This window comes from Anser brachyrhynchus (assembly GCF_964034855.1).
Source record: "Anser brachyrhynchus genome assembly, chromosome: 2".
Taxonomy (NCBI): Eukaryota; Metazoa; Chordata; class Aves; order Anseriformes; family Anatidae; genus Anser; species Anser brachyrhynchus.
Genome location: NC_137695.1, coordinates 148,975,017 through 149,047,105, shown reverse-complemented (window position 1 = coordinate 149,047,105; position 72,089 = coordinate 148,975,017). Strand labels below are relative to the sequence as shown.

Below are 72,089 nucleotides of genomic sequence, written 5' to 3'. Positions count from 1 at the left end.
CTCTTTTAGGACAAAAGGTATACTTAGGCATCTGCATCCTTTGTGTGTAATTCTGGGGAAATTGAATTCCTGGAGTCACGGTCATTTTTTGTGTTTTCGGAAGACAGCATGAACTAGTTCTGGTGAAGATGATGGGCTCTTTAGTCCCAGCCCTGTGGGAGCAGGGTGGTTTCTGTGTCCCTTTTTCTTATTTTCTAGGTATTGTCTCTAGGTTTTGATTCAATGTTGTGCTTGTCCAGTTTCTTACTGTAAGGTGCATCTGTAACTGGGAGCAAAGCCTTGCTATGTTAATTCTGATCATCTAAGGTGTAGACACTGTGGTTGGTGAGATACACGCCTAATTACACGTTTTGTCTCATTGATTCCACATAATAAAATTTAAACATGCATTTAAGTATTTTCCTGGATCTGGCCTAGAATGCTCAGCCTTCTTAACATCTACACCCATTTTCTACTTCTTGTGAGTCACAATGCTCATAGCTGGTACGGACTGAAACTACAATGATCTTCAGGTCGGGCATGAGTCACTGAGAGGAGAGGTCAGAGAAGACAATGTGGACTTTGGAAGTCAGTCCCCTGCAAGGACGCTCACACTTGACTCCTCTGCCCATACAGCACTGATGTGTTTGAGCTTACACATGGGTGAGCTCACACAGGCTGTACAGGTCAGTCATAGAAGTGCAGTGGTCGGGGCTGAGCTTTCTTCTGCTGTGGCATGGTGCTGTGGGGCTGAATGACATGGTGTCCTGCCTCCAGCCCCTTGAGCTGCCCAACAGCATGGCCAGGCAGTGCATCTCCTCACTCCATGACGGGAGGCACCATGTTACGTGCCGTTCGATTTCACAGCGATGAATAGATGTTCTCCTCACTGAGGAGAAAATGGCTGGATGATCCAGAGACCAATATGTGACAAATACACATATGCAACCTCTCTCCTCTTCTTTGTCTACTATTTTATAGCAGGATGGCCAGACAATAGTCCAAGAATACTTTTTTTCAAGTCCAAACATAATCTGCAAATACAGGTCTCTGACTGAAATGATCTGGGCACCTCAAACTCTCCTATATCTGCCAGCAACAACTCTATTTCCAGTTTCTCTTGGAAATACTCTGTTTTCAGCAGGGCAACTGGAACCCAAAAGCTTTTTCTGAAGCTCCTTGTCCATAACAGCTTCTGGTTTTCAGCTACAGATGAAGGACGTTGGTCACACTAGATCCAGGCCATTGAAATCCAGCATCTGAATCTTCATTTGCTTCTTGATTTCTCTCTAGTGCTGGAGGTTCCTGTGCTGAGTCAAAGGAGTTAGATTACTTGGTGTCTAGGCTCAGACCAGTAGGCCACAGGCTATGGGAGGATGTGGAGTTAAACTACTTTGCTTGAAAGGAGCCTTAAGAAATATCTGCATATCCCAAGACAAGATGGGGGCTAATACTATTGAAGGCGGTGCTAAGTATAACCGAACGCAAATTGTATTTGAAAACTGACTGTCAAGGATATGTCCTAGAAACCAATGAAAGACGTTCAAAGTTTACCCTTTGGCCATTGGGAGATGTTCAGCTGACAGCACAATCTAAGCACAGTCCCAGAAGTAGTTTAAGTGCTTTTTAGACCTCCTGTCTCTGGCATGGCTTGGAAGGAGCAATAAAATTACACTCCTGGAAATGAGAAGGTGACCTGTATTAAGCTTGCTTTGAAAGTCTGGTGCAATAAGAGTTCAGTTTCTGAGAATATATTTTAAACAGATCCCACCCCTAAATTTGTCTTTCCTGGTAGAAAAAAATGGCAGAATTGAGTGGGATTTACAACAAAGTTGTGTGTTAATGTAGCTTAAACTCCTGAGGGAAAAAAAATCTTTGCAAACCCACCCTTGCAGAAAACACTTCTCAGTGCTCCATTTCTGCTATTGAAGTGCAATTGCCCTATATGCGGTTAAAAAAGTTTCAGAAAGGTACAATAATCATGTAGATTAGCAGACAAGAATGAAACAGTTGTATGTTTGCTTGTGCATGAAAATGTTCCTTTCTGAGAACGGTGCACGTAATCTTTTTAGACATGGCAGAAACAGGCAGAACTGTAGCCTTGAATCAATACCTGTGGGAGATGATGACTAACAGACTCAACAGAGATTTTTGTTTGGAGGGGAACACTTAAACTTTCGGAGTTGGTACCAGCTGTTCCTTTGAACAATGCTGTACTTATGATTCAGACCAGGGTGGTTGTGTTGTAAGCAAGCAAAACTGATTATTTCCCTCCGTATGCTTACTAAAAAAATATTAAAAAAAAAAAAAGAACGAAACTTTAGGTGGGCCTGAAAGATAGAGGAGCCTCTAAAGTACTTGTGAATCAGTTTTCCTGGTGTAACTGCATCCACATGTGAATTTATTGAAAACACATGTGAGTTTGATAAAAGATTACATTTAAAGAAGGGGCTAGAACTGGGCTACAGACAACAGGGTACTGTGTTTCATCAAACACTGAGCTACACATTTTCAAATGTTTCATGTTAAGAGAAAATGTTTAGATGATTTTAAACAGTGCACTACTCCATTTCCATTGGCTTGCTTATCACATACCCCTTATGAGTGTTTCTGTTACAGAATAATCCACCAAGGCCATTCATCTGGTTGCTTGCTTGGGGGAAGAAAATCGAGTTACAATGTGTTTACTCTAAGGAATGGTATTATGTATTTGTAAGGTTTAGGGCTGGGTGAGCCATCTGGGAAGAAGAAAGAGCAAGCACAAAACTTGCCTGAGATTCATTATCATCATTAGCTTGCCCTGCCTTTTCAGTGTACAAACTGATGATAACTAGTATGTGGTGCAATTCATAATAACCAAATCTCTAAAGAGGAGCTGATATGAATTCAGGCAATTACGTATTTAAAAACAGATGAGATACTTTCAAAGTAATTAATAGACAATAGAGAACATGATCCATTTCAGGGAAAAAAAAAAGATGTTTCAGATAACCAAAACTCAGGTCACGGAAACTGCACTGTAAATTGTATATTAGAGTTTATGCTGCACTGTATTTTTACAGCACAAACAAAAATACACTTGATGCTGGGTTCAGCTTTCCCTGTGTACACAGAGTGCTTTAAGTATATTATATATAGCTAGATTCCTCCTGGATTGCATGCTCTGTAAATTCAAAGTCTCTCTTCTGGCAATCTGAATTTCATAATGAAGTTTAAAGTCAAAGTCTACCGAAGACTTTTGGGCTATTATTGATACAGGCAGGCCAGGTTCTGTAACTTACGGCTGCAGGAATAAAGCATGAAATACGTCTTTGCCTTTGCCTTTTGCATCCCAGTCACAAAGTATTTCTTGCTGGGGGCAGTGGTGGTAAGCAGTGCAGTGGAGCAAGGCCTGAACTGCTGACTTCAGTAATGCTGTGTTGCTACTGTGCCCTGCTGATAGTGATGTGTGCGGATATTTTACTCCAGAAATGCAAGATTATTTTAGATTCATGACCAACAGTAAAAGGCCATCAAAATTGTTAGAAAATCTCATGATTTTCAGTACGGTATTTGCAATTTATTCTATCGCCAGAAACCAATTCCCACAACCTGAGAAAGCTCCAATGATCATAAGATGCTGCAGCACTTAAATATCCTAGGTAGCCTGTTCTTCATTTAAAGTGGATTAACCATTACCCAAAGTCCCTGTAAGTGGAGGATTTTTGCCACCTTTAGATATTGCTAGATGCAACTAATAGCAGCAATCTTCTGCCTGAACAGAGGAACCATTTACAGAGTAGTGCTATCTTTAAGCCTCAGGTGATGGTCCTGGAGACAGAAAAGACTAGAATATTACTGGAACTTTTTTTTTTCTTTGATTTAATTCTTTCTTTATAGAAAAGTGCTCTATAAATCAATCATGGTGTTTGAAGGAGCTAAGCAAAGGAGACCAGCTTTGTCCTTAAGATTCAGAAGAAATCAGATCCAGCTATGAATGGATCATGCAAGCATCTTAGCAGAGCTTTAGACTTCTGAGGAATCAAGCAGGTATATCATTGAACTGCCTTTTTGTATTTCCCCAGTTAGTTGCTCATCTACCATGTGAAGAAGGCTGAGGTTTAATACCAATGGGGATTCTTTAACGAGACGACTGGGTAGTCAGAGGGAGGATGTCCATAGGATGGAGGACACAGCTTCTGTTAAGCAATGAGTTATAAAAAAGACAACTCTCATACTCATCTGCTCTAAACTCCATAGTCAACCTACTGGCATTTCCACCTGTCATAGTAATATTAAGCATATACTACTCTCTGATTATCTGAATGCAGTGAGTCAAGTGACTCCATGCAGGCTAGGTATCTGCCTCACTAAATTACTGTCTCATCAAAATGGGGTTAAGCATCTTCCTTTGACCTGGACCTGCCTGGATTCGATAAGCTGCACAATAATGCCATGAAGGGCATAATCAGAGTATCTGCATTTCCTAAAGATTTTTATTTTGAGAGTAAGTGCAGATGTAGATTCTCTTAGTAAGGCTGGAGCTCATAATGATGCCTTTTTCATAGTGGGAGATTAATCATTTCAATAGACCTGTCTATCTATTCCCGTGACTATTGTAGGAATGTAATGGTTTTGAGACCTCTTCCTTTCTGTGTGATTTGGCTTACAGGTTCAAAAGGTATTAAGGAGAATAGATGATAATATCACAGCTGAAGTCAGTCTAAAATAATTGTTGCCTAAATTAGATGAAATACAATGAGCAATGTAGCAACACACTGTTAGCTGGTTTGTAAAGGTCTGATTTCCAATAAGAACTGTGACACAACCACGTACAAAAGAGATTTGCAGCAAGAAGATAGCTTTCAAATCCTGAATTTCAGCTTTACTCTGAGCTGGAGGAAGAGAATCATTCGTGTATGCAGCACTCGATAAATTACTCCTGTCTGTTTATCATACCAGTTTGGTTTTCAAAAAATGTGGTTTAAGATTATTTGTTTTGGATAATAGTGTAATCCCTGGCTCTTGAAAGCCTCCAAAGTGTTTACCATTAGCAAACAATGCTCTTTAGAGATCCTTCTTCAAATGAAGAGTGAACATTGCTGTTTTCCTTTGCCAAATGAAGATACTGCCTTCAGGGCCCCCATTTCTTTCACAGTGTGCTTTCTTGGTTCAGTGGGCTTGAGGGAGTTAATTTTCATGCCTAAATAAATAATGTGTGTATAATAGCAGACATTCAACAAAGGCACAGAAACAATTGAAAGTGTATTTGGCGTTGCCATCCCACCCTTCTCCTTAAAGGCATGGAAACAGCATGCTTCCCTTGTGTCTTTTCCATTATCACTGTACCTATCAACATTATATCCACTAGTCCTGACTTTGTCACATCTGCTGAGCATCAGGTCTTGTATCTTTGAGGATCTTTCTATTGCCTGTTATGCTATCCCACTGGTACATTTTGTGACCTTCCCATTAGAATCAGCCAATGTCAGGCGTGTTTCCACATTATTAGATATAGCTGTGCAGTCTTCTGAGTGGTCTCAGCTACACAGTTGGCCCAGATGCAAGGGCATGCTTGTTTGACAAGGACAGAATGAAAAAAAAAGGAAAATTCATCCTTTAATCTGGGCTCTGAGGAGCCTCAAGCCTGCTGTTTGGTGGCTGACAAGCCTGCTGTTCCTGCCCAGAGTGCATGCCCTGGGGGGTTTCTTCAACGGGCTACAGGGCTAGGCAGCTCTTGGCAGGTAGAACCAGGATAGAGAAATAGGTTTTAGCACTGCCTGCTTTATCCCCACCAGCACATGATTCTGTTATTTCTAATTTCAACCAGACTTTCTAGTGCGTGTTGCTAGGAGATGTTAAAGATCCTGCATGTAATGTAGTCTATCAACAGAGGCTGAGTTGAATTTTTCAGCTTTTAATTGCAGGGAAAATCCTTGCCTTATATTCTTGCTATTTTGACTATGTCTATACTAGTAACTAAACTAAACAAGACTGGGGCATAGGGTGAGCAATGTCCTACAATAGCCTGTATTGTGTAATTGTTGGCTTGCCTGTTGGCATGGTGTTGGCCCATGCCAGCTAATATTCTCCCAGACAGAGCCCTGGCATGGTTCAGGAACAGGTCAGGGACTCTTTCTAATAAGAAGCTTAGATTAATTTATTTCACTCTGTCTCTCTCTCTCTTATTTATTTATTTATTTAAAGTGAAAAAATAGCATAGCCGTACGGATGCAGACTGTTGTGCTACTGCATGAAATGCCAGAAGAAAAGTCCTTGTCCATTGTTTTAATTTGGATGCATGTAGCTTTTGGCTCTTAAGAAGTAGACAGTCGCAAACTATGGAGCATGGGCCAAACTCTTTTTTGACTTCCCTAATCACAGTGCAAGGTGGTGGTACCAACAGAAACTAGGTTGAATTTTTCATCAAATGAATTTGGAGCAAGTTCTGTCACCAAGAGATACCCACATGTGATGAGGAGCTAGGTGTAATCAAACTTGTACCTAAAGAAAACTACATCACCACTAGTATCTGATCTACGTTTTGTCAGCAGATCAGCATACTCAGTAGTGTGCTGCCCACGTAACTTGTGATGGGTGACATTAAACTATTGCTATATCATAATATACTTTCATGTTGGTCCCCTGAAGGTGTAAATTGAATAGGGAAGGTGCTGATTTGCATCAGTCGACTGGAAAGAGTAAGAAGGCACAGCATATTAAAGATACTAGATCTACAATTTCCAATGCATCTGCACATGTGGTAAGATATATCCCATGGAAATTTGGTTACCTAAATGATAGGTGTTTAGCCCAACCTTCTCGCCTGGCAGACACCTCTAGAGGCTGATTTGTGCCATGCCCAGGGAGGCATCAGTGGCAGGAGGAGTGAATGAATCGTGCTCTGCAGAGCTCAGCTCTCTGCTGACCCAGCTGTCTGCCCTGAAGTTGCCAGCTCCTTGGATTGCTTTTATCTGGGCATCATTTATCAGGCAACTAATTGCTTTTTTTTCTCAGTGCTTTCTGTCTTTATGTTCAATAATTTTCTCTTGAATTGCTAATTGTCATGAGCTCAGCTATTTCTTTTCTGTCTTTGTTACAACTCATCTTGCATGGCCTTCACTTACTCACTCTCTCATAGCCCAAGTATTTGTTTCAGCAAAGCTGAATCAAAGCCACACCAAAACGCTTAATAAAACTGTGCCTTAAGTTGCACAGCACTGAATCATGATCCTCTGTAAGTGTAGCTTACAGAGTGAACCTAGAGAACTAACTTAATCATACCTCTAACTTTTTCATGGCTAAAATATCCACATGTGGCCTCTTTCCATTTTCGCTTAGTTTCCTGGATGCTGCCTGGCATGTCAGACCATGAGCAATTCCTTGTTAAAAGTGGCCCATGCCTTCTATTCTACTACAAACTGCCATGGGGCAGTTGACCATGTAATGAAAATAAAGGCTTGTTTCAGGGTCAGTGCAGAATACAAACGGTCTTTCCCAATTAATTTTTGGATTTAGAAACTACAGCTGATTATCAATCATCATTTCATGGGCAGAGCTGTCCTTTGAAGTGGGCATTTGCAAATGCTTTGAAAAGGCAACATTTTTTTTCACCTGAAAATCTCTCTCTTGAGCAGGGAAGAAGATAGGGTGATAGGACTCTTCCAGCACATGGAAATAGGGAATCTGAAATCTTGGAATTCAAAATGACCTAAACAGAAACATTTAAACTGATGACAGAAACAAAATACATCAGAGAGAGACAATAAGCCTCGTATGGGAGGGTTAAGGAAGAAACCTCTAATATAATCCCATTTTTCCATAGCTATGAGGCAGGGCAGTGAATGAGAAAAGGCCATAAGACAAATTAGTTAAACTGCTATGGCAATTGATACAGCAAGCTCAAAATGAAACTCTGTAAAGTGAAACTAGAGAGAGTCCCAGTACTACTTGGCATTCCCTTTGCTGATTGCCTGCATTTGTTATTCATTTCAGAAAACTCTTTGAATAGAAATGAAAAAAAAAAACAAAAGAAAAAAACCCAACGACTAAAAACAAACTATACAAACTCTGCTGTTTATTCCAGCTAATATATAGAAAGTTAGCAGAAGATTTAGGAACAGAATGAATGCCAAATTAGACATTAAATTTGTAGTTTAGTTGGCTTTAACATTTTGGAAGATGACATTTGAATGTCATATTACTTTAATTTAGGGCAGGGAGCCTATATTTACAAGAGGGCCTTAAATAGAACATTCATTTCAGGTTTAATTAAATCTCTCACTCCATTTTTTAGAGGAAATAAAGCAAAGCACTGACTATAAATTTCCATTGAATGTATTCTGTTGCTTCTTATTTTGTTAATGCTCACTCTAAGTACTGCTTCTTTCTACTGTCATTTTTGAAAAGGAAAAAAAAAAAGCAAAGCTTTAATTCCTCAAAAGGCAACCGCTTTAATTTCATCTTTGTTACCAGAGCAGAAGGTTAAAATGAAAGACTGATGACAGTCCTCACTTCTATGGTTTCTTTGCTACCCCCTGGGAGAGATGGCCACATTTTGCTTTGCTTACTCAGGTGAGCAGACCACCGCCGTGAGCTCTGGGTGAGACCCACCAGTGGTCAGCAAAGAGTTAAGGCAGTGTAAGAAGTGGTCCCGGCACACTGAAATCCACCCGTCTAATGCCAGGCTTCTGCTTTAAATTCGAGCTCTACCTTAAAATCATTATCTGAGGAGTGGGAAGCAAACCTTTCAGCTTGTAAAGCAGCAAGGTTCGTTGGAGACGAAATCCAAGCTGCTTCAGTAGGCCCGGTTCAGTTGCTCTGAATCATCAAGTGAAAACAAGCCATTTGCCATCTGGTAATTACCTTGGGGACCGAGGTGTAAATCCCTGTTCCTTAATCTTCCCCTCTTTAAGAAAACATTTTCTCACAGGTGGTCCAGATGGTGAGAGGCCTCCAGACAAGCCATGGAGGTGACCAGTGATGGGCTGCTCCAGCACAGCAGGAGGCCCTGGTGGAGAGCATGCGGAGGGAGAGCTCGCCTGTGCAAATGATTTGTCAGGGTGTGTGAGTGTGAGCGGGTGTGTAAGTGTGTATGTGTGTGTGTATGTGTGTCCATATGTGTGAAAGCTGCATGAACACACCCTTCCTTAGGTTGCTGGAGACAGGTGGTGAGGGTGAGAATGGGTGAGAATGGGCATCCTAACCAACACAGCTGCTATCCTTGCTCTACTTCTTTCTGTGTATTTAGGCCTCTAAATCATGGTTGAAATGTCTCACCGGTGGAACTGATTAAGTGACAACCATATGGATCCTTCCCCACTCGGTTCACAGAGAAACGCCCTGTTTTCTTTAGAGAGAGGCCTCGTCAGGCGGCCATGCCAGCCATCACAGGAGAGAAGGAACAACATTATTTTAGAAGCTCTTTAGTTATGCTATCTGCAGTGCTTCCCTCTGAGAGGGGACGCCTTCTCCTCTTGTTACTTCAAAAGCAGTCAGAGGCTGAATTGGGCCACTTGAAGAGGAAGCTGCTGCTTCCCAAACCCTGACCTGGGTTGCTCACGCAGTCCTTGGAAGATGTCACGCAGCTCAGTGCAGGTTTGTGAGCCCGTTTTAATGGCAGCTCACTGCGCTGGCTGCACAGGGCTTTACCAAGAGGATGCTGCCTACTCCACCACCGCTCTGTCTATCAGGCAGTGTTATTTCACCTGCTCCAAAAAGGAAGAGAGGAAGCAGGTGGAGCAGGGCCCATCATTTTTTCCTTCCCTCATCTCCCTTGTACACTCATGGCTTAAATTCTCCCCTCCCTGTTTTCTGAGCTGGAGACAGGCACTACACAAACAGCAAAGAAGTAGCATTGGCACAAGCTAGCAACTGAGCTAATGGGAAGGCAGATAAAAGTATTTTGGAGAGCTGCTGCCATCAGACAGGTAATCAAAGCTCCTTGACTTCACCGGGGTGTGGATCAGGCCTGTGACACTGCGGGTGACCCAGCCCTCAGATAATCCACCCTCTTCTAAAAGGACTAGGACTGAAAAGAAGTCATCAAATAAACCTGCCCCCATAGATAACCTCTGGATAACCTCTACACCTCCAGAGATGCTGCACAATATCACAGGCAGGAGCAGCAGGGCATCACAGGGCCAGGGAAGCCCAACGGGAACAACAAGGGTGACCTGGAAAAGAGGAAAAAGAGAGGGAAGAGCAGGCTGAGGGATGAATTGCTCCTTCCATTTTCCCCAAGCAGGTATAACCCGGATGGTGCAGAAGAGCAGGTTTTCTTACAGGTCTTAGGCCAGTGCACACAAAAGACTTATTTAAAAGCATTTCCTAAAAGGAAAGACCCAGCGATGCCTGCATAGCTCTGATGTCGCGACAACTTTTTTGGAGATGTTGTGATGGGGTTACACACCAAAAGTTGGCTGCACCATATTGTTTTTGGAGCATTTGAATGAGTTTTGTTGGCTGGTTTTGAAAGGTACATTTCATGCTTGGATAACATTTTTATCATTTTTTTCCCCATTAAAATGCTATATCAGAGCTATCCATGAAATTTGGCCAAATTTCATCATTAAAGTGCCACACAGGAGCCTCTTCACTTACAGCAAACAAGTCCATTTATTTCAATGGGACATTCAACATCGTTGTGGGGAAATTATTGATTGGCTCAAGTTTGAAAAAAATAATTAAATATCAGCTATTCTGACCTTTTAAGCTGAATTAGGACAGGTTATTGTCATATATTAGTTTTTGGAAGTAAATTCACAAGTATAGTAATATCAACCATCATTGTTTTAGACAGAAGTAGAATATGCAAAATTTTTTAAGCAATCCCATTCTGCATCAACTGATGTTTAACTTAGAATGATCTAAAACACAAAGCTATTGTATTAGATACAGGCACAAGAAGGCAAATTTAAAGCTGTGCTTTCAACTCAAAAACTTACAATTTCCCAACTTTGCAGTATTTCCCTTTTGCCTTCCAATTTGAAGTAGTTTCACTTTTTTTTTTTTCCATATGTGATATATCCAGAAGAAGCAGAATGATTACATTTCCAAACTGTATTGGTGAAGCTTTGTCATACTTTTGCTAAAATCAATAGAGATATTTATCAATACTTTGAAATAGCAAATGAAATCAATTTCCTAAACCTAATCTTAATTTCTAATTATTTTTCTCTTAAAGCAAATTTCTTGAGTGTGTGTATGCTAAGGAATGTGCTATCCCAATTAAAACTACCTAGGACTGCATGTATATTTCTGGTTAGACATTGACATCTGAGTTCCTAAATGATAACCTTGGTATTGACCTAAATGTGTGAATAACTGAATTTTGACTTTGGTAATTCTGAAAAATCAGTTATTTTTTCTATTTTCATTGCTGTGCCAACATGATTTTAGTTTTTAAATAAATTAAATAGCATATAAAAATGTTGTAATACTTTTTTTTTTTAAAAAAAAGTGAAAAAAATAGAACATTGCTGAAATTAAAATGCCATTCCACAATGAGGAATTAAAAAAAAAGTCTAATTGGAAAATGTTGGAATAAAGCGTTATTACTGAGAATGTTTTATTTATTTTTTTCCCTCATAATATCTTGAATTCAGCTGGAAAACCCTGCACTGTAATACTTGGCAAATATATCTTTAAAATTTGCCACAGATCACTGTTGACATGGCTGTCTATCCCAATAGCATATATAAAAATGGATTTTCCCTGTGGAATATCAACCTCTAATTTGGTCTGATCAGCACTAAGCCTCATTCTTCTGCCACTTGCAGTGTCTTTGGTTTTGAGTGATTCTAGTGCCTTTACTGGCTTAACACTGGATTCTCCCCAGGAGGGGAGCTTTAAATCACAGGTGTCAGGAGGTGTTTCGCCTTTATGGAACCCCAATTTCTCCAGCGGGATGATGCTATTTCCCTACTCAGGACTGTAAAGCTCTGATACACAGGAAGTTATGATTATCATTCTGCTCAATTCTACCTACCTTCCATGTGGCATTTGCAGGTACAACCTCTTCTTCCTTCCACAGTCTCTTGCAGAATTCATCAGTGTGCCTTTTAGGTCAAATATATTCCCCCGGCCACAGCATCCAGAGTGTGAAAATTACTAGCATAGTCGACGTAATTTCACAAAGATTATTAAATCTCAAGTGAAACAAATGTTCTATTGATATCCTATGAGCCAGCCCAGTTTCCAGAAGTGTTCCACCATGACAAACTCAATGGTTGTGGATCTAGGCTTGTTCTTTCCTCGCCGTGCATTTTGTTGCCACGAGGGAGCAGTTTTCTCACTTTACAGAGCCTGTGCCTTTGGAAGGGTGGGAAAGCACACATGCACTTAGGTGCACTAAAGTTGCTTTACAGACAGTTAGTTGGTAAGGCAATATTTATCACGTGGTTTTTGAATAATCTTATATTTTTTTTCTATAGAATTTTTGTAAATCATTCATCCTTCTCGAAAAGGTCATGCTGTCTGTATTGAAGGCAGGGAATATGAAATTAACCTGAAGGCTTGTTAAACTGCACTGTGGTTATAAATTCTGTGTAATTCCTTTGTATTTACAGTAACTGCTAAAACAGATTTAATCTGTTAAGGCTTCAAGATGTACATTTCTTGGCTTGTGTGCTGGGACATTTTCATATTGGAAAATGATGTGTATTTTCCATATACAATGTGGGTTTCTTAAAAGAATGGGTAAAATCTACTTATTCTGGTGATAACGTAACGACTGAGAAGCCAGGAAAGGGAATGGCAATTCAGTAGGTCAATAAACTAATATCCTCAACTTTGGGACATGGACTGAAATAGATGTGGGCACCAAGTGTTCACAACCAAGTGCGTCTAATGCTTTGCCTGAGCGCAGAGGTCCTTCTGCTTTCCCTACAGCCATGTAGCTACATCAGGCTAACAAAATGAATGTGGGCATGACTGTACTTCTGTTAATATGTTTATACCCATGAAGCTTGCTTCCTGGTGCTTTAAGGACTGACACATAAGAATAGCAATAACAATTGCCAAGGGAAACTTCAAGAACTCAGAAGAAGTGAAAAAAGGAAAAGGGAAGCTGTATGTTATTAACATAGCTGTTATCTGCGTTATTATTGTTAAAAATTTGCAAGAAAAAGATAAAGGATTTGAAAATGCCTTTTTTTTTTTTTTTTAGGAGCAGATTTTCACTGAAAAAACAGCACAGAAAATGTTGTTTTTCGCTTAAAAACAATCAATATTAGTTATTATTTTTTCCTAATTATTTCTGTTGATTCCACTATAAAGATGATCTTGGCTCCTGTTGGAGTAAGAGTTTTGCCATTGACTCTGCACAGCGTAGATGCTGGATAGATACTACATTTGTGTTTTAAATCCAGTCTGTTATAATTAGAAGTGAGTCTAAATGGTGTTACTTTACTTTGGATCGAAAATTTCCAGAAGTCTCATATTGTCTGGAGCTGTGATTTTGGTTTGGGCCCACCTCCAGGGCAGGGAGTGGTTGATTAGCTGTAGAATCCGTCTGAGATCTTGGTCAGCAATATTTTTATAGTTTTTTTGTGGTTCAAATGATGTATGCTGTACTATGAAAGCAATACTTTTCACTCATTAATCATGTTTCAGAAAATGGGAAGCATGTGATAACTAAACAAACCAAAGCATGAAAATGGACTTATGGTAAGTTAGCCAGTGTGAAAACCTTTATTGGACCAAGAAGCATGGTCAGGAAGAAAAAGATTCATTATGACTAAGTGCGTCAAAGGCAGGCTTTTTTTTTTTTCTTGATGATGCCGTTCTTTTCTGCAGAGATATTCCTAAGTTATTAGTCTAATAAACATAATAAAATATTACTCTTTTAGTAAAAATAGCTCAGAAAGTGAATATTTTGTTTCTAAGATCTTTGGAAGAAAGCATATGAACATATTAATAAACTTATAACTATGTTTATATATATATATATATTTTTAACTGACTCTTTTTTAATAGATTTCAAAACCTAGGTAGAATATATTCTGTTAAAAGACTTAAAAACTAAGTAACTGGAACTTTACCTCTACTTACCAACCATAACTTGATTTTAAAGCTTTGGGTGTTCACTGGTAGTGAAAGAATTTAAAATAACATGGATCATGTATATCCCATCACCCTTTAATTACCAAAGCAGCTGGTGCACTAGAGAAAAGTAGGTGTCCACTGCTCTTTTATGTGATTCTTTCCATATCTTATCCTCCCCACTTCTCATGGCCAGCAGTCTGGGGCTTCTAACATCCAGCAGAGGATGTTTTTTAGCACTCGTGGATATCTCCAGGAATTTTGAAGGGTTTCTTTTGAGAAATCAGTTAATATTTGGAGGCTGCACAGCACTCTCTGGAAGGAATCCCACACTGTGCCTTTGTATCAGGTGAAGTGTTGTCTTGGGGTTTGTTTTAAACTTGGTGATTTCTGGTTTCCTCAGGAATCCTTAAGCAAGAGCTTTATGAGAAATAAACAGTAAATGCTTCCTAATCACATTCTCCAAACCCTTCTGAATGTTATAGAACCTTATTCATAGTCCTGTCCGTTGTCTGCCAAGCTCTAGCTCGAGCTCCAAAACATCAGTCATGTTTAGGAAGATAAACTCAATATATCTGCCAGGGTATGGGGCTGTGATGGGCTTAGGCTGCCTGTGTTATCTTCAGAAAGAATCCATTGGAGGTATGGGGGGCATTCCTTTGGGGAATTTGGGAAGTTGGTGCCATTATGTAGGTAAAGCATGTAGATAAGGAAGAACAAATTTTAGGAAAATGGGCTTAAACTAAAACTTTGAGTATGAGCATACCAACAGGTTTTGTTAAGCAGTAACAGTAAAAGCTGATTTTGTAATGGTGGATGTCGTCTCTCTTTGTTTTTTCTTTTGTTTCCACATTCTCTTGTCTTGGGTTGTGAACAGTAAAAAAGGCCACCATTAAAATTGCTTAAAAAAAAAGAAAAAAGGAAAGAGTTAAGTTTTGTGAGGTTCCCAAAGGTCAAGAGAAAACAACTTCCAGCGATTTAGTGGGGTGAGAACCTGGGTAGGAGCCCAGTAGATATACTGCATCAGCAGAGAAATAACAGGGAACAAAGAAAGCCTTAGATGGAGGGAGGAAGTGCGAGCATTTGTGTGTGTGCACAAGAGTCTGTAAAGGAAACTCTGAGTTCCAGGGTGATTTATTTATTTGAAAACACTGCTCATTTGGAGAGCCTCCTGAGATGCCCATCTCATCTTCACAGGGGTCCCCACCCTGCTTGTAAAATGAAGAATGATGTATAAGGCTGTAAAATGAGGAAATAAATTTATTTGCAAAACAAAGCCTAGACAGGGTGCCTCACCACAAGACATGCTCCTGGCAAAACCGCAAGGACTGTAGTCACCAGGAATATGGAGAAATGATTAGGAGATAGGAGGAACTGTGAAGTGCTAGGATGGAGTGATGCACAACATTTGGTTAATAAGTAGTCAGAGTATAACCACAATGACTTTCCTAGGGAAAAAAAGAAGTCTTAAACTCTTTGTGTTCTGTTACTTAGGGGTCAATGGCAATGGCAAATCTAAACCTTCAGGCTTCAGGCTTGGATATAATAACTTATGTGTAACTTTGTGCACAAGCTAAACAGTTGGAGCTGACTCTTTTCTGGATTGTGGCAGTAAGGTATTATTATTATGACTTTTTGTCATAAAAAAACCCCATGCTATTACTTGTAGAATTCAATCTTACTGATCCAAATATCTCAGTAGCGATGAGTTGTCACACTTAACCAGCACATTTGCATTTTTACAGAGTAGGTGATGTTTACACATCCAAATGCACTTTTACAAAAGTTGCATGTTGGGACACTTTCGCCTTTTTAAAGGCAAACTTAAGACTATTCTCATATTTTTAGAATAAACAAGCAAAACACTTATAACATTGCTGCATAAAATCTTGACAAACATCAAAATTGGCATCCAAACTTCTGACTTGCACGGGATTCAAGTATAATTTGCATTTGAATTGGATTCAAGTATAATTTGAATACCTATGGAAAGGAATTACAATAAGATATCCGTTGGATTTTATGAGTCTGAAATTCCATTATTCCATGATGTAGACTAATGCAATGAGGTAGTGTATATAAAAATAGTGGCAGTTATGCTTTTCACAAGGGTGCTTATTATATTTTTTCAGTGATTTCCTTGAAACAAAACAACACAACATAACCCCCACCCCCCACCCCCCAAAAGCAATTATGAATTTATGGGCTGAAGTTGTCCCCATGTAACAGTTGTATTTTGCAGTACTATAGACTGGCTCCAGGGGAACTGTTGTGGTCTCTCTGTTCCCAGGGCTTAAAAGCTGTGTTGATATGATAGACCATAATGATTCAGAATGAGGATTATGGTCTATCTGTAAATAGTATGGTATTATGCATATACCATAATATAGTTACTATGATTTTTTATGACATATTCCTGGAAGCCTCATTCATTTGTGTAATAATAATTCACCGCAGCTTTACTTGTGTGTAAAAAGAGTAGGATTATGCTTTGGGAATGCAAATAAGAATTGCACGGATGCAGGCTGGAGATGCAGAAACTGGAAAGCAGAGGCTGCATGATTTTTAAAGGGAAATGCTGGCCTATTCATTTTGTTATGAGAGTGCCTTTTTGAGTTCTTAACAGTACACTTCTGTAGCCCCCCAGAAATTCAGATTATGTATAAATATGAGCTTGCAGTGCATATAACAACGTGCAAACCAGAATGAACTGTCTGAATTCCTTTTGCTCTCATCTTTCCTTCTTCCTGGGGGAACAGGCCAATAAACCAAATTTAATCTTATCTTATTCATAGTTCTAAAGCTTCTGTTGGGTTTTATCCTTGCACCAAACATAATAAAGAACTTATTTCATTCTAGGTGACTGTTTCTAAACAGGGACAAATCTCCCTTCTGAGAAGTCAGAAGTGAAACTGTATGTAGCAAGTGGTGTTGGTAGCTTCGTAGGATTTAGCCACAAAGGAGGGAAAGTTAATTTTCTTAGAATAAACAGTAGCTGTAGGGCATTCTGTTTTATTTGTAATACCCAAGTATATCACAGATATGCCTGTAAGAGGGATTTCATGGCTCATTGACACTAGTAGGAACAGCTTTATGATTTTATTTTTTAAAGGTACTTTTTTCTGTAATATAAGAAATGTCTGTTGATATACCACAATGGTATGTTTTACAGAGAGGGCATGCAGCTGTAGTGGAGCGATTAGGAAAAAGGAGGCTTCAACTGTTCTTTTGTCTGTTCAAATAAAAGATAAGCAGGAGGCCTAACTTGTTTAGGAGAAGAAAAGAAAAGAAAGAAGAATTTGAAACAGAAAATAATTGTAATTGTGGATGGAATAAAGATTCTGGCTGGAGCCATAATCAGAAGGCAAGTCAGAGGATAATGCTATGAAATTGCAGAGTAGACATCTGAATGTACACAATGCTCCTTCGTGGCTGCAATCAGTATCAAGCGTCAGCAAAGGGACCTTTCTTGTTTTTCTAACCCAACTGGCTCTCACTTCCTTCTAAGGTCAGAAACAAGCAGAGTTTGTGGAGTCTGGCTGCTATGTTTCCATATACAAAAAGAATAAATACTTATTTTCCACCTACATAAATTACTGTATAGGAAGAAAACAATCAAGAAAAAAGAGCATAGCATCCAAATGAGAACTCAGCATTTATGTGTGTCTTGTCTGTAACCCCCTGCCCAACACTGGGGAAAAATATGGGTGTTGCTGCCCTCAGCAGAGATCTGTATAGAAAAGAGGTCAACTTCTCATCTCAGCTCTTAACAGGCTCTTAGACATGCAAACAGTCTTAATGAGTAGAAAGTTAAACTTGCCACCCTCAGTTACAGTTCAGCCTGAGAGAATGGTATTCCATATGATTTATGTGACATTGTGTGTGGTAAGTGAGTGTGTTAATGTATTTTTTCACTCCATATTTATTGCCTGGCTAGACTTCTCTTGTTCTGACCATGTGCTGTTCTCTGACAGATCAGGAAAGTCATAATAAGCAACTGCTCCTTTTCTACAAACACTCTTGCTTTTGGAGCCTCACAAGATCAATCTTCCCTCTGTTTCTCTTCCCATGGAATAAAGCCATGAAGGAGCAGGGATGGAGACCGTCAGAAAACATGGCCTGTTTTAAAGATGACGGAGTGTTGTGTACAATGTTCTTCTTCTTTGATAGAAAACTCTTTTGTTTTTCATAGGCAATACTTCTACAGCTGAAAGTGGACGCAAAAAAAAACTGTTGTGGTGTTTTGCTAAGTTGCTTTTCTGTTTAAATATAAAGCAGCTAATCAGAAAGCAGAGAAATGCAAAAGAAAATAAGGATGTCTGACTCTTCCACTATGCATCCACAGTCCATTGAGTCAACAGAAAGGGACAAGTACCTGAAGAGTGACAGTATTTGCTTAAACTGATGATACTCTGAACCATATGTCATATGGTAAAGACCGGGTCTTGGATTATATATTGTGGATTCAGTCTTGATCTTCCATGATAGAATTCAGCACTAAATCTTCTACTGAAATTATCCAGAAATATTTGGCTGTAATTAAATTGCATTTAACTTGAAATATGAATTACTGTGCAGTGGCAGCATGCAATTTAGACTTTAAAAATACTCAGTATACTAACTCAGTGCAATCATCCAGACTGATTAGACACTACTGATAAAAATGCATCCATTCTGCTACGTACACAGAAAATCTGCTCCACTGTAGGTATTTTCTTCTTCCCAAACTCCTCATTCCAGTGATCCATCCATGGGATGCTAACAATGTGTCTTTGGAGGCAGTGTAGATGGAGGCAATGCTTTATTGTCTACAGCCAGCATATTTAAAGCATATTGAGGAGACAGATTACATTTAGGAACATTAGAAGTGAACTCATCAAAGATCTGTGGGTCACAGTATTACTGTGCTTCTTTGGATGGACATTCACCACCAAAGAAGGACATTCTGGACAAGATTCCACTTGTAAGTATGTACACAGTAAGTATGCAAACTTCATGTATATTTGTGAGTGAAGTGTCCATCTGTTACAGAAGACTGAGGGGAGGAGTCAACTTCTTCTTGATATGGTTTTAGCATATCTGAGATGCCCAGGGTACAATTGCATACGGTTGCTACTCCAGATAGATACAAATCTGTTTATCAGCCCTGTGTGGATATCTCAGATACCCTGGGACCACTTGAATGGCACCAAGCACTTTTGTTTAGGCAAATGAATCACACTGACTGGCTCAAAGTCGTCATTAAACTTCACGGCATCATTCAGTTAACTAAATAGTAGCTGTCTCTTTCAATATGAGCTAAATTGTTCCCTAAATTTAATTGAATCTATTGACCATAGGTATCACTCAGTTGTTTTTGGCATTAAGTGCTGCTTGCAATGGCCTCAGGCATTCTGCCTTTGTCTGACTTCCAACTGTTTCTCCAAGTGGGTATTGATCTCCTGTAAGCCTTGCGTTGTGTCTCCAAGACCACAGAGGGCCCAGACATAGGCATCTCTGGTGGCAGTAAAACCCAATGTTCAGGCAACTGAACTGATTACCAGATCTCCAGTGACCTTAATGGGATTATGCGCTCACCAGTAGGTATCTGTATTCAGGTGTTTTACTTTTGAACTACAACCATTGTCCCAAAGTGCAGAGTCAAAATATAGATGTGCTATAGGTCAGGTTTCCAACTGAAGCACATGGACACCTGGGAGTCTGTGGACTGATCCAGAGAGGTCTGCAAAAGATAACAGCAAAACAGGATATATGTACCATAAAACTGCCTAGGTATGCAAAACTTTGAAAGAGTGTGCATCACACTGGAGATTCATCAGGCTTCCACAAGTTGAAATATTTACAAAACCTGAACATTTAAAACATTTAAACACCAGAAGGACAATGTGGTCATCGGTCACAACAAGCACGTTCAAAGGGTTCACAAGGGGAAGGTCCTGCTTAACAAAGTTAATTTCCTTTAATGACAAGGTCACCCATTTAGTTGATCAAGGAAAGCCTGTTGATGTAATATTTTTGGAGTACTGTGTGCAGTTTCGGGCACCACTTTATAAAAAATATGTAAAACTATTGGAGAGTGTCCAAGGGAAGGCTACAAAAATGGTGAAGGGTCTAGAGGGGAAGACATATGAGGAGCAGCTGAGGTCCCTTGGTTTGCTCAGCCCAGAGCAGAGCAGGCCGAGGGGAGGCCTCATGGCGGCCTGCAGCTCCCTCACGAGGGGAGCGGAGGGGCAGGCGCTGAGCTCTGCTCTCTGGGGACAGCGACAGGACCCGAGGGAACGGCATGGAGCTGGGACAGGGGAGGGTCAGGCTGGGGGTTAGGGAAAGGTTCTGCACCCAGAGGTGGTCGGGCACTGGGACAGGCTCCCCAGGGCAGTGGTCACAGCACTGAGCCTGCCGGAGTTCAAGAAGTGTTTGGACAATGCTTTCAGACACATGGTCTGATTTTTGGGTGGTCCTGTGTGGAGCCAGGAGTCTGACTGGATGATCCTTGTGTGTCCCTTCTAACTCAGGATATTCTATGATTCTGTGATTCTGTGAAACCTGTATTGGGCTATGAGACATCCCAGTGTGTATGCATGCTTACTGCTGTCTTTCCCTACCAGGGAAAATGCAAGCTTTTTGAAGACAGAGGTTTTGGCCTCTAGGAATTGTTTTACTAGGCTTAATTAACTGTGATAGTTATAAATGTTAACATAAGGAACAGCATACTGCTCAGACAAATGGTCATTCTAATCTAATATTAGTCTCCAGCAGGGGCAGGGAAGATATTCTTTTGGGAGAGCATGTAAGTTTAGTCCTTTTATTATCCCTTCTAGACCTCTCAGTATCACTTTATGTACCTGTTCATAAATTTGTCAAATTCCTTTCCGAACTCCAATGTACTTGTTTTGGTCAATAATTAAGTGGCTGAAAGCCATTTTTCAACACACTGTAGTCAACTCACACCTTAGCAGTCATGTGTGTTGACATTATTTATACTAGTATTTAAAACATATTTCAGCCATATCTTCTGACCTTTAGAAGGTCATGGGCTTAAGATGCATGGCAATGTAAGAAACTGTGCTGACCATAATATGTCTGTTATGGAAGGGTTTGTTTTCCTTTTTTTTTTTTTTTTCCAGGAAAAAATAACATTTGAAGGGAATGTTATCTTTGTGATTTGGCCTAATTCTTTCCCATTGATAAAAGGAGAAATCATGAGTGCTTTTATTTTAAAAATATTTGAGTGGAACCTTTGTTAATGTGAAACAGTGGTAACTTTGAGTCACTAAGCTCAGGGTTGAGATACTATACAGTTGTGATTTGTATCAAGTCCTTCATTCCATTTTAATTTTTGTCTGCACCCGTTTTTCATGTTGACTTTGACAGGATCAGGATGTAGTCTTAGAAATGCAACATTTATCTTGCAGAGATAAAGTTTATGCCTTTAATGTTACCTTTCAAGAATAAGAGAAGTCTTAGACAAATTGTCTGGGTAGTTTCAGGCTTTATTTGCCATACTGCTCACTGGTTAGGAGTGTTCCCCATTTACTTCACACAGCTACTAAAGTTCCCATTCATTAAAGCAATTTAGTCATATACATTTCAACAGGAGCAGACACCTGCTAAGAGTTATGCATGTGCTCAGATGTTCTTCTGACTCAGTCTTCACCCAGGGAACTGACAGAAACAACCTGTGGGAACTACTGAAAATGACTTATGATCATATCTAAGTCAGATCCCTGTTGGTACTGAATTATTTTAATAGGCATGTACGGCAGTATATAAGGGAACACGTCCTACCTCTGGCTTCCTGCATTCTTTGTATTTGTTCATAAAAGCACTCTGAAATAAGTAAACTCCTCTCTACCCTCATGTTTTTAGTTACTTATACCCACTACATCTTTTGAGATTTCCTTCTTGTTCTATGAGGTCAAGGCTGGCAGAATTTCACAACCTTCAGCCAATATTCATGGTAAGTTTCAGGAACAAATTGATATGTTCCTCCTTTTTCTCATTGCAACTTAATAAAACCTTCCCTTGTGCAAATTCTCAGCAAATGACAATTTGACATTTACCAGATGATGCAGGGGTAAGAACTGAGGATTGTTCCTTCTTTTTAAGAGAAAAAAAAAAATCAAGTAAAGCCAGTTGGGAATTTTGCCAACAGAAGCTGGACCCACACAGAGATGACTGAGTTAAATGGGCAGAGGGCAGAGAAATGCAATCATGCTGCTAAAAGCAAACCTGAGGAAGAAAAGCCCATCCTTTAGTCAAAGCCCATATATAGTGAGCATGTTTTACAAGGCCTGCACCCAGCAGACCCCTGTGAAGGGTTTGTTCAGGTCTCATGCTGAGTTGGTAACTAAGTCAATGCTTCTGAAGGAAGAGCTTATCTTCAGGAAAAAGCTTTTGTGTTGAGACATGACTCTTTCATAACCGGTTTCTCCAAGAGTGAATCTGTCTCCTGCCATCACATGCTCATGTGGATCTGGACACAAGGCTTATAGTGTGATAAACAGCTCACAGGTGAAGCTGATGGATCAATCTTTACTCGAACAGGGCTTTTCCTTTTTTTTTTCTTTTTTTTTTTTTTCCCCCAGGGTAAAGGATGTGACCTTATCTTTGGCACTCCCTGACTTTTGTCAGTCTGTGTCACAGCTGGAATGCTATTTAAATCCAATTTCTTTTATCTGAAAGTATTTATGTGAGCAGATAAAACATTAAGCCTTTATCCTAAAGTGCCCTGCTCCACTTTAGTTCTCCAGATAACATTGACTTTTGCTGGAGCTGCCACTCTGTGGACAGGAAATCAATTCTCTCCCTCATTCTCCGCTTGATCTTTCATGGTGGATAATGGGGATGTGTGTGTGATGCTACTGACAGACCTCAGGATGCAGCCCATTAAGAGGTTAAAGGGAATCTCCTATTCAGACTGTATGAATCTGCTTTTTATTTTATTTTTTTTTTCTGCTGGAATTTTATTTATTTGAGGTGGGGAGGGGAGAAGAGCATGACAGTTCAAATCTTCTGTATTTATAGTTTTTCTCTTACTTGGAGCCTAAGTTTAAAAGCCAGAAGCTCTTCCTCTTTTCTGCCTCTCTTCTCCATTCATACTAAGCTTACTCAGGCAAAGCTATTAATTTAGCTGAGAGAAAAGTACTATTCCAAATGAGTGAAAGTGTCAAGAAATGTCTCGGAGCATGTCAGATTTATGGATTTGAAATGCAAAAAAAAAAAAGAAGAACTGAAATGCAGTTAAATTCTTTCTAAGATTACTGGTAGAGCAAGTACTCTGTTATATATTGGATCACCCATGTGCTTTCTGTGGTTAGTGCTAACAGCCTGTATAAGAGGCTCTGGAAAGTTAATTGAGGTTTGTGGACCAGGAGATGGGAATGATTAGGTTGGATTAAAGTGTCATATGTAAACGATCTTCTGGACACAGATATTCTTATGGCTGCACCTGATTTTTGTGAATGCTCCTGATGCTGCAGGAAGAACGATGAGTAACATATGTCTTGTGTAAGCTGTAACAGAGACACAAAGAGGAAAAATGTGTAGGACAAATGCACTATTCTGAGTCATGTTTAAAAGCAAAGGGATAGAAAATTGGCAAGGTCTGGCCCAGGAATTGGCATGAAAGTCTTGAACAATCCCCACAAGCCTTCTTCTGAGGAAACATGTCAGAAAGAAAAAGGGGAGGGAAGGTTTACTGTGTCAGAGGGGTAATAAAATTGGGAGAAAGTTGCCACATGTATCATGTTCCCTGGGAAACTTGTGTACTACAATGCCTAAAGTCCATAAATACTTATGACACAGTGAACTAGAGCAGCACCAGCTAGGAGTTAAGCTGTGGGTCCTAGATGCTTCATATGTCAAAGACAAAGGCAACGTGTTGTTTCCTGATGGATGCATCACTTCAGAGGGAGAGTGTCCTGGACCTTGGAGCTGGTAGTGGTATCTCCAGAGACGCTCCTCTCTGGCATAGCTGGAGGTAAGTCTGCATCTGCATCTGCTCTGAAAAGTGCATTTACTACACATGCCATAGGCCCTTCATCCACTTATAGCATCATCCCTCATGGATTAGGAGAAGGGGAGGAGAAGGCAGGGCTTAAATTTGCTTCCTTGTGAAGGATTTTTGCAGGCATGACTGCTGATATAGCCTTCCAACGGCTAAAGGGAAAATCAATGACTCTACAAAGGCCCGATGGAACCTGTAACTTTTTGGTGTGGAGGTGGCTGTACCTTGTATCCACTGCTTCAGGGAAACTACTTAGAACTGGGGACAACAGCCCTCCAAAGGCATATACCAGGTACAGGGCACTTGGACTCAGGGCTTGTAGGATAGCCAGTCAAAGCAAGGGTGGCCCTTCATTGCCATGTAACACTGCTTTTTTAATTCCCTTATGTATCATAGGAGAGTAATGTATCAGCAGACCATATCAAAGCCTAGCACAAGGCTTTGGGCAGTGAATGGAGCTCATTAAACTCACTGTAACTGACAGCTGGATATTTCAGAGGTAAGTCTCATTATGAGCAGAAATATTTATAAAAATGTGCATTGGAACTGGTTGGTTCATTTCCTGGCACTCCAAAGGAGACTTTTGGTCCTCTTCCAAGGAGCTCTCACTGCAATCTATTTGTATGAAAGGAAGCTAACAAATTACTTGAAGTAAAGCTGCATGTAAAAATGGGGGTCTAATTGCTTCATTCTGGTGTCTCATTTATGTCAATCTTTCTGCTCTCTGGGGTACTCTTCTGCAGCCTATCTCCTCTAATATACCAGCTATTGATGCTCTTGCAGTTTATGTGCTTGTGAGCCTTACAGATTCTCTAGAAATCCAGGTGTGTTTCTTTAGATACTTTGGGAGCATCATTTTCTACTGGAGGAGTGGCTGACTGCCTCCTAGGAGCATCCTGGGAGTGGGTGTTTTGTTGCCTTGCAGTCACTCCAGTGGCGAGATGCTGCTGAGAGATGCATCTTTGCTCTTAACTCCTTGCTCTGGAGGTGAGCTCCCACTGCTCTCAGCACAGAAAGATCACCTTGGGGCCCAGACAGCTGTTTGAATGATCAGTCAGGTGGACTGACTTGTCCTGTGGCTGGAGAAGTGCTAGGGAGGACCACAGCAGAGGACAGTCAGGAGCTTGCAGCCAGGCTGGAAAAGCAGTGCCAGCATGCCAGAGCCAACTCAGTGTAGTAGCAGCTCATCTGTACATAACTGTGTCTTCCTAGGTAGGTCTATATATACGTGCATATGAATGGCAGTTTGACTTTTTAAATATAACTAATAATCAAAGGGAAACAATTAAAAATGTTATGACTCACTGTCTCTAATCATCTCAGTGATGCACCTAAGTGCCCTTTCAAGTCAGTGAAGAGAAAGAAATGTTTCCGGTGTGTGATTCTTCTGATCTACCACTTGGAACAAATATAAGGAAAGAGCTTTTAAGTGGTGGGTGATGACCTTCTGAAACAAGCTGCTGCAGGAGAGCACGTAGTGTCTGCAAGCACAAAAAAGACGTAGATGAGCTCTCTTGAGCGTGTGCAGAGAAGAGCAATGAAGCTGGTAAAAGGACCAGAAAACAAGACTTACGAGGAACGGCTGAGGGAAGTGGGTTTGTTTAGACATGAGACGAGGAGGTTGAAGGGAGACCTCATTGCTCTCTACAACTACTTGAAAGGAGGTTGCGGTGAGGAGAGTGTTGGTCTCTTTTCTCAGGTGACAAGTGACAGTACACAAGGAAATGGTCTCAAGTTGCACCAGGGAAGGATTAGATTGGACATTAGGAAGAATTTCTTCATGGAGAGAGTGGTCAGGTATTGTAATGAGGTGCTGAGGGAAGTGCTGGAGTCCCCATCCCTGGAGGTATTTAAGAGAGGTTGACTGGGTGCCATGGGATGTGGTTTAGTGATGAGACTTGGTAGGTCAGGTTGATGGTTGTACTTGATCATGAAGGTCTTTTCCACCCTAGATCATTCTATGATTCTGTAAAAACAGATCTTAGAGGGCATAAGCAAGGTTCTATGTGCAACTGACCCTAATCCAGTGACCGTGGACATTGGTAGGGTACAAGGGCAGTGGCCTGCAGAAAGTGGCCAGGACTTTCCCTAGCAGCATCCTCTACTACTGCTACTAACAAGCAAAGCAGAGGGCTGGGAGAGTTGGACCCAGAAGAACAATTAACATACTCTTACACTGTCTCTGGCCTCAGACGTGGCTCTTCCATTTCCACCTGGCTCTGGACACTGCTTCCTATCTCCTAGGTCCAACCTAGTTATGGTTTCCACCTTATGTGTCACCCTGGAAATTTGGAGGCTGGACAGGCGAGAAAGGATGGACAGAACATTCTAAAGTAGTATAGCAGATACTGGGTATTCTTCAATCATTTATTCCCAGGATATTCTGTGAAGATACCCTGCTTGGACAAATATTTAGATGTTATTTCAATCAGTTACAGCTGATTTTTTTTTTTTTTGATTGTTGACCTAATAACTGGGAAAGTGCTTCTTACCTAGTCCTTGAATACCATATTCAGCCTTGAGTATCTCAGCCTTGAATATTCCTTCCAAATAGTTAACAAGCACAGCTCTTATTATCAATGCTGTGTAAAGAGCAGAGCCACTTGAGCAAGACTCTTGTTTCGTGGCCAAAACCAGAATAACTAGAGCTGAACTAAAGAGGTCTACTTGGCTGGAGTGGAAATAAATCTGAAATAACCCAGACCACAAAGAATACACATGCCAGCCACTGCTCAAAGGTGCTTCAGTACAGCTGGGTAACTCCTGCTGTTGCTGAACAGCAAATTATCCTTGAAACAGTGGGCTAAAGGGATGGTATTTAACTCACCTATCCTGAAACATTGGCAAGGTGCAGGAAGTCACCTCAGCTAGCTGCTTAGATGCCCTTTATAGCTGGTGGGAGAAATAGGTACTTCTAGGGTGTGATTCATTGAAGGTACTTCATATTTTTATACTAGTCTGAGACTTGCTGAGATGCGGATGTCCATCTCAGAGGTGCTTATGGTTTGGCCAGAGAAATCCCTGTGCCAGTGACTGAAGCCACCCGTGTGGGTTGAATATGGCAAAAGTGGAGAGAGGAAAGAGGAAATGGATATTGAAAATGGCATCAAGGTTCCTTTCCATGTTTGGAAAATTTGGTTTGCAGACTTGCCATTTTCAGGCAGCATTTCCATTTCAAAATAAACTTATATAAAAATGTGTTAATAAAACCAATGAAATAACCTTATAGTTGAACAATGTTTTATTTTGGACTGAATGGTATTTTCCATTTTGATCCAAAGCTCACTTCTAATTTCTTTACTCCTAATAATAATAAGAAAGAATTTGGGCTGATCAACACTGAGATATTTGTGTGGGCTTAATCACTCAACCAAACAGAAGAAAAAACCACAGCCCAAATTATTATTTGCCTTCAGACATTATTTTTCCTACTGCTGTGAGAAATAGTTGTGGTTACAATGCTAACCATTTTTCTTCTGCTTTTTCTTCTCCTGTGTTGAGTACCAGAGATCACCTATAAAACCCATCTTGTACTTGGTTCCTCCTTTTCACCCGACTTTGCATGTGGATGTTGTATTTGTCACACAGGAGCCTGTACTGGTGCATGACTGTCAGAGCCAAGGGTGAATCTCTGGAGGGATTTTTAAGAGCATTGAGATCAGCTGGTGATAGTAACTCTTCCCCAGGTTTTCTGATTCTGCCTATGACATGGAAACAGAGGTGTACTTTAGCAGAAGTCACTGGTAGATTTTGAATCTTGCTGACTTTCAACACAAAAAGCAATCTTTTGCTGACATAAGTAAAAACATATATATGCATATATCCACTTGCCAAAAATCGGTTTTGCTGATGTCTTACAAAATTAAAGAGAAGAATCCTTCCTCTAGAATTTTTAGATTAAATGCATTATACAGTGAAGAGAAGATGAGGTTTATACTGAATATTTGACAGCTAAACATTTTTAGGTGCAACTCAGAACACATTTTATGGCCAACATCTTCAGGATGGGAACACTTTTTGACATAACTTTTTAAACTTGTGTTCTCTAAAATATTTTTTTCTTGCAAATTCCACTTCATGAAAAAAAAACAAAACACCTAAAATAGTGTATTTTGTATTATTGCCAAAGCCAGAAATATATCGATTTGGAAACACTGCTTCTATGCCTTGTTAGATTTGTAGCCAAAATGTGTCATTTTCCTTTTCTTTGTGAGCTGGGCTCCCCTGCTGGATTCTCTTCTTTCTCACCACTTTACTGCAACATTGCAGTCCCCTAAGGATTTGCCTCCCTGCATCAGAAGAGTGAAGGGGAGGAAGGGGATCGTTGTGAGTGATGGAGGCTGCTGTGCATGCGGGAAAATGGGTTATTAAAAGAAATTATGGCCAGATTTCAGCTCAACATGGAAAAGCCTAAAGAACACTTTAGTTCTTGATCTTAATTCCTCTGAAACATCAGACATTTTGCATTGACATAGAATAAATTTTGAGATGTGGCTCAGAGTACTTGCATTTTAAATCCAAGTCTCTTTGTGAATTAGATGAAAATATTAATTTACCTTTTCTTAATTCAGGCCTCATGCTGAAAACTTTTGTTAATTTAGAAAGTCTTTGGGAGGAAAAGACAGTTTCCTTAACATTAATCCAACTTATTCTAGGTGGAGTGTATGGAGGATCGGCTCCTTAATATCATTACAGCTGCTCTGAAGTTTATAAATGCTCTTAGCAACCAGTATCATTTCTTCATTGGAAATCTAGTGATATTTGTGGATAACCCAGAGAGGTTTGCCAAGCACTTCAATCTCTTGCACTTTTCCAATTAAGAAAATTAAGGTGTGCTGTTTCTACGTGAATAAAATCAAGAGACCATTCAATATTTTATATACAATCCTGCCTGTTTCTGAATAGCCTGATGAATCTTATGGATGTTTTTGAATGTATTATTCATTATCTATGTATTATTCATTATCTACCAGTTCCCTTTTCAGCATTTTATTACAGTTTGACAGACTAAGCAGCTGTTTAAGTACAAGTATATATTTTCCTTGGTCTTTGTTCAGAGTTGCTTTAGCTCTTGTGAAACACTGATTTCCAGCTGGGAGCCAAAGCAGTTTGAAATGTCTGCAGAAGACAGCTAAGGATACAGTTTAATTAGCCTACTTTGATCTTTTGTATGGTGGCTGATGATTTACTACAGCTTGCAGCATGGTGAGGCAATTATATTCATGGTCATTATGACAGCATCCTTTGAGCCAGAGTTATCGTAGAAGTAAGATTAATTATAATGGGATTTTGTGGGGCCCAGAAGCCAGCATAAAGTAATGTTATATCCAGAAGAGTGCAATAAAGGAGAGCTTCGTAATCTAAATATTGGGTAAGACCTTGGTCCAGCTGAGGTTAATAGCAAAACTCTTTGTAACTTTAGAGAGAGGCATTTACTCATAGGGTATCTCAGAGTAACTCAGATGATTTTCTGGAAGACCTATGCTATGTCTTAGTTGACTCCACTGTCAGCCCAGGCTATGGAAACTATTCACCATTCACCATTCCCTTCAGCATTATTTTCTTTCTTCATCTAGAAGCATGGAAGGGAATTTTGGAGAATATAGTTAACTACAGTGATAGCTTTAGGGCTTTTCTTTCTTTGCTGTTTGTTTTTTATTAAAAACTTTTCTCAGGTTATTGTGCTCAGGTCCTCTGTAGCTGCTCTGTCACAACGGGTAAACATCTTTTGGGCAAATCTATGCAGCATAATGCAGGGTGGCAGTGTTATGCTTGAATTTGTTCAAAGGAGACTATTTCTGTAAATATTATGGCTTTGGTAGCAGTTGTTTTATGTCAGGAGAGCTAGTAAAACTGGGCAGTAGGCAGAGCATGGCCCCTTCCAGCTATTGCCTGCGAGAGCCTGCTCATCTGTACTTCTGCCTCTTTTCCTGGGCCTGCCCTGACACAGCACTGTGTGGAGTAACTTCAATACTGCAAAACCAACTAGGTTTGTGTGACAGAAGGAGAACTGGGCATGAGATGCTGGAGGCAAGAGCCAGCCAGCAGGCTGCTCTGCTCCTTACAGGAAGGCGACAACTCGCTTTTACCACCCAATGGAAACAAGAATACGTGACCTAGCGCAGCTCCTGGCTTTGGCTTCTGTTTCACCCAGCCACCCTACAGATTTCTCCTTTAAAGCCGGTTGCTGGTGGCAGCTGTGGTTTGCCTCCACGTGCCCTGCCAGCAGCTCTCAGCAGGAGCGATGGGCACAGGGGCTGCTCTCCTCCCTCCCTGCCTGCTGCTTGTCAGCTGTCAGCTCCCCGAGGTGAGCCCTCACCCCTTGGATGTGAATGGGAGCTGGCCTCGCAAAACACGCTCTTTTCCCATGGGTTTTGTGGTTTCTCATCAGCATGCTACTCTGTCCTCTCTCTGTCACTGATAATGAATGGCTTTGGGAGATTTAAGGCCAAAGATTAAATGGCCATAAGGAGCGAAATGCTCTGACACCCTCGCGCTTTTTCCTGCCAGGCAGGGGTCCTGCTAGGCCAGCGGCGTGGGCAAGGCGTGCTTTGCCACTGCTGGTGGTGGAACAGCACTACTACAAATCTTTGGCTTCACTCATTCACAGAGCTTCATTCATAACTTGCAAAAATCTCAAAGCCTCTGCCTTCGACTGCTTTCAATTAAACGTCTGAGAGGAATCCTTTGTCTTCAGCGTCTCGGCCCACGTGAGCAGTCATGGGTTAAAGCCTCCCTAGGTAGTCGGGAGCTGCTGGAGCTGCCTGAGCCAGTGACCCTCGGATAATGAGGTCAGGGGGAGATTTCAGAGCCATATGCTTGTCCCTACCCAGGTGCTGCAGGATGTGTAGACATGTCAAGGATATGTCAAAGCTCATGGACACTTCCACAAAGCTCGGGCCTTTCCCAAGTGGCCCAGTCATGGGGCACTTCCCTTCAGCACGCCTGAGCTGGGTTCAGCCTGGCAGCACTGACGAGGCTTGCTGAAGTGTTTTTGTTTAAAACGTGAACCTTATCTGGTCAGTTTTAAATGCAAACTTTCATGGACCCTTGCTGTGGCTCTTGTCGTTTAAAACATACCGTTTTATTATTAGTGTCGTCATTATTATTAGCACCCAATAATTACCATTGTTGTGCTTTTATTGTGGCTTCTGGTATCTTCAGATGCCTGTGGCTAACATTATCTTTTTTCCTATCAGCTGTTGATGAGGAAGAGAATTTTTACATTTGGGCTTTCTTAGTCTCTCAATACAGTTATACTGCATTGCGTTGTATGGTAACCTTCTTGTTATCTTTGGGTATTACTTTTGTCAGACTCTCAAGTGATGTTGGGAGTCCTTGATGCACAAGGGCAGCTATTTTGAGGGTAGGAAATCCAATTTAAATCAACATTGTGATGTGGGCAGGGGGGCTTAGCGTGTTCTGCAGACGTGCTGGCTGCAAGTGTCAGAGTCACCTAAACGTCTCAGTCACCTAGGGCTGCGTTTGTAAAGACAGAAATTGCCTACAGTAGACAGGATATCTAAATTTACCTCACAGTGGATTTCTGCTGCTTATAACACAGCTTTGGAAATCAGGCCCACAGTCCTTAAGGTCTTAGAAAGTACTCAAGTCCCTAACTGCTCCTGCACCAGGGTGGGAGGAGAAGAGAGTGAGAGGGGGATTTAAGCGTTGCCCTTCTCCTGATATCTGCTATCAGCTAACTTCAGGCAGCCCTCTGCACTACTAAGTGTTCAGCCTTTTCAAGATGACCTCTGACATGCCTAAATATCCCCAAGCACCACAGGAACTGCTCAGGATTGGCTTTGGGCTTCAGTCAGGGCACTGGCATCAGACAGTGTGACTTTACCCAGGATGGATGGTGGTGGCTTGTAAGTATCTGCCTGTTCTCGGCCCAGGATCTCTTACAGAAGTAATATGTAGCTGGTTTTGGAGGCCTTCCCCTTTGCAAATAGACAGCAGAGGGGCATTTGACAGGAAGAGGCTGCAGGTTTTCATTGGTGTTAGCAGGAATTTTGCCAGGGTCTCACCTGGGGCAGGGAATGAGCTATCATGATCTCCGTAAATGCCCTCTGAATCATCCCTCCACTTCTGCCCCACTCCAATGACACCTCTCATTTTCAGGTCAACCACTCTCTGGAGATAATATGGTCCTCAGCATTCTCCACACGCTTTTTGAAACCCAAGGATCTTCCCCCACTACTCTGCCTCTTTTGCAATTGGTAACTTTTGCAAGAGTCTTGCAGATCCCTATCTTCTGAGCCTGACTGCCAAATGTCTGTTGGAGACTGAAACTCTCATGCAGGTCCCGGTGAGGGAACGTGGTCTTGCAATATAATGATAATAATTATTCTTTAAATTAGGCTTTGCAATCTGCAGTTTTGCTCATTGCTTTGCCTCTCTTGTTGGCTGAGTGCCTGAGAAAACAAAGCCAGAGATTGTCTGCAAGGCAGCACTACATCTTATTTTAATAACCATAACTCATCGCTTTATTATTTTTTTCATTTTTCAGAGAAAAAGTCTGAAGAACCCCCTGGCATTGACCATGTTTTATAGATCTTTTGGACTGCAGAAAGACAAATAAAAAACATTCAGAGGAAGGTGTCATGAGAATGGGTAACTATTACATGCCTGCAAGGTGACAAATTTTGGCTACTGTGTACATATGAAAGGAGTAGGAAAGGAGAGCCTGGAGACCTGTCCAAGAGCAGGAACTGGAAAGGGGCCAGGTGGCTTTGCTTGCTGCTTGGGTAGCTCTATAAAAGGAAGAAAATTGTTTCTTCTGTCCCCTCATTGATGATTTTGGGTTAGTTTGGAACTTTCATGTGCCAAATCCTGCTGGAGGGGCACACTGCAGATGTGGGAAGGATGGGGAGAAAGGTTCTCTGTAAGAGTCTCCCAGTCAGGCATATCTGGTGTTATGGGGTGAATGCACCATCCATTAGGACAGCGCTGCTTGTAGCTTATTTTATGGGGTTCAGCGTGCAAGTGGGACTACCTATCATCTGAACTTTTTAGGCACCTGAAAGCAGTAGGCTCTCCATTTCTCTTCACACAGGGTTACTGGGATGACTGGACCAAAGCAGCCTTTTGTGTACAGCATCCCAAAACTCCCTCACACCAGCCCCATGCTTCAGAAAACTTCCTGAATCACCTAAATCTTTGTAGGTCCAGCATGCAGTCACCCTTCTGTCAAATTCTTGCATCTTCTTCTTCCACCTACCATTTGGGAGCTACTTACAAACTATCAGATTATCCCAGAAGATTTTTACAGATCCTAGGTTTTTCATTTTTATTTTTATTAAGTCGTTCACTTCCAAGTTGTTAATTTGGCTTTCAAAGGGGAAGAGGCTTTGTAACTGCATCGTCTGTCTGTGTACTTCCTGAACCCATGAGCCATTTGAGCTAGATTTGATCCTCTTGCCTTGCTACAGGAAAGGAAAGGAGAGCTCAAATAATGGTCTCCTCTGCTCGGCAGTGAAGAAGCAGGTAAAGACTGGAGGGCTCCAGCAGCAAATGCTGCTTCTGCATGAATAGGGGTTGCAGTAGAAAAGAATGTGGAGCTGAGGTTTAGGGTGGGAACACAAGCAGTAAGTTCCTTAGTGCATCAATGAATATGAATAGGTTAAATTAAGCATTTTAAGACCTTTCATACTAAAAAGAGGTGTAGAAATACCAGAAAGAATATGACAAGGCAAAGATAAAATAGGGGGAACAATTAACTCTTCTCTATTTTTTCCTTTCCTTATGTTATATTTTACCTTCTTTTCTATAATAGCATAAATATCTTCTTGTGTCTGGTACAGAGCTTCTGATTTTTCCAGGAAGATATTATAAAGCCAACATCATCTAATGACTTCTGCAGTCTGAGCCATTTCAGAGAACGACCACTTGGCAGTTCAGTTCATTTGCAGTGGAGATGCCGGGACCGTCACGATCAGTGAATGAATTCCAGCAATGTTTTGGATGGGTTCCTGCTTCCAGTTGGCATCTGGTCTCCTGTCTGCGTCTCTGCTCGATCTCTGCTGCATATGAGCAAGGCATTGAGCTGTTACTCACTTTTAAAACTGGTTCCCTTTGGCACCAGTTGTACTTCAGCTGACTCCTGCAAACAAACAAAACATTCTTCAAAGATTTGTGGAAGTTTGGAAGGAGTCTCACATTTCTCACTGCCTGCACTTTGAAAATAACACTGCTGTATTTCCCCTTACCTGAACACACACAGACTTTACCTCTTCTGAAGCTGACAGGGGTTTCCTACATCTGACCCCATGTGTGAGTTGCCTTTCAAACTGTTTTCCCCTGTAACTGGATAGTCTCCCAGTTCTGAAATAATCAGAAAGACTTGAATTGTTGGATTGATTTATTTCTTTGTTGGGATAGAAATGAAATGAAACAGGCACAAGCCAAGATTTTTTAAAAAAATCAGGGGATTAATATTATGCTCTGACATTTTTATTTAGGCTAATAAATAAGTAAGTATAAAAAAATGTTGAATGGCTCCCAGCAGCGGTGTTTGGAGTTGATGGTTTTGAGTGCTTGGTTCTTAAGGAAATGAGGCTGTTATACCTGCATGCATGAATCTGAAGGCAGAGGTCTGAGCTAAGTTTCTATTTTTAAAAATCCTGGCCATACTGCTATTTTATTTCATGCATTCAAGTAAGTAGGCATATTTCAGATGGGGGGGTTTGATGTCAGTGTCACGAGCCTGATGCTAAGCTCCTGCTAAAATCTTGGCCTAGAATTGTTTCATTTCAGTTCTGTTCCAGCAAGGATACCAGGAAATCACTGTTGCTTTCAGAGCATTAGTTTTTTTGCTCAGTTTTCCTTATCTTCTTCTTTTAGCTGCCTGAGTGCTGTACATTTTCCTGTATTATCCTAACAGCTTTTAATCCGTATGAAAAGAACTCACTGTGGACCATGGTACAAACTAGAAGCCTGTTCTAACCAGCTCATCCAGCAACTCTAATCTGCCTAATTCTTTATCACCCGCTGTGATTTCTTCATGGACAGAGCTAGTGGGGTTTTGGTATAGCTAGAAAGCATCATGCCTTGGTACAAATTGAATGCATGCAGCAAAGTTTTTGAAATTCTATCAGAATTCTTTTTTTGATAGGATTCTACTAGAAAATATTTGATAGAAGAAAGCTAGAGCACTGATTCAGGAAGGCTGAGCTTATGGACTGCCACAACATTTTGCTGCACTGTGAGTTTTCCACAGAAGGTTTACAAAACCTATGTCCCAGCCAGGCAGCAGGAAGGTTGTAACATGTGACTGCCTGCTTGAAGGCAGAAACTACAGATTCTTGGTCCAGCTTTTGTTTCTCTTTTCCAATAACTCAGACAGTGGTGCACTTTCAAGGGCTGAAGAGCTATTTTAACTAGGATCACAAGCATGGCAACAAGCCATGAGGGATTCTCGAAAGTGTCAGATGGAAATATACAGATCCTGAAGGAGAATGACTGCAAGTATGTGGTGGCTTTGGGAGAGATAGGCTGCCTAGAGAGATTGTGGGTTTTCCATCCTTTAGAGATATTCAGAACCTGACTGGCGAGAGCTCTGAATCCAAGTTTAAAGTTAGCCCTGCTTTTAGCAGGGGTTTGGACTAAATGATATCCAGATGTCCTTTCTGACCTAATTTATCCTATCAATCTCTTTATTTTTGTGTGTGTGGAATTTCCTAATTTGTCTGAGTTGCAGCCCTGTCACTTTGGTCAGCAGTAAGTGGCACCACAAACCTCTCATAGAAAGTATCAACAAATATTGCTCTATAGGGTGTTCTAGATAAAAAGGAGATGTTGAAGTGGAAAGGAGAAGATTGTAAAAGTTCTTGTAAGTAGACAGTTTGGAGGATGAGAAAAGGCAACTGAACGGAGACAGAATTTTGGAGCCATCTCAGCAGTTTCATTCCCTTATAGGTTTTCCCTACCACATCTCTGCTGGACTTGATATACGACAGCATTGGTATACAACAGCCACTATATACAACAGCCACAAAGTAAGTTAACCAGTGCCTTGGGTGAATGTATGAGCTCAGTGCTTTCCCTATTACATTTTCTCTGGCACTGGGAAGAGAGGGACATTCCTACAGCTGATATCTTCACTAAGCCTCCATGCAGCAAAATTTCAGGTTGGAAATTAGGAGAAATTTCTTCTCAGAAAGAGCAGTCAGGCATTGGGACGGGTTGCCCAGGGAGGTGGTGGAGTCACCGTCCCTGGGGGTGTTCAAGGAAAGGTTGGATGTGGTGCTTAGGGATGTGTTTTAGTGGGTGACATTGGTGGTAGGGGGATGGTTGGGCCAGATGATCTTGGACGTCTTTTCCAACCTTAACGATTCTAGGACTCTATGATTCTATGAAAATGCAACAGCTTAATGCTTCAGGTCACTAGAGCTATTCACTGCACAAACAAATAACAGTTTTATGAGCTTTTCCAGGGCAGAACAGAAAAACTGACTCTATTTGTTTGGAAATGTTGGCAGTTATGCTCATCAGAATGTCAGAGTGCTTTTTGGGAGTTATTTTTTCCTTTTCACTTTTTCCTTGATATTCATAGACAATCAGATTGAAAGAGACAACAGTGCTAATCTAGATCTTTATGCTGGTGTCTCCCATTCCCTGTGCATCTTTACTTTGCTGTTTTAAGTAAACAAAAGACATGATTAAGAAACCACAGCCAGATTATGAAATCAGCATCCTGAAGAGGTGTCAAGTGAAGAGAAATGGAAGAAGGAGGAGAGGTTCTTATTTCATGTTAACTTATCCAGGGAATATTGGTAAGAATATTGCTGTGCCATTAAAAGTGTGATGTAATTCTTAAAAGCTTTCATTATTTATGTATTTATTTAATACTTTGTCAGTGGCAGATATAGGAGAATTGAAAAATGAAACCACTGTTTTTAGCCAAAGCGCTCTGATAACACTATTTGAATTAACTTTTAAATCATGTTGCTATGTTGAAGTTTTCATCAAAATATGGCAGCAGGTTGTGTGCTGGAGGAGGTTTTCTTGCTTGTGAGAAGAGTAGTTGGTATATTATGGAAATCGTACTTATATCAGTTTTGTGTTTGTATTTTGTAGTGCCAAGGTTGTTTTTTTTTTTGTTTTTTTTTTTTTTTTTTTGTTTTGTTTTGCATGGAGAAATAGCCATATTTTATATTGGTTTTGTTGCAGAATTAAAATACTGCCTTATTATTGCTTTGGGTAATGTCATAGCATGGAAAAATGATGACAAAGCAGGACATAAAATCATCCAAAATACAGACTGTGCTTCCTGATAGTCTTCTGTTCATCTACACATGAAAGCAGAATATAGATGTAGAAAAGTTAAATGTTATTAAGTTTCAAGAATATAGTAAAACATAAAAGGCTACAATGAAGACTGTTCGTACTGTCCTAAATAACTCATGGACTCAAATGAAGATACCATATTCGCCAAAGTCAAAAATGAACTTCTAGTTTTGGAGCAGTTTAGTAGAATTCTGTGGATATTTAAATCTTAGAGACACCTTTGAGATTGCTTAAAACCTCAGCTTCTTAAACTATGGAGTCACATCCTTTTAAAATTCCCCAGGATTATTCATCTGGTGTGTGCAGCTCTGTATTCATAGCTGTGCACTGCAGGAGGGAAGGGTGATGTGGTGCAATGATTTAAATATCCTTCAAAGTTAAAATCCCTGCAGTCTAGTATGACTGTTATTACCAGAAGTGTGGCTTTGGTGTATGATATGCAAAGTGACAAAAATGACAGTAGCTGTTGAGGAAATATGCATCTATAAATTAGATTGTTTCTCAGGGAACGATGCTAAAACAAAGTATAAGATGGAGTGAATATGAGTTCCCTATTTCTCATCATTTCACTCAGCACAGATATCTTATGAATCAAAACGAATGACCAAGGTGGTAAGGCTAATCCATACCATAAAGTAGGCTAGACTGGTTTTATGAAGTGTCTGTGAACAGTGCTAGAAAATCAAGATCTTGGAAGGTCTTTTCATGTTTCTTTTATGCAAGTATGTATGGGAGAAGTGTCAGGGGGCACAAGATGTTCATGAAAAAGATGAGTGACCAGATAATAGGACAAAACGGAAGAGGGAAAGGAAGTGAGACAGCAGAGGAAACAATATAGAAAATACCGACAACATAGAAATACAGACAACATTGGAAAAAGAAGCATCAGAGAAGGAATGTACTGGAACAAGGGTGATTAATCTGGAGCAAAGACAAATGAAGAACAAACCCTGCATTTGGAGACATCTTTTTGCCTTTAGGATTCCTAAATGCCGGCTATGATTAACAGTGATCTCTTAGCCTTACTCCAAATCAGTATTTCAGACTTCTTTCAATGGGAATCAAATAGGTGAAATGGGTGGTGCTATCAAGATCTCCTGCTGATCTCCTGGACACTGAATGATCAGTGCCCAAGACCCTTTTCTAGCAGTTTATAAAAACTCTTTCCATTTGGCTATTTATAATCACAGAGTAGATTTTCAGGCATAGTTGTATTATTTTATCTAAACTAGCCTTCCTTTTCCTTGATAAAAAAGGGACATGTTGTCACAGAGAAGAAAGCAACAGCCGTACAACTTCATAATAACACAAGGAAGTAGGAGTTTTATGAAAATGAGAAATTTTCATTGCAAAAAAAAAAAAAAAGTGACCTTGTCAGCAGATGCAGAGGTGTGTATGTGCCTGGAGTGAAGCTATGATATGTGGTTGCAAGTTTAAAAAGGGTCTTACGGGGAGCAGTAAAAAACAAACACAGAATTGGTAATGGAAATAGGAGCAAATAACACTGCAGGGCTGTGCTGGAGAGGAGCTTAGGTTCCCTGCTTCACTATCTAAGTGGGGAGCTTTAAGCAATAGTGACTCTTTAGCAAAATTTTGCCAGGCCCCAGGGAAGAAAATAAAACACATTGCAAAGTAATGAAGACCTGTAGATGGCTCAGTTATTGTGCTGTTCTGCTTCTGAGATGCATTCATTACTTTTTCCAAAAGAGGAAGTCTACCTGACTATCAAAGACACGCTGTCCCTCTAATAGTGAGGTAAGTACCAGTGTAAAATGTTATTTAGATTAGGAAACACTTGTGTAATTTCATTTCTCTTTCTGGGAAGAATACAGAATACAAAAGGAAGGTTGTTAGATGAACAAGGTTACGTAGTTAATAAAGACATTGACTGCAAAGGGATGATATTAATACTGAAGACACAATAGTCAAGTAGTTGATACAGCTTTTACTAGCAAGATATTTAAAGCAGGATAGCATTAGCATAGCTGAGTATTGAAGAAAACAAAATGTTCAGCAAAATCAGAAATAAGGATAGAATAAACCATGATTAGTTCTGAACACAGTCATTTGGTAACATAAGTTCTTGGGATAGTGTGACTGTGTTGGATCTCAAGGGTAAGAGAAGGGTATCAGAGACAGCAACAGGTATGGATAGATACCATAACAGTGTTAAGGAGATGCAGATTACTGGGGATTATGTTGATATGTGTTAAGCATTATACAATGCCTTAATTTGCCTGGTGTAGACTGGAGAACAAGTGGTCCTGATGACAGCTGGGCCCAGGTATTCCAGGGTGTGAGTGGTCACAAATTTCTTTGTTGAAGTGAGAGAATTTTGTATTCTAAGCATGAGGAAAATCTTAGAGAGAAGCTCTCCAGGTTCAGTAAGATAAATAACAGCTTCAAGAAGGAGATTAGAAGAGAGAGAATTTTCAAGGGGAGGAAAAAGGGCCCTCAGCAGTCGTAGAGGTTAACATGTGGAGGAATGAAGTGCAAACTGCCAAATGTCAGGTCGAGATAGACCTAGCAAAAGATGTTAGAACAAATAACAGAAGGCTCTTGAGTCATATAGGAAAAGAAATGCTATACAGTGAGAAATTTATAATGGTTAAGGATAATAAAATGTGACATCAAGATCAAATTAATACTTGGATTCACGTTTCAGTAGAAGCTATAGTACTGACTCTGAGGTAGAGGCATAGCAGCCAGTGGGAAAGAAAATAAGAGAAGTTTTAAGATAAGATTTTGAAGGAAGGTATAATTGGAGCTACTAATGAGCTAAATCTCTAATAAACCGTGGATGTGAGAAAATGCAGCATGGGTTTATCAAAGGTGTGCATTGGCTGTGTAAATTGATAGACTCACAGATTCATAGAACGGTGGAGGTTGGAAGGGACCTCTGGAGGTCACCTGGTCCAAACCCTTGTTCAAGCAGGGACACCTAGAGCATGTTGCCCAGGTCCATGTTGTGGTGGCCTTGGAAGATCTCCAAAGGAGAGAGACTATAAAACCTCCCTGGGAAACTGTTTCCAGTGCTCAGTCTCCTGCTCAGTACAGAAGGGCTTCCTGATGTTCAAACGGAACCTCTTGTGTTCCCGTTTGTGCCCATCGTCTCTTGTCCTGGCATTGAGCACCACTGAAAAAAGTATGTCTCTGTCTTCTTTGCACCCTCCTTCAGGTATTTATACACATTGGTAAGATCCCCTCTGAGCTTTCTTTTCTCCAGGCTGAGCAATCCCAGCTCTCTCAGCCTCTCCTCACAGGAGAGGTACTCTAGTCTTTGTGGTCCTTCATTCACGATTCTGAGAAGATGTGCTGTAGAGGAGGACTGCTAAGGATAATTAAGAAAAGGGGCATCTTATGCAAAAAAAAAAAAAAAAAAAAAGAGAGAAGCTAAAATAAATTGTACTGCTCAGTATAAAAAAAAAAAGAAAGCTTGGAAGAGGACATGGCATAAGTATATAAAAGAGTTTGGGAAAAAAAAAAAGCTCTGTTTAAGTTAAAGACATGTAAATGGGAATCAATTGGATATGATGAATATCTTTGTCCTGGAAACCTTGTAAAATTTCCTAATGCCAAGATGAGTCGAACTCTGAAAAATCCTTAAAAATTTGAGTGACTTAAGATGAAGCTGGAATTTTTGGAAATGGTTTATATGATATTGCTACCTGCAATATCAAAGGATTGACTTGAGGACTTACAGGTCTTTCTCAGTTGAATATCCAAACATACAAAAAGATGAGAGCATCTTTTACACATTTAATACTTTTTATTTCTCTGAAAGCTGCAAAGACAATCATAATGATAATGAATGCAATTAATTCTTTTTTTTTCCCTATAAATTTGAGGTATTTCTGAAGCCAATGTCAACAGTTATGCCTGATTTAGCTGAAAAGTGTGTATTTAATAACAAGAACTGTGTGATGCAAGAAAAGAATGATGGATAATATTTCCTTTTTCCAAAAATAAAAAGCACAATGTGGGGCCATGCTGCTGGTCATTATTACCAGCAATAAATCTGCACTGTTGCTTAATTATTCACTGACATTAAATGTCGTCTTGTACACACCCTGCCAACATAGGATTGTTCTTCACTTTTCTTCTGCCTCTTGCAGATTCTCCTCTTCATGAGAATATATGAGTGTTACATATCTGTTGCAGTGCTGTGTAGTAGCTTCTCTTCCTTGTGGAAAAAGACTATGAAATGGGGTGACAATTTTATAAGTAATCTGGTAGGTTTCTATGCATTGCTGTTTTGTCTTTTTTATTTTTTTATTTTTATTTTTTTATTTTTATATACAAGAAAGACAAAGTCACATAATCATGTGCTTGGACTATAGCCCAAAGAGGGTTGTGATGGTCTAATTACATCTTCTGAGTTGTGCAAAGGGCTACTGTGGATCATAGATTTTTTTTTTCTAGAGTTCCTGGTAGAAATTCATTAATATACCTTCAAATTATATAGCCCTTATGACCTGAGCTATAGGTATCCTGTAAACAGAGCAAGGTACATAATGCTGTAAACAATTATCCTCTCACTCACAAAGGTTTTTCACAACCAGGGTGGGATTAATCTCAACTAACTTAGAAGAGACAGATAGGTTCTAAACCTCTGGAGCTGGGTGTGACATTGAAAGTGCAATTAAAGTTGTCAATCATATTGTCTTTACAATCAGTAACACGCAACTGGAAAGACTCATTTTTTGATATAGTGAAACTGCATGGGGACAGTTCAGAAGAAAAAGTAGGAGCAAATAGAGAAAAAAAAATAAAAAAGGAAAAAGTTGTGCAAGAATAGAAAGAACAGCAGCTTCTGTCTCCCAATTGCTTGAGAGGGAGAGGGAACAGAAAATAGCCATTTAGGAAGACTGGTTTCCTCAAAACCATGTTGGCTAACAGCACATGATAAAAAACAAAAACAAAAACAAAAACAACTCGAATTGTCAAAAGAAGAGCCAGGTACAGTGTGATTTTCCTTGAAGGAAAAGAGATGTTGATTTGAAGAAAAAGCAGAGATTGGATGGCCAGCCAGAAGGAATGGGAGAGATCCAGGGCAGCATATGACAAGGAGTAAGGAATGGCAGACACAAGAGAATAGTCCCCAAAGGAAATAAAGTAGTAATGGAAATAGCAAGAATATGTATATCCATGTGCTGTTTGAAGACAGAATTTGTGTGTGTGTAAGTTTATGTTCACTGGAACTGAGAATGAACAAAAACGTAAGAGCTGAGATTTTGAACTTGGAATAAAAAAGAGAATGTTCAGGTATAACACATTTTGAAATACACGTTTTTCTATATTTCTTACTTTTTCAGTTTAAATTTCATCCACTAGCTTGCATGCCTTGATATTTGCAGTTTGGCATTATGAACAGCTGTGTTTTCTCAATTCAAAAGGGAGGAGTCCACTTTGCAGAGAAGGAAAAACTATCAGCAAATCATGTCACAGGAAGCAAAAAAGGACTAAAAAAATCTCTTTTTCTCTGGCTTTCAAGTGCCCTAGACATTCCGAACACAAAATATGCAGGAAGCATAGTCAGACAGGGAAGAACACATATACGTAGAGAATGTTCCACCTGTTAGGGATATAGAAAGTGTATAGAAGATGTGATATGTCGTGTTCCTACATGTCACTGGCAGATATGCACTTTTAGGAAAATACAAATCATGGGAAATCTTGTCTAAGCAAATTTGCAGAGCAACATTTCAGTTGACTGAAGAACTTTCCTTCTGCTTCTGGAGAAATGTCTACGTTTTCTTCATTCATTTTGTTTTTCACCTAGGTATGACTAGATGTACATTTTTCAGATTAGGTTTGGATTTAGTACTCATTTTTCATGAAAGATAAATTAGAGTTAACAGTCCCTCCTTTGTAATGGTAGAGAATAAAATTTTTTCTGGAATACCAAGATTCTTTGACATTGAGGAAAACATTGGCATACTACTCCCTCACTTAATAAAAAAGACAGCTGTTTGCTGTTTGTAGTTCAGATTTCTTTGCTTTAGCTCAGTGGTATAAGCTTTCTTCCTGATCTTTTTGTCCTAATAATCAAACTGCTGCTCTTCAAAAGCTCCTATTGGAACAATGGACTACAGGAAATTATTTTAAATTCACACAGAGAACTATTTTAAATTCAGGCACTTCATTCTCTTCCCTTTTACTTCAAGTTAGGCTTTGCTGAGTCTCTCAAATACATTGTCACTTAGTTTTACCTCCCAGATGAATTTGCACTAGCTTTTTTTTATGTCAGGAAACACTGTTTTACTTCTGCACCTATTTTTTTTCCAGACAATTTCAACACAAATTCTAAAATTGGTGTGAATGGAGAATGAATGGGAATTCCCAGGTGTGCAGCCACCTTATGAAGTCCACAGCAAGGAGGGGGGGCTCCCAGAATGGCCTCTGTTAATGGCATCTGGATTAGCAGTTCATCAGGACCCCATCACATCCACCTGCAGTTTCACAACATGCTTGGAAAATCCAGCTTGTGGAAAGGAGACCAGTGCTACACAGTCTTGGGTTGATACATTTAACAATTGCTTCTTTTGCTTTCCGCATCTGATGAGATATTTTTTGGGAGCTGTTCCAAAAATGGGGCTTTGCTGGGGTTCAGTAAGAATGACTCTGTGTTTTACAATGTGGTTTTGTTCCCCTATAAAAATTTTAAAAACTCCACACAATAAGAACCCAAAATCATGCGGCACGCAGTGTGATTTTCTGAGCTCCCTCTGGGAAGACCTTTGCATGGTTTTGCTGTGGCAACTGATAATAGTGAGCAGCCCACACTGCGAATGTTTCTGCAAGCTGTTGGCACAGCTCACAACAATAGATCTATCCGCTCACTTGTAAAAGAAGCAGCACTCAGCAACATAAAACCAGGAGAAGCTTCAAGCAACGTAGGGTGGTTATTCCTCCCTGTAACATATTCAGACACAGAAGGTATTAACAGCGAAAAAAAAAATGGTCTTTTCAAAAAAACACAGTTTTAAAAAAAGTCTTGTTTCAACACTGACCTCTCAGGATAATTTATGACCCTCACGCATAGCTGGAAGGAACATTTAAGTGAGAGGCAGGTGTTTTTTTCAAGCTTGCAGGCTAAAATGAGTCCTGGCTGATGTTCAGCTATCCAGAAATGTGAGCGATCCTGCTGGGTCCCTGCCACCAGGAACGGATGAGCTCACATGCGGCTGGCAGGAGCCAGGTGTCCATCAGAGACAAACACAAGGCAATTGTATGCAGAATTTGGCCAACATTACTCAGAGGAGAAGGGTGAACAATCAATCTTGGAACATCTTCTGTACTCCCTGGAGTAGATTTAATCCACTCCATTGATCACAGCATTTCCAGGCAGCAGCGTGAGACTAAAAATCAGTCTAACCTTTACTTTATCTCACCACAGGTGGTGGTCCCCAAGTGCCTCTTGTGTGAGGTAATCGAAGGCTCTGGGAAGGCAGATGGTGGGAGGTCATGCACTAAAACACAGGTAATACAGGTTGAAAGCTGGCTGCAAATAGCCCAGAGGCAGCAGCAACTGGATGTACTATCCTCAATCTAATGTGTTTGTAATTGCCACTTAAAGAGAAACCATGCTGATTTTCTTTCTGGTGGATCTTATCATGTCCCCTGTGCTAATTACCCACCTAGCTTCAATGCTGATAAAAACAGAAGAAAAGATTGCTATTGGAGTTCTTTTGGAGACCTAGCTCAGTTGTGATGAATTGAAATGCAAACATTTTTTTTTGGCCTTGCATAATTTCTTGCACCTTCCTGCAGGCAATTGCCCTGACTGATGCTTCCCTACACGAAACAACCGGGAGTGACCGGGCCACCTCTCGTGCAGAGCTGTGTCCTGCTGGCAGCAGGTGGGGAAGGCTGTTTCCTGCGCTATATTATCAGACTTGGCACTGGATGACTGATGCTAAATTATTTCAACTAAAAAAAATAAAAATATCCTTTTTTTCATGCCAGTATCAGCCATCAAAAGGGCAGACTGCTCTTCATTTTATACTGCGTGTGCCAATAAAAACATCATCAGCTTCATGTTGTCCTTGTGGTGCCCTCCTCTTCAGTGAACAGTAGAGTGTTGTCCAAACACAAGTCAATGGTGTGAGGAAAAAGGAAAGCTGATTCAAGTGTAACAAGCTGTGATTTTTTTTTTTACTATTATTGTTTTTTTTTTTTTTTTCTGGAGATTTCCAAATCCCTGGAAAGATTAAAATATAATTGTATGTCTACTACACAATTGCAGAAGGGTTTAAGGGAATTACAAGATTTAAGAAGCCCGTGATATTTCTATGATTTTGCTCTTATCACATTGTGAAATACTTTCCCATTAGGGTGGAAATAAGATCTTCTTGTTTCCATTTTAGTACTAACTCTCGGCCAGGCTGTCAGTTCAATTGGAAGGGCAAACAAAAGCACAGCTCTGCTGCTGGGAGGTCTCTCATCTGAGAGATATCTGAGGGATTATGAGCTATGAGAGCTGATTTACAGAACAAATCAAATTATTTATCTGAAAATTTCTGTCATAATCGTTAAGGTCCCTTCTACGCTGTGAAAGATCAGGTAGAACTGTAGGAATTACACATGCTGTCAATTTTGGCATCTCTTTTTAACACTCTTTTCAATTTATGTTAGAAGAACTTTTCTTTGTACAGTTGATCTCAAATGTCAACAAAGTCTACGCTGCGAGCAGCACTGTGCTGCCATAAATCATGTGGTTATTGCACCTTGGGGATGCTAGAAGCTCAATGCCCATGAAGACACATTTACGTTTGAAAAAAAGCACCATTTCAGCTTGCGATCTGACAGATGGATTCTGTCTCCATAGGTCTCATGTAACCACTCCATCACTTAATAGTTTATTATAACAATAATCACCATGAAAATTTCCCAAAGGGAGGCTTTAATTTTTCACCTCTGAAGCCACAGCAAAGTGATTTTGGTATTCATGTCTTCTCACGAACTGTTCTCTGCATCTTTTTGCTCACAGATGGGCATGAATGAAAATGAAATGAATGAGTGCTTACAGAAAAACAGGCTGTAGTAACATACCGAACATACAAAGGAGGAGGGGAAAGTAAGAAGCTGTGCTTTTATGCTGTATTTGGTGAACACTCTCATTGACTTCTGGTAGCCTGAGAAGGTGGTGCAGGATCAGGCCCTCACTGCATTTCGGTTAAACCTAGATTATTTATCCCTGGAGGAATCCTGGGGAGAATGTTTTCTTAATTTTAATATTTCATAGCAGTGAGATTCTACTGTTTTACGCAGACATGCTCGCAGCGCTGACTAATAAAGACGGCCTGGACTGAATGTCAGCGTGCAGATCACAAGCTAACATTGATGCCATTTCCCATTTTAGGTGCTGTTTTACAATGAGATGAAGCCTGTGGATCTCGTGGATGCCCGGCATGTTGCGGAGAATGCTTGGGGAGCAACAGGATTGGGCTCAGAGATGCCTCCAGGTACCTCAGGATGGTTCTGAGCCCCTCCACAGCTGCTCCCCTTGAAGGTCCCAGACCACATCGGCTCACTGAAGGTTCAGCAACAAACTGCAAAAAGATGAAGGTTCCTCCCTCCCTGTTCCCCCACATCAGTGAAGTCACTTGCAGGGTCCTCAAGTCCCAAGGGAAGTGGTGTTGCCCCTTTTTCATTTTGGAGATTAGCAGCCAGACCCTTCAATGAGTTTTCTTTCTGTTGTTATTGTTGTTTTAGTATTATAATCTTTAAAAGTCGATGGCCTATCAAGGCCACCTTAATGCTTCAGAGCACCTTTCCCAGCCATAGCATGGGGACAATGTACCCTCTCTTTAAAGTCTGTCTACAGAGAAAGAAAAATGTTCTGAATTTAGTCCTTTAGCTTTGGGAACTGATGGCTTCTATGATTAACTGCCTTTTGGGAATTTGCTTTAAGGAACCTTGTTTATGTGAGCACAATAAAGTACAAAGACACGTCCCAAAGACTCATTTACCTTCACCTGGATGGTGGCTGTGGGAGAAGCAGTGCTGGTTCCTTGGTACTGTCCTCCACGTTTCATCTCACAGGGGTTTCTCCTGCAGTCAGTTTACACTGGAACCAGATTTGTGCCCATTTGAATGTTAAAATAGTTGGCTTCAGCAGAAGCACATTCTGACAATCTGTTTATGAACAGATTAGGAGGAGATTTTTCTCTTTTTCCCTTTGTTTCCCTTGTGTTTTGTCTGATTCATAAGTTGTCATCAAAACCCCCCACCCTACCTGCTCATGGAGTGCTCATTTCCTGAGAATTTAAAAGCCACTAAAGAACAGTCACGCACTACTATTTTATGTTTAATGCAGTAGAGACTGAAATGCATGGCTTTGCCCCCAGAAGTTTATTATCTCATTGTAAAAATGAAGTTGAGTGAACAGAGATATTCTGTTAGAGATATTGGTTAAAAATGAGGGACAAAGATTTCAGCAACTAAATCAGAAAGTTGCTTAACTGAAGTGAGATGTTGCCAGCTCCCCCTGGAAGCCAGCTGGAAGAAAGTTCTGCTCTCTAATGGAGTGGTGGGTCTCTGACAGGGTCCTGGTGCCTCCTGCCTATGACCTCCTCCCAGAGGTTTGACTTCTGCAGCGCTGTGTATTGTGGTTTGTTCCTGATGGCTCCCAGCCAGGTTAGGCTGTTGTGTAGCATGTGGGGCCAGGAGGATTGGCTCTTCTTAGCCTCTGAGTTGCCAACTCCCTCCCCCATATAAAATGTTAAAGATGTTTCCTAGCTTTAGTCCAAGACGACCTCAGTGGATGCGTCTTAATGCAGTGACAAAAGCATCAATTTTCACCATGCTTTTATCTTCAAAATTCTTCAGTTCTGGGATTCTAGAAACTAGTGATTTTGATTAAAATGTATAGCATCATATTACTGAAAACCCTCTTTTGCTCTGGCTCTAAGAAAAGCTGCAAAGAGAATGAGGCAAAGGGAAAATGAAGTCTACCTTTTTCCAGCTGGAAAATTGATTGTTAGGTAGGTTAAAGTTTGTGTGGACCACCAGGCTCGATGGGTATTGACAAATGGCTCAAGGTCCGTTCGGTGAGTAAGAAGCAAAGCAGCCCAGGGGCTGACCATAGGAGCTCAGGGGTTCATACTGACATTGGTGCTGGTCATATTTTCAACAATGGATAAGGAGACAGAGCACAATTAGCGAACATGGAGGTAGCACTAAATTAGAGGGAGGGATCGAAGTGCTAAATGGAAAAGATTCAACCCTGAAGGACTGCAAAGAATTGTGAGGATGGGCCTAACAGAAGCCTTACAAAGGTTCAACAAAGTTCAGCAAAGAAGGCCGTGAGGTTCTGCACATGGAGCAGAATAACCTCCTGCACCAGCAGAACCAGGGACTGGACTGGCTGAAAAGCTACCCTGCCAGAAAGGGCCCCGGGCTGTAATCGACAGTAGGCTGAATAAATTTGCCAAAAATGCACTTATACAACAAGCAAAACTGCTCACTGGATTCCAGTAGAGGTAATGTGGCTGAGATCAAGGGGAATCTTTGCCCCACTTTTTTATGTCTGGATGCCCAGTTGTGGGCTCCCTAGCTCAAGAGGGTTGTGGATGAACTGGAGAGACTCTAGCTCAGAGCACCCGAGGAGCTCAGAAGCCTCGAGGAGAGGCTGGGACCCATGAGAACTGGACTTCTTTGCTCTGGGGAAGAGGTGGCTTCAGGAGATCACCCAGCAGCCAAAAGCACATGGGGAGTTACAGAGATGACAGAACCAAACCATTCTCTGATACAGCAGAAGGAGTAATGGCCGGCAGTGCTGACAATTGCTTTTGGGAAATTCAGGTTGGACCAGATGATCTTGGAGGTCTTTTCCAACCTTATTGTTTCTAGGATGTGAGCATATTCTAGGATGTGAGTGCAGCACTGGAGCAAGGACCCTGGGAGTCATCATCCTTGGAGGTTTTGAAGACTTGGTCAGGCAAAACCATGACAGACCTGACCTAGCATTAGCGATAACTGTGCTTTAAGGAGTGCTGGATTAGGGATCACCATTAGTTCCTTCAAGCCAAGGTTTCTATAATTCCGTGACAACTGCTATCACAAGAATAACCTATATTTTATATTGGGGAAATTATATGTTACTCATCTTAAACTTGTTTCTTCTGCAATATCCCAATAGTTAGCTTTCTGAGGCCTTTGGGTATTGGAAAGGAATCAGATATAGGAAAAAAAGCTCTGTGTGAAGGAACAGTATCTCTATTAATTCAAAAGAAAATGTAATTTCTCTTCACTTGATCTTATTTCTGTGTTAACAGTTGTGAAAATGAACATAAACGATTGCCTATCTATCTCTCTATATATACATATATGCACACGCACACACACAAAGTTTATATTTAAGTATATAAATAACTGGGTCAAATGGTGTGAGACTGATTAGGGAGGTTTAAAGTTTAAATCTGGCTGAGTATTTGATAGTTCGTGTTGCTCTCAGCAGGACTTGTTGGCTGCTCAGCAGGCTGGAAACTCAGACTGCTTATGTATTTGCCTACTTAGTACCCGAGATTTGATCTTTCACTTACCGAAGCCAGTTCTAAGGCCCTACCAACCAAAGGGTTTGTGCCTTTTCCAGTTTCACCCTTTAGCCCAACTGGACTTTTTGCTGTTGCTTTAGCTCAATCATAAAATTAATCTAAAACGATCTTATTCTGGTTTGGCAGAGCTGTATTCCTGTTTTAAACTGTACACTGACAAAAAGTCATGGCAAAAGGGTCTCAGATCGGGGGACTGAGGATTACTGAAGAGCTCATGATTTCTGAAGTAGGGCATGAGGTTAGGTAGTGGGGAGAAAGAGGATGAGCTCTGGCCAGAGGATGGGGTAAGAAGTACATAGAGGAGGCCTAGCTGTAAAGAGGTGGGATGTGTACAGGGCACAAATAGGGAAACCATTGCTCTGAAACAATCCTGTGAGGAAAATTGAAGGGTTTAAGGTGTGTTAAAGGCTTTGCAACCTCAAACTAATATTTATGGCCATTCTGGAAGAAAGAATTTTGTTCTTTTGCATATTGGCTCTTAGTAATTATAGACATTTCTCTAAATTTGCTGGAACTATTCATATGTAATAGCATGTTGCAGAGTTTCATGGGGATCTTGTGAAATACACTGCAGTATCAGATTATGCCTATTGCAATTCAGTGTTTAACACTGGCTCTAGGAGCTCAACCTAGACATTTGCTGGTGGTTACTGAACACAAGCCCCTGTGACATTTCTGGATGTGCTATTGCACTCCTCTGGAAGAGCAGGGGTACTCTGCAGGTTTTGCAAGTTGGATGAGAAAGGACGTGAGAAGAGACAAAAGGGCTGAGACTGTCTGAGACAGGCACTGGCCCACAACACTGCTGATGGGGCTGTGCTGCTCTGCACGGGCTGAGAACTTGGCGCAGGCTGCGGCGATGGCCATTGTGCCCTATGAATGGCTGCTTCATGCTCACCAGCCTGCGGCAGCTATTTTTAATCCCAGACTCTAGCATGCGGGTTTTAGAATAGCGCTTGTCTCAAATGTGAAAGAAACCACAGAGCAAGGGACTAAAGGGCTGTTTTGAAAAAGGTCCAGAAGGGAAGCCACACAGACTGGAAAGCTGCCCCGCTAAACCCAGATTTAAAGAAAGTAACTGAGACATCTCCTGAAGAAAATGGAATGGTCCTTTTTGAAGACTGCCAGCCAGAGTCAAGGACTCAAGGCTGGGTCAGATGCTGGGGCTGATCCCAGTTATGTATATCGATGTTACATATTAATTATAAAGTTGTTAACCCAAGATTGCCTTGACTTAGATGAACAAGGAATATAATACAAAGAGTTAATAATAGTTAATAATAGCTAACCCACATTATGTTCTCTCAGAGTCATAAGGAGAAAGATGTAACCTGCATTATGGTCTGAATTTTTGGGTAGACCTGTGTGGTGCCAGGAGCTGGACTCGATGATCCTCATGCTTCCCTTCCAACTTGGAATATTCGGTGATTCTATGATTCTATGAACATGTACATAAGAGAAATTCTGCAGTACACATATAAAGAACTGTGGTTGTGACAAAGCCACATCTTGGAAGTGCATGCATTACTCTGTCCTGTTGGCCAAGAAACCCTTCTGAAACAAGCTACAGGCACCTTTCCTTCATTACTCTTTGTTAAATACTAATTACTGCTTCACACTTCTGCAAAAGTCTTCATGAAATTCTGTCTGTGCTTGAAAATACCTGGGCTGTAGCAACATGAGACTGTCTGAATAGAGAAAGATGTTGGTAATATACAGTACTACTCAATTATGAATTTGGCAGCTCTACTCTAAATTGAAAGACATCAGCTTCAAAGCTATACTTTTTCTCAGGCATTTAGGCAAAGAGGGATTTCCTTTTTTTTTTTTTTTTTTTTTTTAAGGATAGCTTGGCTGAAAGGTATAGTTATGTATGTAAAAAGCTTGGCTGAGGCATGTCTAGCACATATGTATTAATCAGAGGGCATATCGGACTGCTGCAAAACTTTCCTATTTAGAGTAAAGGAGGCCGTGCCCCAAGTGCTTACAAACAACCTTAAGAAAGGGCATAAAAAGCAATTACTTGGATAACTCAGACAGACCTGACTGTACTCATGAGCCCTTGATGTTTCTGTTTTCTTAATTCTGGGTAGTTTTCGTATATGACATCCAAAAAAAAGGTAAAAATATCCAATGCTTAATATCATGTAAACATTGCTGATTATAAGTGGCTTTTGTCATTATGATAAATAATTTTTCCCTTCCTTCCAGGCCTGGGATAATCCTTACAGATTTGCCTCCCATGGGTTTCAATCTGTGTTTTTTTGTGGTTTTTTTTTTTTTTCACCCTTAAAAATTATCCCGTGGTAATGTTACTCCAGTATTTTGGTGCCCTGATTTAAGATACTGCTGCATTTTGCATTAAACGGAAAGAAGGAATGATTTTTTTCCCCCTTGTTCCAAAGAGCACCGTGGCACGTGAGACTGTGAGACTGCTTCAAGGAGAGATTAGTGCTCCAAGCATTGCTTTCAAAAAAAAAAAAAAAAAGAAGGATCTTTAAAAAAGATCTTTCCTCTGTGCTAAACTAGAAAGATCTTTTGAAAAAACACTAAAGTAAAGAAGGCATGATTGAAAGTGTGTGGAAACTCAATGGAACTCTTTCCATTGTCTTCACTGGGTTCTGATTTAGGCTCACAGAGTGTCCATTACATTTTTATTACCCTTTCTGGACACATAAAATGTTACTTTTATTGTTTAAGAAGAAAAATAATCATGAATGACTTTAGCATTGACTAGGATGAGTCATTGACCTGAGCCAAGTGTAGCAAGACTCAGGGGTTCAAAGCAAATCCCCACAGTCCCGTCTTCCACTCTACTTTATGATGCTTCCCCTGTGCTAGCCCCGGCTCCCAAGCAGGGAACAACACCTTGAAAAGTGTTAGCTTCACTAAAAAGCATGAAGAGGTGCAGGAAAGCCTCTGTGCTCTGTGTCTTATTAATTCTGAGCATGGTATGCAATCGTTGTTCACTGTCCCATCATTGTTGCCTGGGATTGTCACAGCCCCTATAGTCCCATGTTTGGCTATAAGCTAATGACAGTCCTTCACTGTGTATTCCCCTTGTGCCTTGTCTAACAAAGTCCTTTGTTGATGAAAGTTTCATAGTTCTGCTCTTATATAAAGAAATAGTAACAAGATATAAGGAAGTTATTCCTGAGATGACTGTGGCCTACAGCCAACGCACAAAATTGTGCTCTGAAAAAATACACTTGATTTTTGTCATGGTAGACATACATCACAAGGTGATGTATACCAGAGGAAGCTTTGCTGTTGGTGCATTTCTCCCCTCTTCCACTCAGCAGCCACTGTTGTGGTTTCTGTGCCATATAACATCTCAGTTCCATCCCTTCTACAGGGATGTACACTCACTCCAGCCCAGGGTAGAGCATTGTAAACCTGGGGCTTGTGGAAGCCTTAGGCTTTGATCCAATCTGCAATATCTCACTGAGAACCTGGCTCTGCTTTCACCAAGGACTGGCTGGCTGATGTATTAAACAGTCATTTATAATTATGGGAGAGAGCTACAGTGTCACAAGCCGGTATCGACTCCTGATGGATACTCACATGTTGGGTCCCCAAAATAAGTGCCTCTTATCTATCATCCTTACACGAATACATGTTCACACTGACATTTATGGATCCAGTCTTGAAGTGCTGCCAGACCACTGAGCTTATTTTAGGAAGATGAACATATGGTTCCAAAGATTCATTGTCGCAATAGTGGAAATAAATCAAATATTGTCTTCTTGATGTTTTTTGTTTTTTGGACAATAGCTAGGAGCATTCAGGTGGTATCTCTAGGCCATTGTATCCCTGAATTGAGAAATATCTTTCCTTCTATTCTACTCCCTTGTTCTGTCTTTCACTGCTATTCCAGTATTTTTAGAACTTGTCTAAAAGTTAGCCTAGTTATGATTTTTATTATTATTTTTTAAATTTGTATCCCCTTTATTTTGAAGTTTTAGACACTTACGATCTTTCCAAGTGTCCCAATGATTCTGGTACATGTGTTTGGTTGACTTTCAGCAGGAGCTATGTGTGGAGCTGTGCTAAGTTGCTGAGGTGCTTTTTAAAAGTACAGGTCCAGCCTTCTGTTGTGCAATTTTTCAAAACCTCCAGGCTTTTCATTTGCCTGTTTACCATCTGGGACTGGTGGGATGGAGGAGACAGAGCATGGCGGAAGGCAGCATGGCCTTACATGTGGATAGAGTCATGAAGTAATGAACACCCAGATTGTTCAAACACAGACAAAGGTCCTTTAATAGTCCTGCCAAACTCCATTTGGACACGCTGAACGGGAGCACGTCCTGATCCTGGCTCTGAAGGTATTGATGTGGTGCTGGCAGGTAGCTTTGCCTTGCATCCTGTGCAAGGGGCACCCTGCAATTGCCTGGCCCCAAGAGCAGGATTTTGCATGGTGTGATCAAAGTGATCTCCTAATGATGCCATTCCCCAACACTTTGACTGAAAATAACAAACCTATTGAACCCGTGAGGAGTGAATTCGTGAGTGATTTTCACCTGCTTATGGGGACTTGGAAAAAAGTACTTGATTGTATGTTTTATGGTTCAAAGATGGATTAAAGCTCAGTCCTTTGTTCGTGGGGTGGAGGTGTTGCATTCTGCCTTTTGATGGCTTCTTCCCATTATTTCACTAAGACACATGAGCTTGGTTTCCCCGCTTTTATCTGTGCTAAATATAAATGGAAAAACAAACCGAACACAGTAAGGTAAATAAAGAACAGGAAGTGTAAGACAGACCTCTTGAGACTCTGAGTATTCCCACATGTTTTATGTTACAAACCAGCAGGCAAGCACTGGCCTGCCACACAGGTGGAAATGCGTGTGTGGAGGCCACTGAGCGCTGAATGTTTACCCTGTATCAAATGACAGAAAGGGCTGAGTGAAATAGCATTGTGCTGAAGCACCGCGAAAGGCCGTGAGGTTTCCAATATTCCCCAAATTTCTCTGGGGTGGCTAGTGTTTGCATAGTAGCCTACAGTATGAAAACAGAGGCACTGGCTCAAACTGCTAAGAAACAGCTATTCTTTTCATTGCTGGTGCATGGAGGTGCTGCTGAAATCTGGTGAGCTGTTATTAGTGGGTAAGAAATTTTGTGTAACACTGTGGAGCTATGACTGGCTATTAAAATAAATACAATTTTATGATGGACTGCTCTCTATCTGCAAGGACAGGCAGTATGTGATGTTAGACCAGATGATGCAGTTGGGCAAAGAAAACGAGATGCACTTTATTTTGCTGACAGGACCATCCAAATCATGTCAGTAGCTGGCTGTTAAATTTCAAGGGCTTTCTCCCAAGGTAGACACAGGCTGTAGAAAATCAGCTACTGGAGAGACAGACAGGTTGTTACTGGAGTTGGGAGTAGTGGAAGGCTGTCAAATGCTGCATAAAATGAGGGTGTTGAAAAGACGTGAGGGAAAAGGCAGCGGGGGGTAATTCACTGTGTCGCTGGAAGCTTTAGCCATTTCCCAGGATATGATCGGCTGTCAGTGAGATGGCAAGGCCTTCAGCATTTGGCAGGTTTGGGCCTCTGGTGAAGGTTTCTGTGTTTTCACACAGATAAGCTATGATATGGATCTGAGGTTGGCATATTTTCATAAGCAGTCAGTCTGCCTTTTCTGGAGGAGGTCTGGAAGTGGGACCATCTGCCAGGGCAGAAGTAGCAGTGTTACTACTTTCATAAACAGAGAACTAAGATGTTCGACATTTTATAGATTTTATCAGATGTCCTTGGCTGTTTCTTATGCTATTCTGTAAATTAATAGAGGATATTTGTTTCTAAAAGCTAATACAGCTCAGGCTTTGTCAAACCCAGAATTTTACACAGCAGTTACAAGTTCACTCAGGCTTATTAATTGCAGTGAAGGGCTTCAAGTAAATCTTGCAAGGTAAGAGTAAGCCCTTGGTTATTTGCCTACTGACAGACAGTAAGAGGTGACTACCTCTGTGGGTGCCTCTATTTGAGTGAATATGCTTAGAGACCCTTGTGTGGCCACTAAGTTTATAATCAACTAAAAAAAGATAAAGGAAGGGATGATTTCCCTCCCAGGATAGATGGGGAATGGATACATAAGGTGAGATTCATCTCATTTAGTTGCAGATACCCGCAAGTGAGGTGCCTTACTATGATCTGGTGTTGTGCATCCTCCCTGTGGTCAGTGGTGGGAAGAGGCAGGTCCACCCTGAGCCACCCTTACAGCACTGAACCTGCCAGGAAGGTATGTGACTTTCTCACATGAGATGAGACAAAATGCCACGTTTGGTGACTTGCCCAGCACAACAATGTGGGAGAGTCAAGAGCTGAGCAGAGTGCCCTTAGGAACAAAATCAGAACCCCTAGCATCCATCCTCTGTGTTCATCCTTTCTGTAAATCATTTGCAGTAGAAAGCTCCAGAAAAGGTTCCTTGTGAACCCTAGAAAATTCTGCCACAAATCTGAACTCACAGAATGTAACGGGAGGCCAAGTCCAAGGTCTCAGGGTCCAGTCTGCATGCACAGCTTGGGAAAGTTGGAAGGATATATCACCACACAGATAACCAATATTTACACTAGCAGCAGATGAAAATGTATCATTTTAGAGATCCTTGTGTTGGCATAAAATTGCTCTAGATCAGAAACTGAAATTGTACATGCCAATTTGCATTTGGCTTGTTCCTCAGGTCAGCGGTGGGAAGACAAAGAGAGTGTTCCAGGAAATGCCCATGAGGATTTGCCTTTTGTTTATCATTGCTCATCTTTCTCTGTGGTGCTTTTTTTTTTCCCCATTCTTTCAGAAACTGTGTGTGGTACATACCATTCACATTACAATAACTATAGATTGCTAGGATCGTAGCTGGATGAAGTATTATTGGGAAGATAATTACAAACTGTGGGTAGCTGTCAATGCTCCTGATAGTGCATTGCTGAGGATTTCACAAAGCTGTACATTGTGGGCCTGTTTTCATGAATGGATTCTCCACAAAGAGCATCTATTGCCTTTTTCTTAAGGTGACTGGAGATGGAATTTTGCTATTTCTGTATGAAATCCAGGGAAAGGCCTGAATATTTCAAATAGTTGTTTGTGGTGGTTTTACCCTGTTATGCAGTTGAACACCACCACAACATCTCTTTCTCCCCCTCCTCAAAGCAAAAAAGGGGAGAAAGTACGATGGAAAGGGCCTGAGGGTTGAGATAAGGACAAGGAGAGCACTCAACAATTGTCATCACGGGCAAAACAGACAGCATAGGGAGATTAATAAAATTTATTGCCTATTACTAACAGACTTGAGCACTGAGGAACTAAAAGCAAATACCACCTTCCCCCCTGCCCCCCCAAGCAGCGCAGTGGAATGGGGAATGGGGGCTGCGGTCAGCCCCTGATGCTTCATCTCCGCAGCTCCTTCACGGTCACTCTCTGCCCTTGCTCCAAGTGGGAGGTACTGTCCTTCCCGAAGGGATGCCATCCTTCCCGAACTGAGCCTGCGAGGGCTGCCCACAGGCAGCAGCTCTTCAGGAACTGCTCCCACACGGCTCCGTCCCACGGGGTCCATCCCCCAGGAGCAAACTGCTCCAGCACGGGTCCCCCACGGGTGGCAGCTCCCCCCATGCCCCTGCTCCTGCGTGGGCTCCTCTCCACTGGCTGCAGCTCCGGCCCGGGGCCTGCTCCTGCGGGGGCTCTCCATGGGCCGCAGCCTCCTCCAGGCCACATCCACCTGCTCCACCGGGGGCTCCTCCACGGGCTGCAGCGTGGAGATCTGCTCCGTGTGGGACCCGTGGGCTGCAGGGGGACAGCCTGCTCCACCAGGGGCCTCTCCACAGGCCGCAGGGAACTGCTGCTGCGTGCCTGGAGCACCTCCTGCCCTCCTGCTGCACAGGGAACAGCTGCTGGGCTCTTCTGACAGAGGCCACCTCTGCAGCTCCCCCCACTACCAAGCCCTTGCCACTTAAACCCAATACATTATTTTCTCCTTTTATTGCATTTGACAATTGGGTTGTGCCTTTATTTTATGGGAATTTTTTTGTAGTTTACTACAAATTTGCTTTCTTTGACACCTATGCCAAGGCTGTGAACCTGAGAAGATGAGGCAAGCACTTTCTTCATATTCTGGAGTACCTAAGAGTTGTTCTCTGTTTTGGCATGCAGGCAGCAGTGTAGAGTGGAGGGGATGGGATTCCTGGGATAGAAAGTGACTTTGTGCCCAGCCAGAAACAGCACAGTGGCAGAAGCCTCGTGGGGATGCTGCTGGGGGTTCATGCCCCCTGTATGCTCCCCAAGTTTGCTGCATTTCCACCAGTGCTGGCTATGTGAAGGGGCGCTGTACCAGAAGGTGGCACTCCAGACCCTCTAACATATGTCCTGGGCTGTGTTGAGGCCCTGGAAATGTGCCCAAAGGGTGCCAGTGTTTCGTGTTGTTTTAGTGTAGATATCTGAGCAGCTTCTAAAGAAGTTGGCTGGGAGCTGAGGTTGTTTAGCTGTAGAGGCATAGAGCTCTGCGTGGTCTTGTTCTCCACACTGGTGAGCACAAATGCCAATCCAGTCTCCAGAGGTGCATCTCTGAACAGGGGTTTGAGGTCTACATGCGATTGTCCTTTCTACCTGCTCACGTGCTACCTGGAAGAGCTTTGGTCTGTTCCAATTAGCATTGTCCAAGAGATGTCTGGAGGTAGCACCTCAGCTAAAGATTCTTCTTGACCAGTTCTAGGGATGAGTCTGACTTATTGTTGGAAGGGAGGGAATTTCCCATTGGAGAGGCAAGTTGTGCTATGCTGCTTGTCCTCAGAGTCAGTGAACCAGCCTTTACTCTTTTTTTTTTAATTTGGTGTTACAGAGGGAACTGATAAAACTGCTGAACTTGCCTGTGCACTGGCAAGAATGGCTCTGGCAGGCTCTGGAATGGCTCAGTCTTGTTTGGATATTCAGAGGAACGTGGAGATTTTAAAAGCAATTACAAAGCAGGCTGCAGACTGAAAAGAATTCGAGGGCTGTTAAAGGTTTGAACTTAATAACAAGCCCAACTACTTCCCTATTGAAACATTGTCCCCCCTTTGCTTTTCCCATCCTCATGCCTAATTAGTGCTGCCACCTTTACACTCAAGGGCAATGGCCCCTGTCTTTCCCTTCCATACCCTTCCTGGCAGCATATTCTTAGCAAACAGACATCTCAGTATTTAATCATTCAGTAACCTGCCAGCACGTAGAAGGACTGGCAAGTCAGTGTAACCTGCCTGTTCGGAGAGACGATGCAAAGATCTCCTCCAACGCACAGAGAGCTTTGTTGCTTGAGGATACACGGTGTCCCTGAATTTCCTAATCTGTGCAGTTATTTGCTGGGTCATTGTGCAGAGTGTATAGCAGTTCCCTGTTATGCATGCTCCTCGGGAACCAGAAAGAGTTGTACTTCTTCAGCTCGCTGTCGTCGCTGAATTTCCAATTGCTTTTACAAGATGCATGTAGAGCTAAAATAAGTATTTTCATAATTTCCTGTTTGGTGTATGATACAGATACTTCATTTCCAAAACATCTTTAACAACTGACTTCATAATGGATTAAGTTATAATTTAAATCCCTCCTTCCCTCTCCCTAAAGATGAGTGACTGACCCTGTCTCTCTGGAATGTGATTAAAATGAGGTATCTCTGATAAATCTCTACATGTTTCTCTGGAAACCAATTTCCACTTTGTTATATTACAGTAGCCAGTGCCGTATGAAGCAAAGGAAAACATTTGTCCAGCAGGACATCATAAATTTCATGACAGATTTTAAATTTTCCTGGATGAAATGTTTAAAGTGGAGCAGACAGATCTTCTAAAAACAGACTGGCCTTTCCTGAGTTCATGAGAAGCTGCTTCATCTCCTCTGTTCATGAAATCCCCTCTGCAGAGGAAGCCTGGTGGTAGACGGAATCAATATAGGTGTTGGCTGGGTTTCAGACCTGGGGAAAACCAACACCATCTGAAAGCCGGTATTACAAATAATTAGTCAGGATAATTTTGATAAGTTGATTGTGCCCCATAAAAGAGGGATTGTGGAACCCACCATAGTGCTAGAAATTTGGACATAATCCAATTTTTACAGTGCAGCAAGATTAATTTAAATTACTTTTCCAAATAACCATCATTTGTTTGATTTGCTTTCATGAGGGCTTTCGGTTATGTCAGTAGTTGTCAGATGCAGACTGACGCTTGTGATGTGTCATGCCTTTCAACTTGAGAAAGTCATATAAACTTTGCTGCCCTCCACTTAGAAGTAGCAACAGTCTTCTGAGAATGAATGAAATCCTTTAGCCCTCAGCTCTGAAATGCTTGGTTCAGTCTTCAGCGTAGTAGGAAGTCTGCATGGTGGTGTTTTATGCTACAAACTTACCTTCTTCATATTAAAGACATACTGAGAGTGGCACCTAAATAAAGAATGATTGAGACCTTTTATGTGCAGCTGCTTTCTGAATTGGTGAAGGAAACTCTTACAAAAGACACTTAGATTCATATATGTACATCTCCAAGTGGTACTTACAAGCACACCTCATCTTTAGTGCTATAAAATGATCAGGGTTTGGTTTTGAAATCTACACGTTAAATATACCCATGAAGTTCTAGCTTTGACATATATTTCAGTGGATGAACATTTCCTCTGCATATATTGCTAGGGTCCATACATTTGTCTTATTAATGTTGAATGCTAGGATATATCAGGAGATACATGCTGCCAGGAAGAATGTGACTACAACAAAAATAGAAAAGAAAGCAAAATAACTCTTTTGAAATGAAAAGTTGATATCACAATAGCAACATCAAAACACAACTTCCCATCAGAATAAACTAGAACCCAGAATAAATATAATCTTCCAAGTAAGAAATGTTTTCTCTTGGGGAAATGTGTTTATGGAGTAAATTAATGAAAACGGGGAGATTTTGTGAAAAAGAACAGTTTTTAGCAAAGGAACATTTTCTAAGGAAAAAAAAGTTTGATTATTTTTTCCAAGAGCTGACATTTGATCCAGGCCTCTGCTTCCCCCTCGATCTTGGCCCTAATGAAATCCAGCTAAGACCTCACAATGCTACCAATGGACAGGACATACATTGTAAAACTTCTGATTAACCAAAATATCCAAAATGTGAACAGTCTTGCTCAAGCTATGAGAAGCGTTCCTGCAGAGAAGTACTGGAAACTTCAAAAAGCTATTAGCAAATTGGAGTCTTGAGGTTTTTGAGAGGTGGGAGTCCCAAGTAAAGTTTGACTCCAAATGCTGGAGACTGTAGGTGGATGACTGCAACACAGGCATTTTGCCTTTATTATTCTTGCACTGTAACCTGACTTTGGTTCAGGAAGAGGAAATCCATGGCCTTAATTGAAGCCAATCAGTGAAAGGTCATGGGGTAATACTTAACAGACAGCAATAGGGAAAAGAAAAAACAAGGAAAAGGTAAGGTCTCCGCTTGCTTCAAAGGCTAAGTTGGATCCTGGAGACAGAACACACCTGGAAGGAGAATGCACTTGGACCTCAAATATACACATCGCTTGGGAGTTATAAAATTAAATTGAGTTTGTTTAGATTATTTACTTCCCATTTTTTCAGTGACCTGTGCAGCAGCAACCTCTGTGTTGGGACATGTGAGTGACTACTGCAAACATTCAAGTGTTTATTACAGTGGTGTGACTGCACTATTAGGAGCCTCACCGTTTCCTTTAAGGACCAGAAGTGGGGTTCTGTGGTTTCACGTATCCCAAAGGTTAGGTTTAAATGAAATATTGTAAAAGACTATTCCAGAGTATAATTAGTTGCTTCTAGAGTTGGATTTCTTTTTTTGTTGTTTTTGTCTTTACTGAGATCCAGTAATGTCACGACTTTCCCTTGATTGTAGTAGAGTATGATCAGCTGTCTAATTTATTCCAGGGCTTCAGTATCCCCCAAGTTAGAAGATATGTTGTGACATATAAGCTATATTTACTTTCTGTATTTAAAGTTCATTATTCTGTCCCCTAGCTACAGTGGACGTAGAAATGAGATTTTTTTATTATTTACTTTTTAGAGCAGATATAAATCTAAGCTGTTCATGGCCATGGTCTTGTCTAAGGTAGGCATGGTCTAAGTTTGCTCTCTGAGTAGTTCAGCATGAACTTCATCACGCTCAAGGTTTATATGAAAATATCTAAGTCAATTAGGTGCTTGCTTAGGTTAGACATATTTGTAGGCTGAAGTACCTAAACCAGATTCGTCTTAATTTACTGGTCTCAATCTACTGAGATGTTCATTGGCTGTTTAGCATTTATAAAACTCACACCATCTTTTAATGACCTGAGGTGGGCTTCCAGAGCATCTGCTGATCTACGTGTGCCTAATGGAGACGTTGCAACTGTCCCAGTGACAAAGGACAAGACAGTAAAAAGAGGTCCTGACCAGTCTCTGACCAGAGAGGACAGATTCGTGTCTGCTTCAGTCTCTGGAAGAAATTGCTGCAATCTCTCTTTGGGGTACAGGTACAGTAGATGGCACAAATACGTATCTTTTGCTTTTGGGATCTGTGCTGGATCTTGTGCTGTACACCATGTGGTAATGGCATTTATGAGTTTATCTGAGGAATTTGAATGTCTTTACACAGGACTGCACAGAGCAGGGTAGGTATGCTTCATGACAGAAAATAGATTAAAACCTTTTTTTTTTGAAAATGTTTCCGTGTTAAAAATATTTGTGATTCAAATCCTCAGAGCTGAGGAAGCCATTGTGTTCATGGTGTGAGAGAAGAGCTCTTAGGACTGATCTGGAAAATACTTCTTTCTTCCAGCTTGACCATGAACATCCAGTGATAAACAGTGTTGGAGAAGAATTATTGCCTTTGTGCAGATGGATGAATTTACAAAGAAAGCCAGGACAATGATGTGTCCTCAATAAGTAGCTCTTGCTTAAGTCTGTGTAGAGAAGCCTCTGTTTTGAAATAACAAATATTGAGAGATTCTGTGAGCCTTAGAAAGCTATTTTTAAATGTTGTGAGGGATAAACAAAAGGAAATGTGCCATACCAAGAATAACTAAATTCATTCTAATTTCAAGGCCACAACACCAATAAGGCAAAGTCCTTGTCTTTTCCCCACAACTGGAAAAGAATTTCAGATTCAGCATTTCACCCTGTGTTATGCAGACTTTGTGGCCTCTTAGCTAAACTGCACAGCAGGACTAAGAGTACAGTGTGTGGGCAGAACCAGGAGATCATCCAAAACAAAAAAAGTTCGAGGAACATTTTTTTCATTCAGACACCTCAGGACAATAATTTTGCTTTTCTAAAGTATTTATTCATGAATAAATTCGTGATATCAAGAATAGCTCTGCCTTTAGAACTGGGCTGCTAAGGCTCCCCTTATTTTCCCCAAATTTGACTATTATTGCAAAGTCATGATTAATTTCCAGGAACAGTAAAGTACGTCTATAATTGTTATTGCTTCTATTATTGCTGTTCTTGGTATTATTGCTGTCCTCAGTTTCCTCAGTGCTAACAGTTAGTTTTGTCCAGGACAGTTTATCCTGAATAAGAAGGCTCACTAGATTCATTATACATGGGGTCTAATCTGATGTCTGGCTTCTCTATCAGATATTTTAAGCACAAATATATCTTTGAGAAGTCAGATCTCTGGACTTTGGCTCCTGATTTCTGAAGTTAAGATAGTAGCTATTCTCCTTCTCTAGGAGGATTTTGGACCAGGGCTGCAACTGCCCATAATCCATATAATGGTAAACTGAAACCATTTGCATTTATGATAGAAAACTATGCTTTGATCTGCAGATCTGAAATTTGTACCACAAAATGCATGGCTATGGTGGTTTAATCCTGGTAGATAGCTCAGCACTGCGATGCCACACTCTCACTTCCCCTCCTCAGCAAAAAAGGGAGAAATGTGATGAAAGAATAGCTTGCAGGTTGAGATACGGTCAGGGAGAACATTCACCAATTAACATCATGGGCAAAACAGACTCAGTGTCAGGAGATTAATGTAATTTTCTGCCTGTTGCTAACAGACTAGAGCAGTGAGAACTAAAAGCAAACTCCCCACCCACCATCTCCTACCTCCTCCCCCCGAGCAGCACAGGAACAAACTGCTCCAGCACGGTTCCCCAACATGTGGAAGATCCAACCCGACTTCCTGCTCCACTATAAGCTACTTCTCCACAGGTTTCAGCATGGAGATCTGCTCCATGTGGGACCCATGGGCTGCAGGGGGACAGCCTGCTCCACCAGGGGCCTCTTCACAGGCCGCAGGGGAACTGCTGCTGCGTGCCTGGAGCACCTCCTGCCCTCCTGCTGCACTCACCTTGGGGGCTGCAGGGCTGCTTCTCCTTGCTCTCCCAGATGCTGTTGCACAGCAGTTTTTTTTTTTTTTCCCCTTTCTTCCATCTGCTCTCCCAGAGGCCCAACCAGCATCACTCCCTGGCTCAGCTCTGGCCAGCAGCAGGTCCCTTTGGAGCAGCTGGAGCTGGCTCTGACCTGACATGGGGCAGCTTCTGGGCTCTGCTCGCAGAAGACTCCCCTGTAGACCCCTGCTACCAAAAGCTTGCCACATAAACCCAAAGCAGTGGCTCAAGTTTTTCATCCTTTTGGTTATGAGGAATTTTGGAAACACTAGTGAATTACTATTTTCATCAGTACCACTAAAGTACAAGAAGGAAGAGAAGTCTGTATTCATGCAGGCCAAGTGCTAGTCTTGCAGTCCAATTCCCAGTTGGCCAATGTAACAAAAGATACTGCAAGGCAGGACAGGTTGGACACACATCTATCACAGTGATTTTAACATCTAAGCACTAATCTTTAATACCTTCATCCTTTCAACAGCTGTCAGATAGGGAGGGAATGGCTGTTATTTACATTCTACAGTGACAGAAACTAAAGGACCAAGACCTGGCTCTCCTAAGAATTCAGCCTGGTCCCTGAAAACCACTCTTGTTCCTGCTGCTGCCACACCACTGCACTTCCATAGTCTTGGTTATAGATGAGCGTAATTTCTTGTGCTTGAGCATGATATTTGCAGATATCCTTCAGGTTTCCCAAGTTTCACACTAATGCTTAAACTTCTAGACTTCTCTGTGTTCAATTAATATTAATGGATGTGTCTCTGAAAAGCAACTTCAGATTGTCAATATTAAATAGCTGACTGCTCTTTCCTTTCTCTGCATGCATTACATGTTGCCTTTCCCAAGTTTAGGGAATAGCTTAGAAAGTGTCCCTATGATATTTTCTTTCAAGTTTTCTGCAGATCTTCTACAACCAAAAGTTGTTGCCACAGATGGTGAAAAGTTAGGGAGGCAGATAAATTCTTTTTCACAGGAGAGTTCATCCAGGTACCTCTGGAAAAAAAACAGTCTGGAAAATGCTGAGTACAAATACTGCACAACTAGGAACATTCATCTTCGAAATGCCTGTGCTGTAATAGGAACAAAAACACACTACTGCTCCCATATTGCAGCATGGAATCTAACTATCCCTTACACATCCCTCAAAGTTTTGCAGTGGGTAGATGGGTTCACAGGCTTTGGTGAAGAAGTGTATATAAGTGGAAAAGCTCAAAATAACTAGAACGTGTAGTAATGACAACAGTAGCCTCTAGGGATATGTTAAGAACTGGGAGTGCTTACCACAGAAAATTTGTATGGACGTTTGCTTTTCTTGCATTGGCCAGGCCTTATGGTTGTCATTTTGAGTATTTATTAGAACAATACCACATGTTGATTGCTTACATTCTTTGAATTAATTCCCACCCAATGCAGTGAGATGGAGCTCTGAGTCTTTTCAACAGTTGCAAATCGTAATTTCACTTACTGCTGGCATGATTATAGGATACTGTATTCTAAAGATAAATGTAGCTATAAGACCCTCATATATCCACAGTGTGATTCCCAGGAGCAAAAGTAGAATAAGCTGTTTGTTTAGAGTAGGCTCTGCTCATGCAATGCAGAGCATGAGCTGGAAATCACAGAGCAATATTTCAGCAAAACTGCCCAAACAAAAGTGAGTATGGCTCAGTGTGAACAGCAAATGGGGAGTGGAACAAAATAATCACTGCCACAATTTGGAGACAAGATATGGAAGAGCAGATTAGGCTCCATTGCTCTGAAGGCCACAGAAGCTGTGGTCTCCATCAGCAGACACGTCATCTTGATGGGCCCAAAACAAAGCCCAAAGCACTTGCATGTCCTGTAGCTGCGGTTCCTACACTGTGTCCCCCGGAGGTGCTTATTTCTGGGGAGTCCAGGGTAGTAGCTTCCTAATATAACTGTCACAACTATTTCTTCATTTTGATAAACAGATATCTGGGACCTGACAGTGGTGTGAGCATGGTTCTTTCTCTTGAACTTGTTAGCATTTATTCCTGCAATAGCCTTCCAGGTCTGCCTGGCCTGCTTTTGACCACCTAACTTAAAACATCCATGGTAATGACCCAGCTAGCAACCTAAGTCAAACTAAAAGTCAATGGAGAGGGACAAGAGTAGTCTTCAGTGATTCGTACTGCATGACTTTCCCTCTGAAGGTGTCTCTTTCTGTTAGCTACAGAAGGACAGCAGGCGAAAGCACAGCGTTCATATACCTGATACTCATTACAGGAAATGCAGCCTCAGTGATACATGAACAAGTGTGAAAGTGGCCTCAGAAGGTCCCCCTTGTGCTACTGTATTGTGTCTTACATAGTCTGCTCTGTCTGTGTGACACACAAGTTTCTACCCACGCTATTGTTGGGTACTAATAAGCTTTCCTGTTCTCACAAAGCTTGTCATATGTGAAAGGAGTTTGTCATCTGCTTTGTATTTTAAAACCATCTTTTTTCCCAGAAAAAAAAATAAAAATAAAAATCCCATATTCTTTCACTTCCAGAAAAGTTCACTAAGGACATTTTTATTCTTTCATTTCCAAAAGTTCACTAAGGATATTGTGGGTGCAATCCCAAGTACATATATAGGCTGGGCGAAGAATGGATTGAAAGCAGCCCTGACCAGAAGGACCTGTGGGTGTTGGTTGATGAGAAGCTCGACATGAGCTTCTCATACATCACGAGAAGTGTGGCCAGCAGGGTGAGGGAGGTGATTCTTACCTTCTACTTTGCTCTCATGAGACCCCAAGAGAGGTGAGGAGAGGTGCTTCCACCCCTTGCTCGTCTTTGTGACCCTCCTCCGGACTTGTTCTAATACTTCCATGTCCTTCTTGTGCTGGGATCACAGAGCTGAATGCAGTAACCCAAGTGGAGTGACCTCCCACGACCTGCTGTCCACACTTCTTTTGATGCAGCCCAGGATACGGTTGGCTTTCTGGGCTGCAAGTGAGCATTGGTGGCTCATGTCGAGCTTCTCATCAACCAACACCCACAGGTCCTTCTGGTCAGGGCTGCTTTCAATCCATTCTTCGCCCAGCCTATATTTGTACTTGGGATTGTCCCAACCCAGATGCAGGACATTGTACTTGGCCTTGTTAAACCAACACAAGACCTAAATTAATAAACTAATGAGGTGTTGACATCAAAATAATGCAAGTGCAGAGCTTCTCAGAGCTCACTATACTGCATGGTACAAAAGAGAGTGCAGCTCGGGTCAGCAGTAAAGCATGATCTTTGTGCTGTATGTCGGTGTGTAGGACAGGCAGGTCCTTAGAAGTGGCCTACAAAATTAGAGGTTGCCCACGTGCTTGGAGAGGGTTTGTATTTCCCTCAAGGGAATGCATGGGAGATTGGGTGGTTCATACCTGCCTCACTGAATTTTAATGTAAATTCCCTCTTCAGGCCATATACTCAATTGAGGAGTGTATTGGGAAGTTGCTTCCAATTACTGCATCCAATCTGATGCTAGATACATAGGGAAAAAAATCTTACTGGTCTAGGGAGGCTATTTAACACTTTAACACACATTACTGTGTGATTTTTTTCCCTGAGGTTCAGCCTAGATTTTGCTGGCTTAAGTTTTACTTTGTTGTGCCTTGCTATAACTTTTGAATGGCTGTAAGCAACAAAGCAACATGGTTTTTTTCCTCCTTTAAGCTTCAGCCTTGGTAATGTTTGGCATCATTATTAATAAGAAAACTATGCAGATATAATTTATGGGGCACATACACAGCAGAGTACACTACACAAAGGCCTACTTATTTCAGAGTGGAGCTACAGGCCTTTGTTTCTGGATGATGACTTCATTGGCTTTGGATCAGGCCCATAGGGAGCTACAGTTAAAATAATCACTTAAATAACTAGAATTAATGTATAATTCTTTCAAATCCCAACAGTTTTTAAAAGCTAGCTTACTACTGTCTTGGCTGTTTTATTCCTTGCTGGTTGCTTTCTCTCCATTTGGAGATGATCTGATTTTCTGAAGATCTCATTTAAAAAAGGCTTGTGCAATTAATCAATGCTGTGGGGCTAGTTTTCTGGAGTTCTTGTTACAATTCAGTTATGCTGAGTGCTTTTCCATAATGCTGTCTAAATGCATTCCAGATTTAGCTTTCTGTCTCCTTTGTAGGATCTGTTACACTTCACAGACCAGGCCAGATGAGGTAAATGCATGTAGCTCTGTTGAGGTAAGTGCTGTCATGAAGTTTTACACAAGATGAGGACTGGGCTTCCATTGTCTGCCTACTGGACAGATCATCTGTATTGTCTGTATGGAGGAGAAGTGTCTTTTCTTGGTATCCTAGTGGCATTAAAGAAAATATCTCTACCTACTAATAATATTGTAGTCATTTGAGCCAAGGACAAAATGGACCCTCCTCCCCACAATGTACAAGGTGCTGTACAAAAAGAGAAGAAAACAGAGAAGGTATCAAATAAATTCTAAGGCAATGAATACATTCAGATAAACAACGGGAGGGAACAACGGGAAATTCACAGGCAGAACTGGTCATCCTGACTTGCAGTGCCCTCACCATATCATCCGATCTGGCTGTTGTCAAGATCTTTTGTGAGGAGTCATTGTCCTTCCCTTAGTGTGGAAAAACCTACACATGCTTCTTGACTTACATTTGTAGCCCTTCTGGATGAAGGGAAAACTCAAACTCCTGACCCAAGGTATGTGGCATGGCTATGTAGTCATCGCAGTTTGAACAAACAAGTCAAGAGTTTCGTGATACAAAGTTCCTTCAAATGGACAGGGCAATGGCTAGCAAAACATCTGGCAGTGCTGACATAGTACATCTACTGTTTAATTCATATCATGTGTTGTCAGCTGGAGACACCCAGACATGCAGCATTTTAAAATAGAATTGTTCTAAATTCTGTGCACAAAATTTCACTCTGAAGGTTTTGGGAAAGTGGCTTTTCCTGCTGTGCATGTGTGACCTGTCATCCTTCTGGCTCAAACTGAGTGTCAATGTCATGTGATTTGGATGAACATCAAATGATATTCCCTGACACGCATCTGATCTGTGGCTTGAAAACATTTTTCATGCAGTGAGATAAATGGAAGATTACTGTAAGCCTGTTTACTTGGAGACAGGACTACTGCTAAACAACAAGTTGTCACTGAATGCGATGTATTTTCCGAAAGTTGCTAAACTTAGTGTTTGTGAAGGTTGTCTCTGCTTATTCTAGCTAGCCCATGTGAAACGCTTATGGGATGCAGTAGCCTTTCTGTGAGTTGTTGCCCTGATTCCTCTGGCCTGCTGGTTTGCATCCCTACAGTGCTGTGCATTTGACCTTGGGCCACATTTAAGGACTGGGGCAGAACTGCTGCCTTAGGGAAGGACTGACATAGCATATCATGTTGGTTTTCCGCAGGATTTTCACAGTCTTGTCTGCATCATGAAAACTTCTTTCATTATTTATTTATTTTAAAGATGGTGTGGATTTTGATTTGAAAGCTGCCATCTCTTAAGTGGTGTTTTGGTATTGAGTGGAGGCTCAATGAAACAAACTGGATGAAGGAAACATGATGCCTATGAAGGAATGGCCTGTGAATAGATGTAGGGAGGGGCTGGATCCTAGCCTTCCTATTAACTCCATGACCAACACTGAATATTGGCTATCTTTAGGGAGAATTATTTTATCTTTAATGAAGATTAGCTGAGAAATACTCAAAATATTTGAGGGCACAATATTATACAATCTCTCTTTGAAGTGGGGAACCTTGAATCCTGTCAGTGTTTCATTCTCCTTGGTGCTTGGTTTGGAGTCGTTAATCTTGTTTACTTTGATTTTCCAGGAAAGAGTAGATAATGAGTAACTGGACTGAGGATGTCTAACTTACTAATTTTTTCTTGAAAATCACCAGTGCTTACTGTGAGAAAAGACTGTGGGGGTTGTGTTGTTTCAGTCGCAGAAAGAGAAACTTTTGCATTGGAGTTTACTTTTCTAATCTTGCTGTGGCAAACCTTTCAAATAACTGATGGCCGTGCAATTGTCACTTCTAAAGGGAGCAGACAGAGTACATCTGAAGAGATGAAGGGAAGTATTACCTAGGCTGGAGATCAAAGTATGCTTCCACTGGGACCAAATCCAGTTAATGCTATATTTACTTTAATAAACTCAAAGAAAAGGTAACTATCTATTTCAGCCTCACTGTCATTTAGGAAAGCCACCAAGGAGGAAATTACAGATTCGTAGAGTCAGCGGCTGAATTCATCAAGTACATATTCATATAATGGCTTGCTGGTTACTGAAGCTTTCATTTCTGAACAGAAAAGAAAATCTGCTCTTTGAAAGCCACATGGAGGCACATGAGATATAGAAGAACACTTATGGATTCAGTGCTGATTTAATAGGGTCTTTAAATGGGAAAAATCTACTTTTTCTTCCTCCTTGTCAGCTCCTCAGTACACTTCTGACTGCAACATCTGACAGTCCCAGCCATTGCTGCGGGTGAAATGCTGTGTATTGTATGTGTGATTTGTGATGTATGTGCAGCATGGTGGACAGTGTAGGAGCTCTGCAGAGCACAAATGGCACCAATGCAGCAACTGAACTGGACCGTCTGGTGCTCCTGCAAACAGACTATTCATCTCCGGTAAATTTCCAGGATAGATTTGCAGACAGTTGGTGTGTGAGCTTAGCCTGTTTCTGTGGTGTGCTCTGTGAAGAGATACAAAGTGACCTAATCATTCTTCTCCAATTTACATACAGGTTGTGAGCGGAATATAGATGGAAATGCAGTGCTCTTACCCCTTGGTTACACTTATGCTTTTAAGACAAAGGATCAGGTATGTTCTCTAACTCTGGTGCCCATTCACACAGCATGGTTCATAAATATATGGCCAAACTCTTTCCCTTAAAATGGAGTGGTGGGCCAAAGCTGCCCACTGGCATGAATCCTCTGCTGTGGCCAGAATCATTATTTGGAGCTGATGGTAAGGGTGATCATGAGAAAGTGCTCAAACCTGTACCATAATTTGGTTAAATTTACCAGCATAAATATAGCCTACAGATCAGGATGGGTTCTACCTGCTAATATTTAAGGAATATGACTATGATGACCTTGCCCTCTGCTCTCCCTACTTATTCTTGGCTTTTCCTGTCTGTCTGCACAAACAATGACATAGCAAATGCTGTTGTTGACAATTAGGGCTCTCCAGTGAGATATCAGTCAATCTCTGAGGGCACTGTGGGTTTACCACACTTAGAGGAGATCATAATGCTGGCATAACATGGAGCAGACACTTCCTATTTGAAGGCACAGAAGAGAGACCTCATGAGCCACAGGAGGCCAGTGGAACCAAAAAGTTGCTCAGTGTGGTGCTCATTGGATGTGGATGTGCCCAACATCTTCCCAAAACAGAGATCCTGTCTGGATTAACAGCTTCTTTTAATTTCTGATGACTACAGTACTAGCTGGCTGCTGAATGTCCTTTGAATATCTAGTGGCCAGCCGTTACATTACAGCGGTGGCTATCAGTCACAGATTCAAGGCATGGAAGAAGAGAAAACTCTGAAACATGGCAGATTTTAAAGACATTTCTCAGGAAGTGGGCTGAGGGTAGAACTCAGAGTCAAAGAAATCTTAAGGATTTGCTGACTAAAACAATTTAGATCATTTAGTTAAATGGGAACTTTTAATATTTTTTCTTTTCCTGTCTAAATGTAAGGTAAGGATGTAAAAAAACTTCCAGCAGTAATGTTCTCCAGTTTGTGACATCAGTTAAAATCATTCAGCTGTGTGCAGAATAGAAATAGGATAAAAAAATTATATATACATACATAGAGACAATGAGTGAAGCTACACACAAAACATATGTAGGAATAGACAAAAATGTGGGTTCTTACATGTTTTAGCTTTATTGTGTGGT

At 41.1% G+C, this 72,089-nt stretch overlaps 1 long non-coding RNA gene across 2 annotated transcripts; it reads left to right on the top strand.

Moving 5' to 3' along the window:
- Positions 1-32,532: 32,532 nt before the first annotated feature.
- LOC308191327 lies at positions 32,533-48,001 on the top strand. Of its 2 annotated transcripts, XR_013947894.1 has the most exons (6): positions 32,533-32,623; positions 33,442-33,496; positions 33,814-34,282; positions 44,697-44,780; positions 45,071-45,159; positions 46,662-48,001. It is a non-coding gene; the product is annotated as an uncharacterized lncRNA (long non-coding RNA). The 2 variants fall into 2 exon arrangements; XR_013947895.1 differs by lacking the exon at positions 32,533-32,623 and having other exon boundaries at positions 32,640-34,282.
- Positions 48,002-72,089: the final 24,088 nt, after the last annotated feature.